Below are 58,858 nucleotides of genomic sequence, written 5' to 3'. Positions count from 1 at the left end.
AAAAAAAAAATAAATAAAATTTAAAAAAAAAAAATTTAATTGAATGTGTGTTTTAATTATGTCATGCTTGTAAATCATTGTTGAAAATTCTAAGTTGTACTACGGTCATGTTTAATATTTTAATGTGTAAAAAATACACAGAGGCATACAGTTAATTAATAACACCGGTATCAGATCGGTACTCGGTATCGGCCGATACACAAAACCCAGGTTTCATTATCAATACAGGGACGGAAAAAGTCAGATCCTTGTATCTGTATTTATTTATTTGTATATTTCATGTATTTATTTATTACTGTTTATTTATACATTCATGTGTTTACATACGTACATTTAAAAACTTAGGTATCATATACTGTGTATATATATATATACATAAAATTGTGAATCAATTAGTATAGTGGTTGATCTGCTGTTCAGAGGCAGTTTACAGAATAACAGCGGCAGTGAATTAAAATCACTGGCAGTCAGAAGTGAGATTTGAACCCACGCCTCCATACAAACACACACATACTAACTTTACACAGGTTCAGGTGGTTATATGTGCATGACTACTAATCCTCAGATGAGGTGAGTGAAGGTAGGTGACTTTGGACCTACCTGACTTTACAAAGCTGGTCATCTCGTGGTCTTCAAACTGTGCTTCCTGTTAAAATCAGGTCCCACCATCATTTGTCTTCGGATCCACGATATAGGTAATGCCAATTTACGTCAACGTTCTGAAAGAGTTTTTACAAACTTATCTTTGGTTTGGTGCAAATGTTACACACTGAATGATGATGATGATGTCCATTCAGTTTTCCAGATTAATTTATTGTGCTGGTCTAGCTCGCTTATCTTAGACAATAATTACATGAATTGTGAACATACAACTTGAAATATACAGCCTAACAAACTACTGCTTATATCTGTCACAGGACACACCATTTATCTGTATATAACCTTACATGAGAACTAGGGCTGCAACTAACGATTATTTTAATGATCGATTAATCAGGCGATTATTTTTTTGATTAATCAATGAATCGGATAAAAAAAACAGAAAACAAAAAAGCATTAATTTCCAACCCTTTATTCAAAAACAGAACTGATCTTCAGAAAGTGCACAAACAGGTTGCTCCTTGAACATCCCTGAGCTGTTAAAGTAATAATTAAAAAACATAAAAAAACAAATGGACTAACACAAAAAACATACACATGTGCACAAAAATATGTATATTTTTGTTTAAAGGGACCTGAGCTGTCAGAACAATAAATAATTTATAAAAAATAAAGAAAAATACAAATCAGAAAACTTAACAGGATTTGTTTGAACGTCAGAACTTGTTCTCTACAATACACTCACAAACTGAATCATCACCGTGGTGCTCCCGTGCCATATCATATCGCTTTTGCATATCTTGCAATGAACACACTTTTTCAATTTATTAAGTGTGAAATGCTCCCATACTGCAGTTTTCAGGAAGTAAAGTGTTCCGTTCAAAAGTAAAGTGTTCCGTTCAAAACCAGACGTGTCTTGGTCGTCATTAGAAGCTCCACTTCACAACAACCTGCGCTGTGCTCCGCTCTTTTTTTCCCTTTTTTTTTTTCTCAAACATCTCCGCGACTTGAGTGGCTTAATAATCGCGCGACACAACGAATCAATAATGAAATTCGATAATCGATAATGAAAACTATTTTAATAATCGATTTTTATCGATTTTATCGATTCGTTGTTGCAGCCCTAATGGGAACAATACAATTATCAGGCCAGGTTACTGACGTTACAATGGCGCTAAGCCGCTAGCGCGCGAATAGCCTCGTTTAGCTAATGATGCTAGCCTTACTTAGCCGCCCTACGTTTCAGTAGGGTGGCTAACTAAGGCTATGTGAAATAGTCAGTGCTGGTAACCCTCCCTGGTAATGTTTCCTGTTATGAGGGTATTACAGTCTTGGTTTACAGGCAGGAATGACTTTTCCCACAAAACGCTGTGACCCTTGTCCTGATTTCCCTAAAACGGTTAAAAGAAACACGTTTCAATAGGATGCTGGATTGAGTATGTTTTCTCCAAGAAACAAATGCTCCCTTCTGATTGTGTGGCACACACCTTACAAGTCCACAAGTAACTGAATCCCAGTGCTCCAGTGGACTTTTTGACAAACACACACGACAGTGTTTCTGTGCATGTTTTGTGGCATCAAAAGTTTCACCAAGCAGCTTCAAAGTGATAAGCCTTAGAACCTTATGAATAACTTTTTTAGGATTGTAACTCACTGTGACAATCGTTGTCTACATATTAAGTACGTTTTGGGAAACAGTGCATCGGTCACAGTGATGGTACTGACTGTGAGGTTTAGGTAGCGTTTCCTGTTGGTGACTGAAGCGATGGGAGCTTTTTGGGCCTTGTTTATTTGTGTGCTGACTGTCTGGCTTACCAAAGGTATTTATATTTGTTCTGTTTGAAGCTTGTATTCAATAAATTGGTAGTTGAGTATAGCAAAAGTTAGGTATGTTAATTTCTTAATTCCTGAAATGCCATTTAGCGGTGACAAGTTTGTCTTGTGTGCAATCAAACACAAAAACATTTGATTAACAGAAAGTACTGTGTCCATAGGCTCTTGTTTGCCTGTTGGTGGCTCAACTGAAAGCGGCGCTAATGGGCTACAGAGGAGAATGAGAGGTAAGAATATTGGTGACTATTTTAATATTTGAGATTTTCTGAACTTCTTGACACTAAATTTCTTTTGTACTTTAGATCTACCTCCCAATGACCTTCCATAAAGAAGGCCCTTACACTTCACGATTCACATGAGGCCATGTCTGTGCGAAAGTATAAAAAAGGTGAGCAGGTTCTGCTTAACCCTATTGGAGAAATGCAAGTTTGTGTACGGCTCAGGTTCCTGGTGTCATAATGTGGTTAGTTAAGTTTTCATTAATGCTTTGTCTGGCTTTTGGTGTTTGGATTCCAAAAAAATGTCTAAGCTGCATTGACCATAAAATTTCTGGTATACAGTTGCTGCGTATTTATTATTGGACACGGTGAGAGGTGTATGTACTATAGTGTTGTAGTAAAACGTATATATTTTAAATCTTTAAAGCCAGATATTAAGAGCAAGTGTTTGCTTTAAGTTTATGAACAGAGAATTCTCAAAGCACTGTAAAGAGAAGAGAAGATGAAAATCACTTCCTCGATTTAAATTTATTAATCGACTGTCTTTATTTCAGTGACAGTGGAAGCCAATGAAGTGAATATTGAGGCATCAGCTCTCTACCTAAAAGTTATTGTTGAAAGCAACAACAAGAACCGCTCCCTCCTGGCCGACAGCCTCAGCGCCGAGGGCAACGGCTCCCTCCTGGCCGACAGCCTCAGCCTCAGCAGCAACCGCTCCCTCCTGGCCAACAGCCTTAGCTAAACGGTAGCGTCTTTCTGCTTGTACGTACTTTTATATCTCTTTTGAATAAAAGTTTTTTAATGATATTTTGGTTTCCTTATTTCTCTGGGGAGGGGAAGAAGAGTGGGGTCAGACAATGAGCATCCTGGGATTTGATATTTTGTCTTTTTTCAAAAAACAATGATGCACCAGAAATCCTGACCCGAAAGATTTGTGGGATTCTTTCAGATTGTATTTTAGAAGGCTAACTTACAAAATATCAAATAGGGTCAAAATATCCAGCAGCATGTGTATTAACCTGACTTGTTTTGAGAGTATCTACTTCTACTGTATTGCAGCAGCATAAGATAATCCTTTTATTAGTCCTGCAGTGGAAAAATGTACAGGATTACTGCAGCATAGAGGATGATGAAAACAAGAGACGACGGTAAAGAATATTAAACAAGTAAAAATCAACAGTAACTAAAATTATTATAAATGCAGACAGAAGAATTTTTTGTTGCGCGGTATATTTATATAGTGCAGATTTTTAGTGTTGTGTGGTCCACTGGGAACACAGCTGGTTGTGCAGCCTGACGGCAGCAGGAAGGACCTGCGGTACCTCTCCTTCATTCACCGGGGGTGACTCGGCCGGTGGCTGAAGGAGCTGCCAGGGCGTCCCGCATGGGGTGGGAGGTGTTGTCCATCAGGGATGATAGCTTAGCCATCATCCTCCTGTCTCCCCCCACTTCCACCGTATCCAGTGGACACACCAGCACACTGCTGGCCTTCTTGATGAGTTTGTTTAGTCTCTTCCTGTCGGCTGTCGAGATGCTGCTGTCCCAGCAGACCACTCCTTAAAAAATGGTTGATACCACAGAGTCAAAGAAGGTCCTCAGGAGTGCTCCCTGCACTCAAAGACCTCAGTCTCCTCGGCAGATAGCGTCTGCTCTGACCCTTTTCATAAAATGCATGTGGTCAGTCCAGTTTATTGTTCCAAGTGAACACCCATTCCAGCTTTATGTTGAAATACCTTAAATATTCACTTAAATGCAGCAAAAGTGACATGGGAAGTAAAGCACAGCTATCGGTGCAGGCACAAAATAACTTGTTCTTCAGTTACCCCAGCCCAAGGTAGAACAAAACACAAATTTTGATGATCATGACACCAAACTTGATACTCAAGAAAATTCTGAAATTGATCCAATATGTTGATTCTCCTTCTGGGTAAAAACCTGCAGCTACTTAATCTCATTTCTTGGATTCATTTCAAGTTTCACTAATATCTGACTAATATCTTGATATCTGACCTCGGCCTCAAAGCAATATGAATTTCTAATGGAACTAAAGGCATTAAAATACAAGGTTGTCAAGTGGAAATTTCATTGTTTATTTAAAAGGTTAATATACTATATGTTGGCACAGTTCAGGCCATCACATTGGCAGCCTGTGTGGGAGAAAAATGTATTTGTGTCTTGATGAAGAACTCACATTGTGGCCAGACTTCCTCGCCTAGTAAATCAGATCAGCTTTGGTATTGGTCATTGGTTCGCCAGATCCAAACCTGCCAAACAGGACCCGGGGGGACCGTCGCCTTTACCCCACGTTACCCCGCCACCAGATTCAATTAGCCTGGTTCACCGGACTCTCGGAGCTGCTTAAGCTCTTGTTAGCCCGTAGCTATGCGTTCAAAAACGCTCACCGTTCTCTTGACGGACCACACTGGTTGGATTTCGCAAAAAGAACACTGTGCAAGCAAAATACACACGTGTTCCTAATTCAGCTTGAAAATGTGCTCCATACAGTAATACAGCTACTTTAAATTTCAAATCAATATACTTTACCGGCTTGCTGCGATCAGTGATTGGCTCCATTTGAATCCTGTCCCCTCCCACTATCGATCCTTTGTGGCAAACATCCTGAACTCCTCCTCTCTGTGACCTGCTGGTCAGTTGTCCGTCCCTCTGTCCTCTGCTGCATCTCTGTAAAGCCTCACTCAAAATGATCTCTTTCTGACCCTCAAAACTATTCATACAGTGTTTTAATACCTTTAGTGACTATGATTTAATACATTCAATGAGTAAAATACTGTAACATATAATATCCTCTATAAGTAAGAATATTGTAAACATATCATACATTCCATAAGTAAACATATTGTGACTTTTTAACATATTTTGACATTCCTATTATTGTGACACTTCTACTCACCACTTGGGGTGTTATTAAATCCTGCTAATAATGTTGTCAATACTGAAATCCTTCACATAATACTGTAGCCCAAAGTTCTTTGCTTTAAGTGTTCTTGAAGTTCTTCAATTAATAAATGGTGAGCAAAGTTATATTTGTCTCCTCCCCTTGCTGATCCGAAAAATTATCCGAACCGTGACTCAAGAACCGTGATCCGAACCGAACCATGAGGTTTGTGATCCGTTGCACCTCTAGCTACCGGTAGCTTGCCGCTGCAATATAACGTTAACGTTACCGGCAGCTTGCTGCTGCAATTAAACGTTAATGTTACCGTGTCAGGGCTGCAACGGTAACATTAACCCCTTGCTGTCTGAGAGCATCTTCAACACCATTTACTAACATGATTTCACAGTTAGCTTTGTCTAGCTTTGTCTCATTCTATCATACTGAAAAGATTTAAAAACATACTTGCAACCAGTCAGGAATATACAGTTGGCAATCAGCATGGCCAGTCTACAACTTAAATAGTCCATTAACATTTGCATGCATGTTTGTGAAGTCCACAAGCTACTAAAACAGTTTAAAAGCTACTAAAATTGAATTCACCTAGCATTACACTTGAGAGCAATACCATGTTAGCTTAATGTTAACATACATATCACCTTCACATTATGTTTCTACACAACTAAGCTAGCTGTTGTAACGTTAGTTGTTGTGACGTTAGCTAAAGTAGTATTTTTTCTATCAAACACTGTTTTCAAGTGTAAAGAAAACTCTGTTTTAGAACAAATACAACACACATATGGTTATAAAAATCCCCGTCTTCAGAATTTGAATTTCTAGCAGTCTGCCCATGCGCAGGCAGGAAAGCGTGTGGAAATGAAATAGTACATATTTCTTTCTCATTACTTTTACCTGAATGGAATTAACTCATTTTAAACGAGCACAGTACATTTTAAGATTAATTAAAAAAGATACGTAGGATTCAATTACACATTAAAATCAATGAAATAAACTGGATTAAGGGGTGCCGAATCTTTTTTTCAGTGTAGAAAGTTGTTGAACACCTTTGGTGAAGCAAACTTTGAAACTTGCCAACGATGTTGATTTAGATGTTTTATTGAAAACAAACAGAATATGACTCTTCAAGCTTAGAGTTTCATCAATCAGGACTCAAAGGAAACCTGTGGATGAGACCTGTGGCTAATTCACTTATTTACTAAAGAGTTTCAGCAAATGTGATTTTTTGACATTGAGAGATGTTTTTTTAAATTGGAACCATTTGTAAATTGGTTTGATTAACAGAATCAAATAGGAAATATGCATAAAGCATATTGCTTGTTTTTTGAAGCACAGACAATTATGTCAAACCTTTTTTTTCAGAATCCATACTGCTGGTAATACAGGAAGTTCCACTCCTGCATTTTATTGTAAACCAACTTTACTAAATTCTTTGAGAAACATGGAGGGACAGAAAGAGGGAGGTAGTTGTTGAATGGACTTCACATTTACCCACAGGTGCTACTTTCTGCTCATTTGGTAATATTCCAGTTTGTAGAGATTTGGTAAATACTGTAGAGGTAAATGTCCTGATTATAAAGGAAGTAATTTTGACAATCAGACATAACCTGAGCTCATCATGAGCAGCTGCTGAATCTCTCCTCCTTTCCTTAGATGTCCATGTATCTTCTGTCTCGCTGGCTCTTTGTCTTGCAGGATGCGGGTCCCAAGCTTCATGAGCAAAAGGCCCCGTGTGGTTCCTGCTATCAAAGCTCACCTTCACATGGAGTCGCTCTCTTCCTTTGCTGGTGCGACTCTTGTTTTGTTTTCACACACAACATGCTCAAATAATTGATTATGTCGAAATAAGTCATAAAAAGTGATAAACATGAACTCTGTACTTTGTGGTGTTTCAGGAGGAAAAGTGACTCAGTTATACTCTCATATTAGTTTCACATTTTCTCCATCAGGTTTGTATGAAACCCTGTAAATAAGACAAGAAGAAAATACTTTGTTCATTCTTGAATCAAGAAATACTTTATTCATCATGTAAACCTTCAGTTTGTTCACATCCCATCAGTAAAGTCTGTTCAATGACTCTTGTTCAATGATTTCATGAACACATTCACTTCATCCTCATCATCTATTTGTTTGACCTGAATCTCAGTTACGTAAAAGAGAATAATGAATGATTCACTTATTGATTATGATTATAATAATTAGTTATATAATACATCATAGTACCTCTTTTGTATAATTATTAAGAAAACAACAAGAACAGCATTTAATCTGTCATAGAAAATAAACATAATTTCACTTAAAGAAATCTTTACAAAGAGTGCTGAGAACTAAATATCTTTGAGTTTACATTTTCATGAAGAGAAATATCAGTTCAGGTCAACAAAGATCATCATGAGCAGTGATAGCCTCCATGGCTAAACAGACACAGAAAGGAGCTCCACCTAAAGAAACTCAAACATTTACAGAACAATAGTGAGAAGATGTCAAAGTACCGCCAACAATGTTTGATTGACAGGTGAAGAAAAATCAGCAATTAAGTGACAATGATGGAGACAAAATGAGTTTCAGGATTAAAACACAAAATTGAATTAGCTGTTCCTTAAAGCACTTTTGACTATTTCAGTTTACAGAACTCAGCAGTGTCTCCATAACCATAATAAAACCTGAATCCAGCAAAGAGAGGCTGAGTGAATGTGGTCTGGACTCTGTGGAGGAGAGTCATGGTTTCAGAGACGCTGTAGAAAGACAGAATACCTCCTCTGTGATCCAGGTACACTCCTACTCTGGAGGACTGAGGACCAGAGACGGGAGTTTGGATATTGTTGTACCAAAATGTAAAACTGTTTTTGTTACAATCTAACGCCCAAGATTTGTCATTCCATCCAAACACACATTCATCAGAGCTTCCTGTTCTGCTGATATTCTTGTATGCGACTGCTACATAAACTCCTCCTCTCCACTCCACCTCCCAGTAACAACGTCCAGTCAGACTCTCTCCACTCAGGACATGATGATATGAAGTGAATCTGTCTGGGTGACTAGAATAAGACTGTTGTTCTCTCATAAATGTTGCTTTTCTGTTCCCCTCAGATAATAACAGATCTGTGTGTGCTGTGTTTGGATCCAGTGGGATTTCACTTGAATATCTTAAGAACTCAGCTCTGGTCTTGGGCTCTGCTTGTGAAGGAGACAGTAAAACGTCCACTTCAGTCACTGCCAGTGAGACGTTTGTCCACTTCTCTCTCAGAACGTCCTGTAGTTTATCTCTGACTTCTGACACAGCCGCCGTCACGTCCTCAAAGTAGCTCAGAGGACGGATATCGATGCCGGACGAGTCTGTAGGTTCTCTGAGTGGTGACAGTGAGGGGTAGTTGTGTAGAAACTGGTTGTGATCCTCTGTGTGTGAGAGCAGCTTCAGCTCAGCGTCTCTCCTCTTCAGCTCAGAGATCTCCTGCTCCAGCTTCTCCTGAAGCTCTTTGACTCGACTCACTTCACTTTTCTGCTGGGATCTGACCTGCTGCTTCACATCAGAGCTTCTTTTCTCCATGAGACGGATCAGCTCGGTGAAGATCTTCTCGCTGTCCTTCACCGCTTCGTCGGCAGAGCGATTGACGGCCTCCACCTCCTGCTGAAGCAGCCTCACGTCTTTCTCTCTGTCCTGGATTCTCTGCTGGATGTTTAGTCGACTCACCTCCAGCTCTCTCTGCCTCTCAGTCCAGTTCTCCTGGAGCTTCTTGGAGGGGTCCACCAGCTTGTGTTTCTTTAATGGAGCCGCGTCATAATGAGGCTGGAGGTGTTTCTCACAATAAGAGGCCAGACAGACGAGACAGGACTTGAGGGCTTTCAGTTTCCTCCCAGTGCAGACATCACAGGACACATCTTCAGGTCCAGCATAGCAGTGATCAGCAGGAGCAGCTTGGAGTCCAGTCTTCTTCAGCTCCTCCACTAAAACTGCTAACATGGTGCTTTTCAGCAGGACAGGCCTCGGTGTGAAGGTCTGCCTACACTGAGGGCAGCTGTAGAGTTTCTTCACATCCTCTTCATCCCAGTGTGTTTTAATACAGTTCATGCAGTAGCTGTGTCCACAGGGAATAGCCACCGGATCCTTCAGTAGATCCAGACAGATGGAACAAGAGATGGCTTCCCGATCCAGCTGAACTCCTTTCTGCGCCATTTTATCTCTCAGTGACGACTGTCTGAGTTTCGCTTCACTAGAAGTGACTCTGCTTTGACTTCTGATCTGAACAACATGCGTTTGTTCAGTGAATGGAGCCTGTCAGCTCTATCGCTTCACCACCATGTTGGTTACACCCATCTTTAAAACTGTAGATCTGAAGGGGAGGGAACAAGGAAATATGTGGACAGAGTGGAGCCGGCTGTGTTTGAGAGCAGGAGGAAGAAGGAGGGGTTATCAAGCTGTGGTTCATTCCAGGAAGAGGAGCAGCGCTGTGAATGTGAACTTTGCTTCCTCATTTACAAGCAGAGCCTCGGTTAAAACCTGCTCCACGTTTGAAAACATTTCATTTCTTTAGTTCAGTGTGGCTTTGTGGCACAAAGGCAGTAAAACTGCCTGTGCCAAAGCACACTGATTGTAATCCTGCGGGCTTAATAACAATAATAACTAGAAAATTCTGAAAGAAATTTTGACAGTGTGGCTTCTACTGCCCGAAGAAATCGCAATATATACACACGCCAATGTTACCGGTAGTGTCATTCAGGTTCAATTGAGATAGCGCTACTCTCTTTTCTGCATTTTAGATTCATACTCTTGGATTGAATCTTGTATTTGTGGGGCTTTTATTTTGAAATGGTGGGACTGGCTGGGTGAGAGAGGGGGAGAGGAGACAGAATCATAATGTTTGACACTAAAATGAGAGGCTTCATCACAAGCATTCCAGTTAGAATTCATTCTGTGGGGCTTTTAATTTGAAATGGGGTGGGGGGTGAGAGGGGAAAAGTCCTCTAAAAATATCTAAGACCTGAATGACTGTATGATAGAGAGAGACAGAGAGAGCGAGAGACAGAGAGAGACTGATCTCTGGCAATCTTTCTCATTTGGAGATTGTCCTATGTTTTATCATTTACAGCTTACATAACTATTGTCCTACTCTGCCATGTCTTTCCTCGTCTCTCCCTCTTGTGTCGTGGTGTGTGTAAATGTCACTCGAATCAGGAAACTTATCAGAATACCCATATTTGATTGGCTGAGCTGCATCACGTATATCTCTAAATCGTGTGTGTGGCTTTTATTTAAAAGGGGGGGATCCTCTAAAAGTCTCCAAGACCTGAATGACTGTATGAGAGAGAGACACACACACAGAGAGAGACAGCCAGAGAGATAGAGGGAGAGGAGTGTATGTGCGTGTGTGTCTCAGTGCCTCTGTGTGTTTATCAACATCACTAATGAGCTCACCTGTGTGCTTGGGTGCATGTTGGTGATTGGAGCACCTGTGTGTTAGAGGCTAATTAAGAGAGATTAGAGTGGACAGTGATTTTCAACAAAACTACCTGTCAAACATATGCCCTTTATACCAAAACCATGAGACTAATCAATAAAATATGGATACCGTGAGAGAGATAAGACTCTGGCAAACGCGGAGATGTGTTTTTTATGTTTGTGGTCTTAAAAATGTGAGCTCGAGCGCAATATGCAAAACTGGTACCGTCTGCTTTCTTTGAGAAATGAGTGGTCAGATTTAACATGGAGTCTAATGGAGCAGTTGGTTGGAGTTCATGTCGCTCTGTGGCTCTTTGAGCCAAATGTGTAAGTCCGTTGGATTCCAAAGACATCTGTGTGCGACAGCACAACATTTCCAAGCTTTTTGGCCAAAAATGGTGTATATAGAGTAAAAATTGTGGGAGCTGGATCAATTTGTTTGGAAAAATCACAGAATATTTTCCTGCTCCGCTCCACTCTGACGGTTATGCTCTCACTCTAACTCTTAACGAGCTGCGCAATACACACCTATTATAAAATCTGAAACAGACCCAAAATTTTCCTGAAACTTAATCTGTGACTTCATGAAAACTGTGCTAGCTATCAAAATGTCCATTTGGCTCAATAAAGTGCAGCGTTTTGTCTACGTTTTAAACTTTGAATCATGTTTCTACGTTAATGTACGGCTCGTCAATAAGGCGCCAAAGTTAAGTGTTTTTTTAGCTCTCTTCACGCCGCAACCCCATTCAAGTCAATGGAGAAATTTTGCTCAGTTTTTGGGGATTTTCGGGAATTTTCGGGAAAACCGCTGGGCGAATCTCTCCGAAAAATAGATAGCACACTATTCCCGATCAGGCCGCACATTTTGATATATTTTTGACGCCGCTGTTGGCAACGCTGTGTGAGGAGAAGCGTGGAGAGATTCGCCCAGCGTTAGCTCCCATCATTTCCAAAGGTTTCTCAAACAAAGATGTACATGTCCAGTACAGAAACGACGGGAGCCATTTGTGGACTGTCCATCACGAATACAAGATTCAATCCAAGAGTATGAATCTAAAATGCAGAAAAGAGAGAAGCGATATCTCAATCGAACCTCAACGATACTACCGGTAACATCAGCATGTATAGCTATATATTGCGACGTCTTCGGGCAGTAGAAGCCACACTGTCAAAATTTCTTGCGAAATATTCTAGTTACTTTTACAACTTAGATATTTCTTCTGCTATTCTTAATAAAAAATTAATGTCTTTATTCCCAAAGAAGTCCTTCACAATAACATGACTAGCAAATTACATGAAAACTCAATTTTGCAGTACCAGCTTCTTAAATTCCTTCCTTAAGTTAACGTCAATGCTGTCAACACATCCAGGACCATATGCATTTCTACATATAACAAAGTGTCACATTGTCTATACTTTGTAGCCACATTCACTCCAGTGATTTAGCATTGAACCTCCTTGAAGTCGGAGGTCTTGTGAGTGACAGATTTAAAAAGAAAGGTCTGATTTGACGCAGCTCCAAAAGACTGGAACCTGTTTCTGCACAGAAAATGCAAGATTGGACCGAAATACAGACACATTCTGGCAGACAGGATCAGATCAGAGATTGAAGGTATCGGCTAACAGGCAGGCAGGTAGACACATACAATCTCACAGAAGCTTGAATGCAAAGACACGAGACAAGAAAGCAACACAGCAACTTTGCCAAACTGGCAAGGAGTCAGTGGAAAAAGGCTGATTAAATATCTGCAGGGCTGATGAGGGAAGTGGGAACAGGTGAGCATGTGTGCATGTGGTTGTAAAGGAGGTATGACACTTTGCTCAATCCAATTTCGTGAATTCAAGATATTGAGTCACTATTTCAGTTTATGTACACTCTTCGAATACACTTTAAATTCAACGTGTTTGTTCTCACTGTGAAATAAAAGGCACTGTTCTCTCCACTGTGTTAATACATCATGAAATACTCTCCTGTACACTTGCATTGAATGCCAGGTGAATCGAGGAAGCTATTGCAGGTTTAGATCCAGTGCGAAACAGAGAGCAGTGACTTTACATTATGCTCAAGAGAGGGATTTGTGCACACGCAGTCACGGACGAGAGCAGAACCAAGAGCCAGGAAAACATCACAGCAAAGAGGTGCATCATTAATGCAATTTGAAAATCCTCTTCAGAATGTGTAGCATGGTCAAAGCCTGCATATACCGAAGATAATTATTAGTGGGCTAAGTACTAGAGTTTGGCATCCCTTGTGTCTGAAACAAACATTCCACTCCCGCATTATTACTCAGCATACAGCTGCTCAGTTCTCTATGCACTTCTGCTGTGATATTAATACAAATCTTAATGATGTTGAACTCTTGATACAGTCTTTTAATGAACATTGCACCACTTTGCTGGATAAAGTGGCACCCTTTAACGAAAAGACTAGGGCTGCCTACAACACTTCTCCGTGGATGACAGACGCTGTCTGCAGCTTGAGACGGAAGTGTCGCAGGACAGAGCGGCTATGGAAAGCCACTGGGCTAGAAGTGCATCACTCATATCTCAAAGACCTCAGAGTTTCCTTTAATGCTGGAGTAAAGGAAGCTAGAACTGCTTATTTTGCCAACTTAATCTCTTCCTCAAAGAAAAATCCCAAGATTTTGTTTGACACAATTAAGAGAATTGTTTCACCGTCTGTCTCTACATTACCATGCTGTTCTGTTGACGATTGCAACAAATTCCTTACCTATTTCAATGATAAGGTAACAGCTATTAGGTCTGGCATTCAGCCTGGGATTTGTTCATCTACATGTAGCTCCTCGCAATCTCCTACTGTTCTGGACTCTTTCCAGCCTATCAGCCTTCAAGACCTGATGGACTTAATTAACAAAACAAAGCCATCATCTTGCCCTCTAGATATAATACCATCCTCTCTATTTAAGAAAGTTCTGCTAATTATTGGCCCTGCAGTAACATCTATTGTCAATTCCTAATTGTCTACAGGAATTGTCCCCTCCTATTTTAAACATGCCATTATCCAGCCCATATTAAAGAAACCCAACTTAGATCCGGCATTGCCAATGAACTACAGGCCCATATCAAAACTGCCTTTCCTGTCCAAAATTGTAGAGAAAGTGGTGGCCAACCAACTTACTGCTGCACTGGAGAGGCACAACATGTACGACGAATTCCTGTCTGGGTTTCGCAGACAACACTCTACTGAAACCGCTCTCCTGAGGGTTTCAAATGACATTCTCATGTGTTCTGATGCAGGTGACTGCTCTGTGTTAGTTCTTCTGCACCTCAGTTCTGCATTTGACACTGTAGACCATAACATCCTGATAAAGAGGCTATGTGATTGGGTGGGCATATCTGGCATAGCGCTAGACTGGTTCACATCTTACCTCAATGACAGAAGTTTTAATGTCTCTGTGGGTGATTTTGTGTCTGTTACCTCTCCACTGTCTTGTGGCGTACTGCAGGGCTCGGTTCTGGGGCCTCTGTTATTTTCCCTTTATCTGTTACCTTTGGGACCGATTATAAAAAGTTATAATGTGTCCTATCATTTATATGCAGATGACATCCAACTCCATCTGTCATTCAAACCCAGTGAGGCCTTCACATTAACTAGGCTCCTGGACTGTGTCAATGCCATCAGAGACTGGACGGCAGAAAATTGCTTACAACTCAACGACACTAAGACGGAGGTCCTAGTTATTGCTCCAGATGAGTTTGTCCCCATGATCAGGCAGAGTATTGGTCCACTCTCCTCTGCTGCCCATTGCAACCTGCGCAATCTAGGGATTTTCTTTGATCGATCCATGTCGTTTGACCCCCATGTTAAGCAGCTGTCCAGATCATGTTTCTTCCATCTAAGAAATATCAGTAAACTGAGATCTGTAGTATCAACACCTGAACTAGAGATGATCATACACACATTGATCTCCTCTCGCATTGACTACTGTAACTCTCTTTTCACATCACTCAGTGTATCTGCTCTTAACCGTCTGCAGGTAATCCAAAACGCTGCCGCCAGATTACTCACCAGGACAAATCGACAGTCTCACATCACCCCCGTACTCCGATATCTCCACTGGCTCCCTGTAGCATTTAGGATACACTTCAAAATTCTCACCATCACTTACAGAGCACTTCACGGTCAGGCTCCTACTTATGTAGCTGATCTACTTCACCCATATTCACCCACCCACACTCTCAGGTCAAACCCTCTAGGTCTTCTGTCAGTTCCACGCACACGATTTAAGACCCGTGGTGACCGAGCCTTTGAGGCAGTGGCGCCGAGGCTGTGGAATGCTCTGCCTGCGAATCTACGCCTCGCAGATTCTGTGAATACTTTTAAAAATCAGCTCAAAACCCACCTTTTTAAGCTGGCGTTTGAGTAACAACCCATGTCCTGGACCTGCTCTTAAAATATGTTTTAATTTTTTATTTATTTTTATTTTTATTTTTATTTTTTTTCTCTGTGTATGTAATTTATTGACCAAATGGTCACATTGTGTTTTTTATTGTTTTAAATTTCTGCTTTGTTAAAGCACTTTGTGATTTTTTTGTCTGTGAAAAGCGCTCTATAAATTAATTTTATTTATTATTATTTATTGTGCCAAAACTGAAATATCCAACAAAGTAACTAAAAATGGGTGTTGAAAAAGAAGAGGCAAATAAGGAATTGTTTTATTTTTGCTCACTATTTTCAGTTCTGGCACAAATAAGGTAACAGACTTTTTGTCATATTATGATAAGCTAATCAAAAATCTTGAATCCTTGTTTCAAAGATTTAAACAGGTTTGCAACTTGGACATCACATTGCACCTCAATCCTAATAACGCTGCTGTCACAGAGCGAAACCATCTAATTTCACCTGTTGCATCTGCTCCCTCTGCCATCTTTCTCCTTCTCAATCGTGTACCCACATGTATTCCTCCAGGGAAGGTTTGCTGGTTCACATTCACTCAACCTGTTTTTGTGTCCAGTCTCCCTTGAAACCACCGCTCTATTAGCATTGACTGCAGAGCAGCTTCCCCAGAGCATACAGGGGTCAAACATCCTGCTCAAAGCCAAATCAATAGAAAGAGGTTCTTGTTCACTTTCTAGGTTTAGCAGATGATCCCATTCTGCTCACAGACAGGTTTCTGCACACTTTAGATCAACTCCCCTCTCATCACGAGTGTGAGCTGTATGTTTTATCTGATTGCCCTGTGATACTCTGGCTAGATCGACTTTAAGTCAGCACCCACACTTCCTCACATATGTCGCATCTCGTCAATATTTTCACATCGATTTCATCTAATTTTCATCATCAGTTGTATCTTTCTCATCCCTAGACGTGAGTTTGTCTCACGGCTGCTGGCCTGTGGGTGCTGTGGGTTTATGAGCAGAACAGAAACTGAATGTATAAGATATCAGCTGCAGTTTCTATGGTATTGATTCACAGCCTCGTTACTTAAATGAATCCACGTCTCAGTTGTTTCAAAGCTTGAAGATTATTTTCAAATAGTTCCATGGTTGTTACCTGGATTCATCTGATCAGTGTGAGTGACAGAGATAAGAATCCCCGACATCCGTTCCTATCAATGAACTCACAGTGAGGATAAGTTTTACAGCACATAAACATGGGATTAGGGAACAAGGAAGACAATCGAACACGCAAGCTCCACTGGTCACAATAATTACACATGCATGAATCCGAGGTAATCTGCAGAAATTGTGGGTATTGGCTATTTAATAGGGGTCAGCTAACCTTGTGTACTCTCTTCCCCTCCGAGGATTATCTTCCCCTCCCTGCTCGCTGAAATCAATAATGCCAGGACATGCAACAACATCAACGTTATATGTAACAGCAAACATGCCTTGGGGGGGGGGATATACATTTCCCCTGTAAATGTATATTAACAGGGGAGGGGGATATGGAAGCTGGGCCCTGTTACAGGCATGTTCCACCCTGGAGGTTCAGGCTGTCTGGCTACAAACGCTCATGTGCCAGGGCACTGATCAAACAAATGTAAATGCTTGGATTTGCCTGGGCCTCTCCTGTATCTCATTAGTCGGGATATTGCTCTGGGCAACCGAGAGAATTGTTTCGAATTCACAGGAACAGACCAGGACTTCAAGAAGTGTGTTTTGGATGTTTGCTCTCTGCTGTAAAAGCGTTTCATTTTTATTTTGTAAACAGTTTAAAGCATAAAGGTCACAGATGATGGATAATCATTACACTCTAGTATTTGCCGCTGTGTGGCTGTGGTTGTGTGGCTCCAGGTCAGATGTGGTTAAATAAATCCTAAGATGTAACGTTACTCCTTTTTAACGCCGAGCTGGCACATTAAACCATCTGGTGTAACAACAGGTTCTCCGCCGCCTTGTATCAGAAGCTAAAGAGTGCCACTTGCCTTGAGCCTCTATACTTCAAGGGGGCGTGGCAAGGCAGCGGTGTTTGACCTGGGAATGAGAACGGGCTGCACACTCTGCTTATTGGTCGGCGGTTAAACCCCCATGTGGGGTCCAAATGCTTTTTGCTGACGCCCAGAAACGTCCCGAACACACGCACAAAAAATAAGGAAAGAGGAAATGACATCGCCACATGCTTCAAGTAGGTCAAAAGTGATGATTGGTAGGGATTGTTTTTGTATCAGTCTATACATTGTTTTTATTTGAAAGTGTTGCATATTATACATTTAAGCTAAAATGGGACATCTTGTATTTGTAGCCACAGAGGGAAATTGTAGATCTGGGATCAGATTCTTGAATATTTTCAAAGACTTCTTTGAAGCCAGAGCATCACATCTGGTCACTCAAGATAGTGAAAGAAAAAGATTAATCACAATTAATTTGTCTTGTTGGCGAATGCTTGTGGCACTGAGAAATCCAAAACAGTAACATGTCCACTCACCCTCAGGTCACCAACTTACTTGTTATGTTCAGTTTCAGTCACAAGGTTATTGTTTAGGGAGATGACACTTTTGTATATTGAAGTTTAATTTGCAAATCTAGAGTTATTTACTTTTTTGCATTGTTAAGAGGGAGTCGTTTGGCCTCTGTGTTATTGTCGACGTTGCATCCTTCATTTGATAAAAGGGTTTTGCCAGCCAATGTATGCAATATTTTCTTCCTGTGTGTTATTTAGCAAGGTCGATGCGTTTTTGTGATGGTTTTACGGTATTTTGTGTTCAGCTGTGTCTTTTTTAAGTAATATTCACTTTTGCTTGTGTTGTTTTTATTATCCAAAACATGTGTCCTCACGTCTGTCTGGTCAGCCCACTTACTGGCTTTGTCAAGCTTTCATCCACATCTCTCGTCTTCTTCAGCTAATGAGGGTAATGATGACAACTTAATACAGTATTCAACCACAACTGACCAAGCCTGAGCCAATTCTATTAGCTCAATGAAGACTGAGATGCAATGAACTTCCAAATCTAAAATCTCATGCAGTTTAGTTGAAGCTGCTGTAATCAACATATCCACATCTTTAATATTTTTAATTACTTTGTGCTGATAAGTGTCTAAAATGAATCAGTTATTGCGTTGCAGTTAATTCCAACAAAAGCGACAAATTGACCCCCAAACACTTAACATCTGTATGCATGATTTCTTTTATTCAGCATGAAACCACTTACACAAGACTGTATAACCATTCAGGACATCATCCATCTCAATTCATATTTCCAATATCCAAAAAGCATACACACAGATCTTTTATTATTACAAACATTAGAATAGGCTCTGTGCACTAAAATGAAAAGACTTCTGAATCCGTCTCATTAACACAATCTAAACTAAGATGATTATGCTATTATTAGGCCACAGCATGTCTTCAGGTATAAAATCAAAAGGGAACAGTAGTAAGTGTGGAAGCCAAAAGCATAGAGATGTACAGCTCTACAGGACTGATCATTCGTTTATCTATCAAAAAACGCTTCTTAAAGTTAAATATGTGATAAATTTGGAGCGGGTGAGGCTGTACATAGTGTGTTTCATATTTACATCATGTTTAGACCACCAACCAGGAGATTTCAAAGGCTACATTTAAAACCAAATGCCCGAGCAGAATTGTGAATATATGTACATAAAATGATAAGATAATAAGATTTGATATTTGCCGTGTTGGGAAGGACATCACTTGGTGCCATTTCACGATTCTTTTGCTAGTGAAGATGTGACAAAGGCACAGGAAGTGGATGTTACAGTGCTTTCCAGGGAGGGTGAGGTGGCCCAGCAGATGACAAAATATGGAAATGCCTAAATACAATAATTATCAACCAATTATGGAATGATGATAAGGATTTTGGACTAGTGTATTGAATTTGGAGCAAAGTCGTCATTAGACTGAATTTGAGACTGTAATAAATATGAACAAATGACACCACTTCACACATTTCCATTTCAAAAACATCAAGGAGTCAAGTCTCTCTTCAGTAATACAAGATTCCACACTGCACGTAAAAAAAAAAAGGAAAACGACGAAGAAACATCTCTGTGAAAAATAAAGTGCTGCTAAAAAGATAACTTTCCTCAAACAATGCATTTAAAGAAAAGAAAGGCTCAACTAGTGATACAGCAGTCATTAACTCCTGAATACTACTACCCGAAGAGAGAGCTGACAATACTGCAGAATTCAAGGCACAAAACAAGACTTGCAGCAAAGCAAGATGTGTCCACCTCCTTTGACACATGAAGGAACGACGGAGGTTTGACCCAACACGAGGTGACAAGCACTTCCAGGATAAGGAAAACCTTCCAAAATGCAGACATTCACTTTTGGTCCCCATTATTTATTTATTTTTCTTTCTTAGATTTCTTTTCTGAAGATGCTTCGTAGTTGTCACAGAGGAACAGTGTGCAGCACTGCAGCTCCCGTTTGAGGGGAAAGATCCAGCTCTCGAGCCAATTCACCAGACTTCGGAAGCTCTACAGGTTAATCTCGGCTCACAAATAGTTAAAGTGAAGATCAGGCCGACCTGACCTTAAACTGCTCCTCGGTGATAAGGCTGTAAAAGGCTGTTACGGCTGAAGGCAGAGAAGGCTCCATTGTTTCAGAAGGGAACTTAATCCCACAAACGTTGTGGTTCTGTAAGGCGGATTTATTTTTGGTTTTGTGGCTGCTGATTGTGAACGCGTACTTATCTGTTGCGATGGTAAAATGGATGGATGATTTATTTCTTCTGCCAAGTTTAGGGCTGTGGTACGGATCTGTGCAGATTCTGTTCCTCTTGCACCGATCCATGTCGATATCAATTTCATCAATTGTACTGCTAAAGAGGGAGTAAAAATACAGGAACGGTGGATACATTTGATATATTACTGTCTCCGTGGACATAAATCTAAGAAAAGTCTTTTGTCTAACAACTTTAAAAAAAGAGTAAAATATTGTCCAGCAAGAGTAAATAAGTAATAACATTGTATAATGTGTGGCGCGCTAATTTCATTAAGGAGATTAAAATCCTCACAGCAGTACACTGATATATCGCGGTCCCTTAAAAAAGGTAGAAATGAGTTATTCCACATCAGTGGCGCATCGGGACCTTTTTTTAAGGGCAGTGCCCCATCTGGTGGGGAGTGAGGTCGCGGAGCTGTGCAGCATCTACAGTCTACAGTGATACGGCATTACAGTATTTATGATAAGAACAGTGAATGGATCTCTACAGCAGCGGGGCTCTTAAACCAGATGGTAACAAACAGATTTCATGGTAACAGGCTACAAAGAACAGAGCATAAGCACATATCAGTTATATATAAAGTGAAAACAAAAAGATTGAAAAAGGTAGTTTGATTGATGACACTTCTTTTCCTTCTTTAAAATATCTTTAAAATATTAAAAAACCTTCCCTATCTATCCTCCGCTCCCCTCTCCACACCAGGCGACATAGTGCCCATTTTGTTTGTGTTTCTTCGTGCGACACGAGAGGGACAGCGGAGGACGTCATGTAGGAGAATCACACGGGGCTGTTCGTTTTGGTAAAAATGCCCGAAATGTGGTGACAGTGTGAAAATGATTCTACCAGTGGATGCGTCTACTTCTAGTTCGTAGACCCTTCTCGAAACCTCCTCGGCCTGAGGAAGAGTCTGTCGGAAGTCAAAGTCACTCAGAGCTGAGAATCGGCTCCCAGGCTGTTGAGCTCCTCCGGCGAGTGCTTCTCGGCTCCGCCGCCTGCCGACTGGCGGAAGCCGGCCGAGATCTCGTCGAACGTCCGGCCCTTGGTCTCCGGCACTTTGAAGAAGGTGAAGACGAAGAAGACGAGCAGCAGCACGGTGAAGATGATGAACACGTAGGGGCCGCAAATCTCCTGTGAAGAGAGATAAGGGGGAGAGGAGCGGAGTCCAAACAAGGTTCAGTCCTCAATAAACTGGGAAGTTTGCAGCAAAATGTGAGGAAGGAGCAAATATATATATTTCTTTCATTTAAATGAGTGACGAATGATTATTAATTGTTTAAATTGATTCTTTCAAGGCCATTCCTCTGAAAATCGATTGATAACTTCACCTAAACTTGGGAATTTTGTCTCATTTCTGTATACTGAATTAAATAGTTACCTCACAAACACAAATACCATCCCCAAATGTTTTCTTTTTCTCCTCACCTCCACATACTGGAAGGTCATTCCCACTATGAAGTTGGCGGTCCAGTTGGAGAAACCAGCCACAGCAAAGGCTGAGGGCCGGGGTCCCTGCGAGAACAGCTCTGCCACGATGAACCAGGGGATGGGGCCCGGGCCGATCTCAAAGAACGCGACGAAGGAGAAGATGGCCACGATGCTCAAATAGGACATCCATTTGAGCTGATCCTACAAGAGCAGAGGACAAGAGGGAGGTCAGATGCTGCCATTTTTGTGGGTGGGAATCTTGACCGCCACATTGTCTTAAGGGAAACCTACCAACAGAGCCAAGGCAATGGTCATCAAGACGGCAGAGCCGGCCATTCCCATCAGCCCCACCAGGTGCAGAGACCTGCGTCCTGCACGCTCCACAACAAACAGCTACACGGAGAAAGAAACCAGAAGAGTCAGAGCAAGGTTAGTGCAGTACGACAATGTGATGAACCTTATTTCAGCTGGTTGCAATCTACAACCCCACCACTAGAGGAAATCCTACACACCGTCTCTTTAATGCTTTTAACACCTTTATTTATCTGTGCTGTAACGAGGATTTCCCTTCGAAATCGGAGTAGTTGAGCCGTACTCACCGACACCACAGTGAAAGCTGTGTTAACTACACCGGCTCCAATGGTGGCATAGACGGGCTGCTCGACTCCGGCTTTCTCAAAGATACGAGTGGAGTAGTAGAATATCTAGCAAGTAAGACAAACACAAAGAAATTAAACATGAGAGAGTCTCCTTTATTTACAACAGCTGACATGTTCTGGATATCTTTAGGTGTGAATGTGTGCCGAGCACGTCAGGGGAAAGTGGTGTTTCTGTGTGTTTCCCACTGACAGTCCTCAGAGTGAACAGCGGGACGGTGTCTGATGCGCGGACACTCACAGCGTTGATGCCAGACAGCTGCTGGGAGAGTTGCAGGACGACGGCAATCAGGAGGGGCTGGCGGTAGAGCGGCGAGCGGAAAAGCTCCAGGATGGTCACGTTCTTCTCCCTCATCATCTGCCGGCTCTCCTCCTTCATCTCCTGCATGTCGGAGCTCACGTCTGTGGTGCCTCTGAGCTTCTTCAACACTGAAAACGTGAAAGAGGGAAAGCAGGTCGTTAACTCTACCCCCAGTTCAGCGACATTTTCCTTCTTTTGTTTGTTGTTTTGTTTCCTTTTGATTACATCTTTGTACATTTTAGAAGCCCATCGGAATCTGGGACGATGCTTGAAATTTGAGAGAAACCTCTGTGTAAAAACACAGCACTATTAGACTAAAAAAAATAGTAGGATACAGCAGTTATGTGTGTGTATGTGAACTCACCAGACTTGGCCTTGTTCTCTTCGTTCCTGTTGATGAGCAGGAATCGGGGGCTCTTGGGGCAGAGAGGCAGCAGGATGCACTGTATCACAGCGGGGATGAAGGTGAAGCCCAAGAGGAGCGGCCACAAGTTGTCATTGCCCATGAGTGCCTCCATTCCAAACACCTGACATCAACAGAGACACGAGTAACGCACATGAACCACACGCACAGGCTGCTAGCAATGCGCAGTAGGATGCTCGAAGGTTGTTTTAAAGCGTTATAACATTGACCGACCTGTGCAATGAGGATGCCGACGACGATGCCCAGCTGGTGGAAGGTGCCCAGGGCTCCACGTAGGGCTGTTGGGGAGACCTCACCCACATACATGGGCACGAAGCCTGTGGAGAGGCCAGAGTAGAAGCCGACCACAAAGCGACCAGCGATCAGCATTTCCCAGGAGCTCGCCATCTTCGAAAAGCCCATCAGAGTGGCTGCGATGAAGGCCAAGACGTTGGCCATGAGCATAGAGTTCCTCCTGTAGGCAACAGAGAACAAGACACATTCAATACATTAAGTTCAGACAAATTACATTCGGTTCATGTGCTTCTGTACCTTCCAGCACAATGTCATTAAATTAATTAGTAAACCGTGTGCACTTTCATTATCAATCGACCCTGGTCCTACTCCGACACGTTTTTAGCATTTCTTCCACATAAAATGAAGTAATTATGTCTTTAAGACCATAAAAGCTGAGAAAAATCTATGCCACACAAGAGTGTGTGGGTTTAAAAACATCAATATATATTTAATGACGAGATAAGTGCCTGAAGTGCCCCAAGGCCTCAGAAAACATTGACCTAAAAAGTTCCAGTCCAACAATGACAGCTTTATTGTTATTCATCATATTTACTGCATTTGTATCCAGCAAAGTCTGTTTCTTCTAGAAAAGCCCGAGGATGTCACGCTGTCACAACATCAGCAGGGGCTTTGTTTTCACCTCACCTTCCAAAGCGGTTGACAAAGAGCCCGACGGAGAAGGAGCCAAAGATGCCGCCGACAGAGAAGATGGCGACGGCGACGGACCAGATGGCCGTGAGGGTGCCTTTGGAGATGGGCTCCTGGTATCGCTCATACCACGTCTCATTGATGTACTTCTCAATAACCTGCCACGAGAACAAATATCACAAGACCAATGTTAAGAAAAGAAATAAAAGAAACGTTTGAATACGTTCTGGCTTTCTCTTGGAGTGGACTAAATAGGTTCATGCTTTATTCTATTGCATTATTACAAAGTGATGGTTGAGCTGCTGCTGTGTGACCAGCTGATGGCAGCACTGTATTACCAGTTCAACAGCTGTGGTTGAGTGTCAAGTTCCCCCCCCCTCTCCCTTTTCCATCCTCATCATCACCCGTGACTATGTTGACAAACACGGCAGGGCGAGCCAGCGGAGCCCGTGTCTCCTTATGTGTGGGACACTTCTCATATGATCCAGAAAGGTCAGCACCCTGTCATCGCACCCCCCCCACTACCTCTCTTGTAACCTCTAGCCCTGTCATGTGCCTCTGTGAAACGGGTAATAAAAGCTCAGCAGTGTTCCTACCAACCATTTGAAGATAGCAGCGCTATCGTTTCTTAAGAGCTTTCCTATGGTGGAGGGATATATATAGGAGGCCACTCGGATGCTGTTGACACAAGGATTGGGTCATGTCCACTATCAACTTTCACTCACAAGACCTTGCTCAGTGATATCACAAGTACGTCATGGAGCACCGCACCGTACCCATAACATCCACCCTTTAAAAACGGCCGTATTTAGAGGAGCTCATGCTAATCGCTGAGTTTTAAATCTGCAAGCCTATTACATTTACTCTAGATCTGTACTTGAAGTACAGTTTTAAAGGTACTTGTACAACAACAACTCAACCAGAATCCATGAACATATAATGCTTAGAAGAGGCGTGTTTTATGGTTGAATCAAAGTAGATTTTCGTTTTTCGACACTGATCGACAGAAAATCATCCTTGCATATATCAAGTGAACACACAGAAAGAAAACATTCACAAATAAACTTCTTTCAGGAAAGGAAAGGTGTCGAAGCTCTAACCGTAAAGAAGTTTAAATTAAACCAATACACACACAACACAGATGACCCTTTCGATAAAAGTTCCAAACAAGGATATTGTTTGGTTTGTGGCACAGGCAGGCATGCAGCAGCAGCAGCAGGAGGAGGAGGAGGAGCAGGAGGAGGAGGAGGAGGACCGGGAGCTGCAGTGCGGCCCTTGAAAGAGCGTATCTAATCAGGGGCGCTCGGACACAGAGCTCGACCTGCGTCACAGGCAGCATCACGGCAGCATTTATCCCACACCGGAGCACAGAGCAGTAATCTCAAATGCTGTTGCTATAGAAAAGTTGCATTTGTGAAATTATAGCCTCTTAAGTGGTCATTAACTAATGGAGGATTAAGAGCATGTGTTGAGCAACAGTTTTTCAGCGGGTGAAGTTGCTCAGACCTCTCAGTGTGTGTGTGTGTGTGTGTGTGTGTGAGAGAGAGACGGAGGCTGGGTGTTGGGAAAAGGGGATAAAGAGCCAAGAGGGCAGCTTTACACTAGCCCAGTGTGTAACAGACCACATATTCTCCACCCCCCCCCCCCCCCCCCCCCCCCCCCCCCCCCCCCTCTCAGTCTGCAGCCCCTCCTGACTGAGCTGCATGAAGCCGAACACGAGCTGTTTTCATGGTGGAGTAAATCGGTGCGACACCGGGAAACTGCAAAATACCGGATTAAATATTGTGAAATATCAGTAAATCTCGATTACTTAGCTAGTGAGATCAGGAGCCGCAACGATTAGTCAAATATTCAGATTATTTAGGTAATTTCTTTAAGAGAAACAAAGAGCTTCTCAAATGTGAGGATTTGCTGCTTTGCAGTATATTTAACTGGTTGGTCTAGAACATTATTGAAATGATTTTTAGTGGCCTACTTAGCAGACTGAACTTTTTTTATATCCATAACCAGATTTAAAAAGAACACAAAGGCTTTCTCGTATTAAGTTTCATTACTTCTGTGTTTGCACAATCCATGACTATTGCACAATGTCTTTGCACAAATGTCTCAAGACCTAAAATCCCTTCTTTGCCATCTGCTGCCCACTTCTTCTGCTCATTATGACTCAAGAAGAAACGAATAAGAGATCTGATCTTTAACCGAGACTCCTTTCCGTCTATAATGTGTCAATAAGTGAACGTGTCCCGTCTCTTTTCACAGACGACTGACGAAAGCTTCTGTGATTTACAAAGCGTCCTTCGCGTCAAAGCCCGGGCCAGCTTTGACGGTGTGGTGACAGAGGACGGGCAGTTGGAAAAACCAGGCTGTCCTCACAGTGAGAGCAGCCACAAGCAGCTGTGACGGTCCGTCTCCGGCACACAGAGGACTCTGCACATGTGAAGGGTAAACAAAAAACAAAAAAAGGGGCGAGCTGAGGTCCGACCTGTGACCAGTGGACAGACAGCTGCGTCGCCACAGGGTGTGTTCGGACCAACGCAAACTAACCAGGCGGAGGTTGTTTGCGCACGATGCGATGTCGACATTCCCCAGGAAATGAGTGTCTTTAGCGTACCTGTCTGCTAATAAAACCTACTGTAGACTTATTGATTCACCGACCGTCTACAATCTTTCACATGATCTCCTCTGAGTTTCCTTGTGTAGCTTTTCCCAGCCTGTTGCTGGTCAGCAGAGGTCCATTTTTGGGCATGGACACACTCTTTTACACAGGAATCCCTCTGAGTCTGTTTAAGAAAGATGTCCTTGGACCACATCGGCCCCAATGTGGCTATTATTATCTCACCCCTTAACCCAAAACCCGTTTCCATTTTTTTGTCCTGTTTTTCAGCTCAACAAGCGAGTGAACATCCAGCACTGGGACTGGTTTGGAAGGGGAAATGAATTAGTATGAATGATATAGTATACATATAGTGCAAACCCAGAAATATTGGCGAGCTGAAACACACCGTAAAATCTTTTTAGAAATAAACTAAACTAAACATTCAGACGTTTAACTCACCTTTTGAGGGGCATTGATGACTCCGGTGTTGTAGCCGAACTGCAGGGAGCCGATAACAGCTGATCCGACACTCAGCATCAACGTGAACGTTACTTGCTGCAAGACAACAGAGAGAAGAGGAAGTATTGTCAGCGAAGAGACCAGTTTGACCAGTTTACCCAATGCAAAAAGGAGCTTCAGTGCAGATAGCATGACGAACAGTTATATCATCTTTCCGGATAATACCTTTTATCTAACTAGAAACGCTCACTTACATAAGTTGAAGCCAGTTCTTCTGGGACAAGGTGTCTTTACTTGCGGTTGTGCTTCGGCCGCCCTGGAATCGACTGAATAAAATGTTCAGGTCGGTCAGCCGCTAACTTTATCCTCACCACGTATTCATAACAAGCACAATGAGCGCACACATCGACATATCCTGAAATATCTTGAAGATGTTTGGTATCAGGCCCCTTTAAGCACCATGGTGGAGCTGGACTGGTCATAAAAGACGCTTTATGACACCTACAGCGATCTGACAAACAGATGAAGAAATCTATGTTGACATCCAACATCTGTTCCCTGTTTACTGAGTTGTCGACTTATTTTTCTAAAAAAAGAAAGAACTGTGGTGAGGATCCGTGTTTTTCCAGGTATGACTGAAGGAAGCTGCTTCTTGGAACGTGTCCAGGTTCGACCCAGGTCTGCATGTTATCGTCAGTGTTCTTGTGATTACAGAGTTCACTTGCCGCTTGATCTCAGACGAGCCCAGCGGATTAGTAGAGATTTTCCTCATACCAAAAAGTTAATAAACCAGAGAGGAGTATGTCGCTGTCTATTTGCTTCTCTCAGACTTCAGATCAAATTGAGAGCGGCATGAACAGCAGTTGACTCTTTCCATCTTTCATACCTCACCATCAGTCACCATGTGTGGATGATCAACATTTAGACTTGTGATTCACACCAAGCCTCTTTCCACAGTGATTCACACCAGATAGGGTCCTTGTGTTATGGCAACAGAAGACCTGCCTTTCAGTTCCTTTATCACATGCAGACAATACGAGCAAAATGAAACGTCTTCCTCTGAAAACACTGTCGGGACACAAATCAAACCTGCACACGTTACCAGAGCGACAAACAGACCCAAGCCAAGGACACCTGCAGTCCTCTGACCCGCCGAGACGTTAAACAAAAGACCTGCAACAGCCAGTGTTGACGTGTCTTTGAGCAAGGCACTTATCAACCTATCTCTGCGTGTTGTAGGTGCACGAAACTTAAATGTTCCTGTTTTTGTAAATACTACTATTGTTTGGCCACTGGGGGCAGGTGAAACAAGCATGGCCGCCAGCTGATGATAAAGTGGAGGAGGTTAGCAACAACTCAGGTGCACTTAAGGTGGGCTGTCCTATAAGGTGGACTAGCTAATGTTTTCATTCGTAGTATTTCTTAATATTGCTGATATCATGGTTAAACGGTTAATTATCAACACCTGTGCTGCCATCTATGCTCTGTTTGTATCAGGAAAACATCATCTTGTATATTTTATTCGTTACAGTCAGTAAGTAAGTGAGGAACATCTGATGAAAATACATGTTTTCAAAGTCACCGTTAGTATTATGTTCTGTTATTAGTACTCAGTATCAGCAAGTACCCAAATGTAAGTACTTGTACTTGGTCTGAAAGAAGGTGGTATTGGTGCATCCCTAGATTTGGCGAGTTTAACTTTAAGCCAATCTCGGGACCCATCGGCTATCGGTCTGGCGGCGGATAAGCCTCCGGGGGGGGGGAGCTATATTTCTGTGGTTCTGGAGCAGCCAGCGGATATCCGGTCCAACACTTTCAATTTTATAATTTCACATTCAACGAATTAAAAACAACATAAGCGTTGATTTGGAGTCGTGTTTCTGGACCGGTAGGAAATATAAAGTTCAATATTTACTCTCTTTTTAGCTCTATTTTTGGTCTCCACTAAATCCTGAAGGGAAACATTTGTCGCTTTAGGTGCAAAATGCTCCACTATGTTCACTAGCTGGTCGCTAACTTCCTCTCCTCTTCCTCTGGAAAAGGTAGAGTGGATTGGATTCCTTCCTTATGACTGTGAGAAGAGCTTGAGGCTAAATTGCTGGTTGAATCTTCATTTCAGCTCCCACAGAAAAAGATCAACACGAGAACCGACCCCCGCCATGTTTAATAAAAAAGAATAATCCTTAGAAATGATTGTGCATGCTCCTCTGCAATACCACCAAAGTGCATGATCCAGACACTTTGTTTTGTGGGAACCAGAATTCCTCCCCTGCATAATAAAGAGGAAGGGCAAACTTCTGTGTGTTTTTGGAGGCCGTCACTCCTCGGGCCATTCAGTGGTCCTGGCTTAAGACACTTAAAGACCCGCCTACATTTCTGCACCAATAGGGACTCTTGTTATGAGGTCATCAAGTCCATGACAGGACCGCTTAGTATGTAAACACAAACCCACACACCCTTCTCAGCACTGAGGGCTGGCTTCTTAAAGGAGACCAAGCGTCTCATGTTGTTCTGCAAAGCCACTGCTGGTTTGAAGCGAGCAAGAAACGACACAGATTCAGTAAACAACTACCAGCTGCTTTTATTTAACTATAAACAGAGTAATCCTTTCTTTCCCCAACTGGTAAAAAAAAAATAACAGCTGCAAATATTTGCAAAAACTACACTGATGTCAAAAGTGGGGTGTGTTGCAGTGAAATCCTCTGTGACACCTTTACCTTTAACCTAGATACTAGCAGACCTCCCTGAGCATGACTTCAGTCCAAACACACTGATTACTGCATAGAGTCCAATGAGTGTCAGTACAAGTCTACTAATCACAGTGTTTTGGGACTTTCTTCAACCGAACATCCCCTGCTCCCCTGTTACCTGTCAACAAAGAAGGTGAATTTGATACTCTTCCTTGTCTCCAGAAAGCAGAAGCAGCAGCGTTATACAGCACTTCCTCACCGGACAAACAATGAAGTCACACCCAAAGAAAATATCTCACGATCATAACTTGGAAGCCGACACCGGTGACCGGCCCTTTCCTTGTTCCTCAGCTCTCTGCCTTTAGTTACCTCTCAGGCGTTCGGCCCACTCGGCTGCAACTTTTTGTTTTCTTGACATTTTCTAAATAGAGTTTTTGTCTTTGTTTACTCGCACATGACGGCTAAGCTAACCATAAGGGTATTAAACTGCACAGCACGCTAATCTGCAACAAACTTAAAGCTGATTAGAGGAGCAGGAATTCAATTAGAAGGATCGTACTATTATGATGCAAAAAAGGAAAAATAACTATTACTAACCAAACATTTCTCAACATGAGGGATCAGTATAAATAACATCTAATTATCTATTAAGCATGTTCATTGTTTAAACAACATAAATACTTATCAGTGAAAGCTAGATTTGAAGGAGTAGTTAATGCCTTGTAGTTAACAAAGATTTACGGATATCTTCAGTCATGACTCACAAGGATTTGGGTTCATAAAAATGTCAGTAACGAGTGAAAGTGAATGATCGCTTGTGGAATCTAGCCTGCACAGGTCTCAGCGACTTTTGTTCACTTTTTCACAGTTTTTAACCTTCAAATTGAAGATGTAAAAAAAACAAAAAAAACGACATGAACTGTCAAAAGGCTGTTGACGGTTCATTTCTCACCACAGTTTCAAACTTCAGTATCAGCACCTGGTATGTTGAGTGTAATAAGGGTAATTACATCTAAACGCTCCCTGGAGCATCCATGCAAACGTGCCCTCTTTGTATGTAAAAAGTAAAACACGGTGTGTGTGTGTGTGTGTGTAGGCAGCGAGGACGTTTCTGTCTGGTCATTGTTGCTTTCTATAATTGACACTGTTGATAGCATCTTCGGTTGCTTGGCACCACAGACTCTCTGCTCTTATTGGGTAAACACTGACAGCGAGTTATCTCCTGCTAAGTAAACACTCGGTTATTAAATGTGACTTTTAGTTAAATACATCTACCAATGCTTGAACACACAGAGAGTCAAAACAGGAAACGGTAACTTAAGCTCTGACAAGCTGACGGGAGGGTGACGTGAATGCTTTAAAACATGATACACACTGAAGCGGTTAACCTACATAGAAATGTCCACGACCTGATAATCACTGAACAGCTACTATCACAGAGCTTACAGCATTAGTAGTTCTCTCAAATGTGGGTGGTGCTGGAAGAATTATTGAGATCCCTAACTTAAGTAATATACAACAATACTGTTAAAATACTTCAAAATATTACTTAATAAAGTTTTAAGTATAAATACTTAACTCAAAAGGTGTTTTTTTCAATAATGTAAAAGCTGAATCTGAAACTTTACTAGCAAATATCGCTGAGAGATAAATAAAATGTAAAAGAGTAGAAGTATAAAGTCACATAAAATAGAAAAACTTAGTGAAGTACAAGTACTTCAAAGCTGTACTTCAGTACAGTACTTGACCCTGACAGCGGACACTGCCTCAGGTTAGCTACAGGAAGTGTCTGCATTGCTACATTTCACTTCCAGTATGCAAAACATTCCGGTTCTGCCTCTTCATTCTCAGACATGTTGTCCAGGTAGTAAAGTCAATGTGACGGCCAACAAAGGGAAAATATAAAATATTTAGGTGAACACTCTGAAGTCAACTCCTAACGTCAACACTAAAGCACAAAGTCACCGGAAGACTGGAAACAAATTCTGCTTAACTTTACGTCACTGTTTCGTTTTTACTGTAACACTACTTAGTTTGTGACTCATCATGTCCGGCTTCCTCTGAATCGGGTCATTGTTTAATCATAAAAAGAAAAGAGAAGAGAAGAGAAGCAGGCTGTAATTCGACTCAGACCACTTCCTGGTTTCCAGAGTGCACCTGACGGCCTAAGTTGCTGCCGCCACGTCCCTCTAAACGTCACCTCTAGGTCTCAGCTTACAGCAAGCCAATATGTCCCCACCTCCTCTCAGCTCGGTTCAGCTTTAAAGCTTACAGCCTCCGCATGCTGGGGACAGCTCCCAAATATCTTGGTGTTTGTTTTAATGTAGAGCGACATCTTGTTCTTACATTAGACTGTTAAGACACTGCTGTCATTAAAGTTAAAGCCCACATACTAGGACTGATTTAAGCCTAATTATGTCTAGGCCTAATGCATGCTTTATTTAGTGCTAAACACTTATTCAGAATGATGATTTCTACAGTAACCGTGGGCAGAATAACCTGATGAATAATGTAGTAATGTAAAAGGGATCGGCATATTTGCCTTTGAAAACTTCCATTGACAAATATATGCAAAACGACACACAGTTGAATGTGCACCATGTAATTGTCCGAGTTTCCTGGTACTCCCGGTTATTATTATCCTTTATTCAAACACTGTAGAAGACAAACTCATCTTCTGCATGAGACAAGTAGCCTTAGATAGATCATCATTTTGTTTTTAAAAGTGCGTATTTATGTGTACGCGTTGTGCATACCACAGTGAACACAAATAGAAAGTGAGATAAAGCATTATTGGTCAGAGCCAGTGAAGCTTCAGCCCGTCACAGTGGGATCGGATAAAAGTCTTTTTACAGTTAGACTCGATGTTTGGGGCCAATACAAACAATAGCACGAGTATATCATAGGATCATTTCACAGAAGTAAAGACAATAATACTAATTTGAGTTGTGTAATCTTTTCATAATTATTAGATTAAGGAGTAAAACTGCTGAAACGATAGTTTTACAGGTCAACAAAGTAAATTTCCCACGTAGTAAATCCTACAAACGTCACACAATTTTCAGATTCTGTAACTGTTCCGCTCAGGTCAGATTAAAAAAAGTCGCACCGTTCAAACTGACTCTGCAGCGCAAGAGTTCAGAGGTCAAACACATCAGTTAAAGCCCGGTGGTTCAAAAGGGTTCTGATTGATGACGGCAAGCTAATTTCAACTGAATCGTGAGAAAGTCAAAAGGGGCCCAGAGGGGACACAGCGTGGCCCCGCTTGAACCGCTTCATCCGACCATCTCGTCCCTGTGAACAGAGGGATCAGTGCCGTGTGCACAGTCCTCCAGCTTCTCAGAAAAGTGAATTAAAGGAGCACTCTCGCTTGCTTGTTCGTCTCAATTAAAACCCTCCCAGATCTCATTAAGCCCCATTAGAACATGGCTGACCGTTACACCGTGAGACACACTGAAGGGGCCGGTCATGCAGATGAAAGTAAACCTACTGGACTGTCTGAAGGGAGGCAGGAGTTGGCAGATGGCTGAGAGGCAGCGGATGGAGAAGAGTTAAGCCCGTGCAATTACGTCTGGACAATGGAGGCGGCTTGTTGGCTCCGGACTCCCAATCAAAATACCTGTGTCGTCAAGTCTACCAGGAATAAAATGCTGAGTGGCCGTTTCTATCCAAAACAGAGCAGGTCAACGGTCTGCTTGACCCCAATTACTATTATTCATTCTTTGTTGGGGGACAACAACAGCACTGAGGTGAGCTTCTCAGATACAAACAAAGCTTCCTGTTGATGAGAGTGAAGCTCTCGTACGGCCAACAATGTGAAGTCATTAACACGCCGTGTTTGTGATGGAAATAACCACATTGTAATTTAAATACAGCTGCATTGAAAGAAATTAAGAGGAACCATGTAATTAAGTTACAGATGGGTGACATTAGATTTGCATCTCCCTGAATCAAACGCACAGTCAGTAAACGTGGACTGAGCGTAATACGTGAGACACCTGACTGAATCAATGGTTGCCTGGGCGGGTTTTACACTCTGGGTCTGTGAAACTGTAGTTCTACCACTTCTGTGCGTCACTTGGTGAAGTTTCCACCAACTGGACTCCATCTGCACATAAATAGGCCCAACACTAAGCACAAGCCAGGTATGAAAATCCTGACCACGAGATGTTCGATAACCCCCCGCGCTTAACTTCTGTTTAGCTACGGCCACGAAAGAAGAAGAAAAAAACAGCTCAACACTGCTGGAGGCAACGCAACACAAAGGAGGGAGTGAAGCCAACAGCCTGGGAAGGGACGGGGCTTTAACGCCCCAGCAATAGGCGGAGCGCTTCCCTCTGTCGAGTCGCACTCCCTCTGGAAATCTGCTGTGTCGGTGTCACAGTGGAAACTGGGAACATGGAGAACTGTTCCCATCACGTCCACAACAAACCCGCGTCCAGCTGACGACCCCCCCCCCTCCCCCGAGAGCAGTCTAGTGGTGACAGCTAAGGAAACATTCTCAGACCTCTGTGTCGGACTGGGCTGCCTGGTGCTGCTCCACTGGGTTTAACTGGTTGTATAGCCATGACCAAATAGGAGGGGGAAGTCGGTGGCGTACGTGCTTCATTATGCAGCGTGTCTGTGTGTGTGTGTGTGTGTGTAATAGTAATCACAAGCCACACCAGGATGCCGGCAGTATTAACAAGAACCAGATAAGTCCTGTTTACTTTCTCTAAAGCTGTAACCGAGATGAGGTTTGAAAGAGGTTGTTTGGATCAGATTACTGGAGAAACATTACAAATGTTCCAACACACTCTTCTCGGTCAGCATCGAGTTTAGAGGCAAATGGATTAGATGCGATGAAAAGTCGTCCATCACAAGTTCTCAGAGGCTAAGAGGATGCTTTCCACTGTCTGGTTTTGTCCCAAACCAAAAGCAGGGGATTCAAATAATCAATTGATTAGAGACAGAAAACTATTTCAAAAACAGAACAATTATTTAAGCAACTTATTTGTGGGTTGTTAGCATTTTAATCCAGTACAATTTAGCAGTACTTGCACATTGAGTATTTCCATTTGCTACTTGTACTTCTTCCTCTTGGGCCGAAACAAACACTGCTGTATAAGGCTCTTATAAAAGACTCTTGTGTATAAATAGCTTCGATCAGACTTTAGTCAGGTAGCTTTTATACAGGAAGAGAAACGCATTGAATACAGTCTGCAGTGACATAATGCTGCATCACGCAGCACCGCACACAGGGCTCGAGACATGACAAAGCACTATATACCCCCCACTCACCATGAGGCAGAGGAAATAGTTAGTAAGAAAGCTCAAATTGAGCTGCAAAACTGTTGATTTTTAGACATATAATACAGGAAAATAATAAATAATGTAGCGACTTAAGGTTACTATTAAGTGTAGACACGTACTGGACTATTAAAGTGTATCATAAGTGATATAGAAGTGATGACAAAAGAGTACTTTTAACTACTGCTAACAGTACGGAGGGGTAATAACGCCGCAATAGACAACGTGGGCACTCGCGGCATCACGGCTCTCCATCATGGCACATGTGGAAGTGTATCATGGGTAAGAACAACAAATACTGTGGAGTGACTGAACCGGTCCTCAGTGACAGCGTGGGGCTGAAACAATAAACACATGCAACCCAACAGGCTCGACAGGATTTAAACACCTGTTGTGAAAAGAAGGGAGGAACAAAAAGAGTCACACAGAGAATAACTACCTTGCCGGAGTCCATGGCTGCGATGTGAGCGACAAACTCTTCTTCTTCTTCTTCGCCTTCTTATTTTGTGATTGTTGAGGGTGATGGTAGAACTTCCTCGGAGGTCTCCCGGTGAGTGTCGCTCAGAAGTCGGTCATCGTAGAGGAATTTCTGCTCCGTTGAAATGACTTTAAACTTCAGTCGAGTGTTCTTTCTTTTAATAGAGAGAAATGCTTCGAGTCCTTAGTCTATAAAAGCCCGGCAGCTTGAGTTGTGTGTGTTTTTCTCTCTCCCGCGTCGTTTTAGCTCACAGCTTCAGGGATGTGTAAAGTCTCTTCCAGGATGTTCGGGTTTGGGCTGCCGGAGAAGTACCGGGGCCAGGCGGCCGTGGTCCATACAATATATAGCTGACGCAATTCTTTGAACGGGGTGTGTCCGTACTGGAAGCCCATCCTGCAACACAACCAATGAAGGAGCACAAAGGCTTTTAATTCAGAACACTCACACACAGAGAGGGGTGGGGGAGGAGGAAGAGAGAGGGAGGAGGAAGAGAGAGGGATGGGGGAGGAGGCCGGGTTATCACGCCTGCTAGCTGTGGTGGAAGTATTCAGATCCTTTACTTAAATAAGAGCATCAATGTAAAAACACCCCTTTGAAGTAAAAGTCCTACATTCAAGCCCTAACCTTAGTATTATTAAAGTAGTATCAGCTAAATATACTAGTATCAAAAGCAACAAGTACTGAGCTGCTATGCAGCAGAACGGCGCCTGCTAGTTGTATAGATCATATACATCATATCATCATGTCACAACTTACAGAAACACTTATTTTTTTGTATTTATTGTAAGTACACTGAGAGCAATGAAAAAAACAGTCATATTAATTGTATGTGTACACATACCTGGCCAATAAAGTTTATTCTGTTTTTGTTTTTTATTATTATCTTATATTACTGATGTGTTTATTGTAATCAAAACTTTAAAGCTGAAGCTTGTGGAAAAAGAGCTAATTCATCTTCTCTAAAATAGTATTTATCTAACTCTTTATTTATATATTTAAAAATCTTCAAATATATCTTTATGAAGGAAGTCCTTTCCTTGTCTTTTCCTCAATCTATTTTTTTTTCCGTGTTTTTTTTTTAAACACTGGAGTCTCAGGATACTGAGTCTTCACAACCTGGCAACCCAACACTCATTAATGGTTTATGCCTGATCTATGAATCCTTCGTAAATGATTTGGTAACTATTATTAGCACTGTTAATCACAACTTATAAACCGTTTATAAAGGGTGCTTTATTTGAAAGTGGTACTAAATTTGATACTGTAATATTACGATATATTGCCGTTAATTGTGACATTTCTGGAAAAACTACAGAGCAACCACCTGTGGATAAAATAATTAGGAAGGAATTGTTTTTGGGTGAACCAGGAAATTAAATATCTGACACATAAGGTACAGCATGGTATATATCATCATACTCAACCCTAAATGAGTTACTTTACTTACTTGTCTCCCATGTTATCTTAACTATGGTTCTAATGTTTGTTCTTTCCATTGTTCTTTATCTTTTACTCAATAATGTACTCAGTCCCAGATAACCCTAGAGTTTATGTCTAGTAAGTTGTTTTTAAGAATGTTTGATAGTGACACTATCACTTTAAAGACGTATTTTGAATATAATGGATTGATAAAGTTGTATTTAGTACTGATTGATGTATTCTCATTACCATGTTGCTCGTTTTGAATGCAGCATCTGTCTGCTTGCCTTCACTTCTCAGCCTTCTAACAATGAGTTATTGAAAACACCCACATGTGTGATCTAATGATCTTTCACTATGTTGGTGGAGATACTGTATGACATGTCTGCCCCACCCCACCCCCCCATTCAATCCGTCTTCTGTGATCTGGGATGTTTGTTACCAAAGGCCAAAAAAAACAAATTTAAAAAACCCAAACTACGCGCTACCTTTTGTTTGGGATCGAGGGGAGGTGTCCGGTCTGAGTGGATGTCAAAAAAAAATTAAGAAAATAATTATGGGAAATGCATGCATTTTCACTGTGCACGAAAGCTCTGCAAAGAGGGAGGGTAACGGGTAGGATTTGTCAAAATGTGTTCCCTTTGTATTTTATCTTCTGCCTTTGAAACCTTGGGAAAACAATAACAGGGAAACGCTGGGGGAAAGGTCGAGTGTAAGCCACAAACGGACTGCACAGGTTTTTCAACAAAATGCCTTAAATGTAGAATTAGAAACAAGCAACACAGCAGCAAGTTTCACTTTGTTCTGAAAGAAGTGTCGGGAATCACGCTTATACCATTTCCTCTATATTAGTCGTTTGCAGTGATGGTAAAGAAAACTTTTTTTCCATACGTTTGAGGTGATAAAATGCTAATGTATAGTTTTTATCAAACATGCAGAGAAAACTCTCGTGCTAAAGCTAAAATGATGGAGTGCTGAAACAAAATGCGCTTCTCTCCCTTTCCTCTTCCTGTCTAGGACCACTAGGTCCAATACACAAGCAGAGATGAGGTGACATCATCACCTTACAGATGATGCACATGTCTTTTGTTACAGGTGCGTGGTTGAAGCATATTGAAGTGAAAATAGGCATGATGGCAGAGGAGGAAGGACGCCTGCATTCATATGACAGCAGCGGCGGCGAGGGGACATCAGGGCAAGGAATGACACATTATGGAACAGTTTGTTTATGTTTGGTTTTAAAATGCAAATCCTTTGAAAGCCCAACGAAAACAATAACAGACATTTTTCTGGAACAAAAGCCTGGTGCTAGCGTTCTGAGGGATGGTATTGTGCACTAAATCAAACGCGCAGGATGCCAGCGACAAGTCGTCCAAGTTTTGTCCTATTTGGACAAAACTTTTGCATGAAATTATATTCTGTTGGACGCTTTGATGCACTTAGCGACGCTTGGAAATGTTGCTTTCGCTGTTCACAGAGGAATCCTCTTCCATGTGCTTCCAGGCCTGCAGCCAAAAATAATCTTATAGAGAAATTAAGTGAATAGTTTCAAGCAATAGTTTGGCATTTTGGGGAAATATGCGCATTCCCTTGATACGGTAAATATGAAGTTACAGCCAGCAGGCAGTTGGTTTAGCTTAGCATAAGCCTGGCTCTGTTCCAAGGTAATGAAATCCACTACCGGTACCTCTGAAGCTCACTTATTAACAATTTATATCTCCTTTGAAGAAGGGAGGTTTACTTTTGGACAGAGCAGGCTAGCTGTTTCCCCCTGCTTTAAGCTAAGCTAGCCACCTACTGGTTCTGACTTTACATTTAGTGTACAGACAATAGAGTTGTATCAATCTTCTCATCTAACCAAAGCGATAAGCGTATTTCGGAAAGCACAATGTCATATTTTTGTATTTGTTGATTTTTTTCACTTAAAAGCCTTGAACATATCTGCATTAACTTATATTTTGGACCCTTTTGGGCAACATAAAGTCCAATATTAACTATTTTTAAGGTTTTTGGTCCGCATTAATTTCGTTCACAAGCTTGTTGCTGAATTTGTGTAGCGTTTGGTGCTGGGCAGGTGGGGTTTTAATGGCTTTTTCACTGAACAGTGGGTTTTTAGGGCTTTTCCCACTGAAAAAAATGGCCTGCTATGAGAGCGGTGAGACTGAATGAAAACAGTAAAGTTGTGTGCTATAAAGCCAAGAATGAGCTGGAAGATGCCATAAAGCACAATAAAGCCTACTTCAAAGTCACATGACATGTTGTCATTTTATCCATCGTTGGGCTCTGATGTTTTGGATTTACTTTGCTGAGTTCATGTGAGGATCTCCCCTGCAGGCTGGTTTATTTGTTGACCTCCTCATCCGATAGTGGCTCTACTGAAACCTTGGGATAATTTTCACCTGACTCAACAGGCATCTCAAATTCTCCCGTTCTGAATGGGAGCCCGGGCCTCAGGCTGTGCCCTTGTGCACGTAGGCTGCCCTGCTTTGTTTTTCTCACGAGTCAGTGTCCATCACCAGCTCCTGTGTCGCTCTCTCAGGGCAGGTTTGCAGTGCCGTGGGAGCTCACCAGTTTCTCACAGTTACTTTTCAATGAACCCTCTGCTGTAAAAACAGTGAGCTACACAGACTCTTTTCCTTGTAAAATTGATCAACAGAGAGCATCTTCAAACTCTGAGTGAAATTCTAGGAATCTTGATATGTGTGTTTGTAATGGGACCTGTCCCATGGGTGCGTCAACCCTGGAAGAGACACAAGTGACTCTCCCAGATCAAACAGATGACACATCAGCTAATTAGTGAGAGATAAATGACTTGTATTTATCGTTGGTATTGTTTTAATTGCGAAAAATCTTTAATATAAGTTCAAAATAAGAGAAAGATCCATTTAAATGTTTTATTTACCTGACTGACAAGGTCATATACCTTTAAGTGCCAAACACGAGGTAATGACATGTGATAATCATTTAAACCTAATTATAGGGCATTGATGTGAGTCGATGACATATTCAAACCACAAAGTGGTTGGATGAGATATAAACTACAAATGGAAAAGTACAGGCATGCAAGCGAGATAATCACAATGGTCAAGAGTATAGAACAGATATTAATTTTAAAGAAATAGTTTGACATTCTTACTCCAAATTTAGCTTAGCATTGAGACTGGAAAGAGGGGGGGGGGGGGGGGGCAGTTAGCCTGGCTCTGTCCAAAGGTGATAAAGCCTACCAGCACATCCAAAGCTCACCAATTCACATGTTATATATTGTATGTTATTTTAAAGATATAACATTAACTAGTGAGCTTTATTAGTGCCGTTACATGGATTTTGTTACCAACAGAGCGAGGTCTTTATGCTAAGCTAAGCTAAACAGCTGCTGGCTGAAGATTCATCTTTACCGTACAGACATGAGACTGTTATAAATATTCTTATCCAATACTTCCCAAAATGTCCAACACTTCCTTCAAAGTTGGAACACTGTTATAGGTCTGCAGCTTGATTAACAAACTATTACCTGCTCTAAATGGACAGAAGACAACTTTTTATGACAATGGACTTTAACTCTGAGACTGGTGGTATTTGACAACACCAGTCAAACCTGATATTGATAATGTACAAAGATAAGGTCTTGACTATGAGCGGAAATGCGACATCGTGTTGTGTTCCTACGGCATCCACCTGTTTGGCACACTTTGCATCTTTGCAGGAGCTTTTCCGAAAATCGAGCATGTAGACGCAATACGGACACTCCCAAGAGCCTGGGTTTGGGTTTATCAAAAAAAACAGACTTGTTTCCTGTTCTGCACAGCCTGGGTTGTGGTCCTGCAAAACACAAACGCATCAAAGGCCTTCTTTCATCATGGGGTCATAACAGTGCATCACTGGTGCGTGTGATGTTACACTTTGCCCATGGTGGCCTGAGATACCAAAATCAGCATTAGATAAAGACTCACATGACAGCATAAAGTAGTTAAACGTGGTGTGTCAAGGAAAACATCCTCATGAACATGGCCTCATGTTATCACATATTGTTTGGGATTCAGGTTACTTTTTTTGCTATGATTCAGCAAAGGAGATGAAAAGGAAATTGTGTATGTATATTTGTATGTATAACACATACATTGATAACAGGTGTGCTAGAACAACAAGCTGTACACAACATTGGCATATCACCTTATGAGGCAAACCTGTTCTAGTCATATACTGGTTAGAAACGGTGCAAGATTGGCATTCATTTGGAGTCATGCTTGTGTCTACCTGATGAATACAAGTCCAAACGTCAGACTTCTTTTTGCTCTGTTTTGGTAACCAACTCCTGAGGGAAGTATCTGGGAAGTATCTTGTCTGTCCGGGAAGAGAAGTCCACCGGGACTTTAGAGCTTTCTCACTGAAAAAAGCTGCTTGCTGCATCTGAAAATGACACTAAAGAGAGCAATGAGAGTTAACCATGGTTTTTGGTTAAGTTGTAAGCAGTCTATAAAGCCAAAACAATGAGCTGAAGGACTCTGAAACGTTCCATATAGCGGAGAGAAACTGCTGAGTTGAGTGATAATCCTCTGTTGGTTCATCACTAAGGATAACTCCCTTCACATGCAATCCATTTGATCCATTGTGACAGTAAAAATATTAATTAGAACAGCTTTAAATCATGCATCAACAACATATCACATGGGGTTTTCTATGATTTCATTCCGTTGTCACAGAAGCAGGGCACAAAAGTCCTGTAACGGACCAGTGACCTTCCTGTGGACCTTGTTTTCTGTCACTGGTGAAGTGAAGAGTTATGGACTTGGCCTCTTGATAGAAAGTTTTCCCTTGGCCCTTCATTGACATGTCTGGTAGGTTCATCCTTTTCAAGCATTTTCAATGTAGTTGGCCGACAGGATCTCATGCCATGGTTGTTGTTAAAATAGTGAGAGATGTCCACACTCTGAATGGGAATGTGCAGGGCTACCGTTACTCCCAGGGGCATTGCTTACATAACCATGGATACAGCCAATCCAAAGATATGTCCTCATGGGACAGGGACAAATGGGAAAAAAACAAAGAGGGACAAAATAATCAGTTCAGCCCAACTGGCTGTTGGTCCACTGTGAGACCGGAGCTGCTGCAGGATAAAGCCAACACGTCTAACATTGGGATATCTGTTTGGTTTATCTCCGTTGTGTGGTGCTTATTCAGCAGGTATTGATAACCTGGACTGTATGTGCACATGCTGTCACTCCCTCCCATTGAAACATCCAATATCAGTCACTGTTAAGATAAAACTACCCACTGTCACATGCACATACCTCTCTGGTAACACAATAGGCCATATCTACAGTCAAATGGAATGTAATTGCATTGCATTCCACTTCAGCCAGCTGATCTGCAATGCCAACATGCTGATATTTATCAGTTTAACACTCCACATGTTCAATATCTTAGCATGTAAGGTTGTGAACATTTGCTAATTAGCACTAAACACAAATACAGCAAAGGCTGATGGGAGTGTCATGAGTTTTGTGGGTATTTGGTGATAAAAGAGAGTATTGGAAAATGTACTTGTGAGGGTATTGTATTCCTTTATTACCTCAGCATCAGCGGAGAAATGACAGGAAATGGGATTCCCTCAAGGTTGAGGGGTTAATGCATTGACCATGAATTGCAACGTTCAATTGGGCAAGGACTGTTGTTACATTTCCCCATCTCTTGTACCTCTTATTTTTTACCATCTCTCTGCTCTCTAATAATGGAATAAAATACCCAAAACACATAGACAATGCGTCATAATCTGAAAACCACACCCACCGGAGGGGAAAACAATCGGTGGCACAATTTTCAACCAATGGCTGAAACGCTAACAAAATGCCTTTAGCTAGCTAAAAGGGTCAGATTTCAGCATATCAATGGATTAGTTTAGCACCCTATGCCTGCCAGGGGTTAGCTTTTCGCGAGCTAATGTTAGCAAGTTACTCTAGTTAGCTAAAGCAATTACAAACATAACACTGCTTAGCTTTCTGAACGTTATCCACAATCCTTTATAACACAAATTGCACACTGTCAATCCTTTAGCATTACAAAAATATAGTTAGCCTAAAAATGACTTTTGGACAAAATGCTAGCTGCACACATAACATTGGGCATACTGAGTATCACAATCCCCCAGTTTTCATATTCTTCCTGCTGATGCCACATGTCTTAGTGCCTGTACCCTCTTTTCTTGGTCCTTATAAGAACTTAGTTCCGGGTTCTTTACTTGTTGGTAGTGCATCCCACCACACAGCAGCTTTTAGGTTTGCTGGCAGATCAAAGTGACAAGGGGGCATCTTCAAGCAAAACAAAGTCAATGGCAAGCAATAAGTTGTTTTCCCCTCCGGTGTGGGCGGGACTTAATTGTGCTCTGTCTACATTTAAAAAAAAAAAAATGTAATTACAGGTAAAGAGGGTAAAGAGGAAATGACATGCAATCAAAGTCCCCTGCAAATTGGGGATGGGTTATGGTCCGGTCAGGGTGGTGCTAAAGGAAAAGCCAGTGGATCACCGAAGTCTGTAGGTTTCCTCCTGTGAGGACAAACGTCTGAACAAATCTACAATCCATCCAATAATTGCTGAAATATTTCAGTCTGGACAGACATTGCCATCTCTGGAGCCATACCGCTAGCTTAGCAGGGAAAAAAAGTAATGATGAAGTAACAGCCAGGGGCAACATGAAAGAAAAACACTGAACCCTGAAAATGAAGGTTATGTGACTGACATTTCTAAGCAAGGAATGTTTCACAGGTGTTTTAAAATCAAAATGGAGGCCACCTCCTGAGTGAGGTGCAGTTCTTTTTTTACTACAGCATGTTGGGAGACTACTTCTATTTTTTTTTTTATTTTTTTTTTACAAAGGTTTTAACTCAACACAACAACCAACCAACATGTAGTGTCATCACAAGCAAACACAAATGAAAAGCCTCTGAAAAATTCAGTTTTCCTTTCTTTTTAAACATCACTTAACTTAATGCAACATTGTGTTGCTAATTACATTTGACCAGCTGCTGCGCTGATGATCACTGATAACCTTTTACCCAGTGACCTCTGCCCCTGGCCTCAGCTGACAATGTTTGCATGCTTTCACTGCTTTTACAATAGAATTAATGAGAAAAGAGTTCTCCTAAAAAACTGTCATTTAATCCCCAACTCTTCTCAGAAGTTTGACACAATTGAACCTCTGTTGTGACCTTCTAAAGCTGCAGTATGCAAATCTGAATCCCTCTCAACTGCTTATAACTGTGGCCCCCCTCCAAGAAGCCGTACACAGCCTCCTCTAAGCTAAGCAGGGTAGAACAGGTTTTACTTTTCGAATTTGACAACTCATTCAACACAAAGGGCCAACAGGTCATTCTGCTTGTGGTAACGATCTTGAGGCGAGCCGGAGGGAGAGATGTTCAGCAAGTCGACTTTGCTCGTTTGTTTTCACGTTGGTGTTATTTGACTGGCAGGATTATCACTGAATATGTTGCGTAACTGAGGTGGAATTCAGACGATCAAGAAAACAATCTAAACTCATGGTCACCTGACTTGTGTTAGCAGCCACGACATTCACATTTTTATAGTTGGTTATTTTGTTGATATGGAAGTTCATTTTTGAAAACACTGCAGGAGATTCCACTGACACATACAGATCTATTATAGTTTTCACTCTCCTGCTGTCTTCATTGACACATGAGCAATAATGTAATGGAGTTTATTCAGTCATTCAGGCGAATGGCGGTTGGAACAGATTTTAACACAAGGAACAGTCAAATTCACATTTTACTTTATTGATGTCCATATTTAATTTCCCTTCAGAAGAAAATGTTGAGTGTTAGCACGTCAGTGATGATATCAACTGGCTACGTCCAGATAATACAAAGAAGGCCTATAGACTGTATATAAGTGGACGTAGTCACTGTGACGTCATCCGTCAGCGTTAAAGTTTGAAGACGAACACACGGACAACTCCCAGACCGGACAACGTCATGGTAGCGACCTGTCAATCACAAGGTAGCCAACCCATGAATCATACTCTGCTTTATCATCTATTTTACTCTAACGGGGCCATAATTTACGAAATGATCATCATGCTGTATTGAAGAAGACTTGGAACTAGCGATTGAGACCATAAACTCATCTTTATAATGTTTAATAAGGTAATAAATCAAGTGAGAAGTCGGGTCGATTTCTCATAGACTTCTATACAATCTGTTGTCTTTTTGCAACGAGAGGAGTCGCCCCCTGCTGGTCATTATAAATAATGCAAGTTTAAAGCACTTAGGCATTGGCTTCACCTCTCAGAACCGGAGGTTGCCGACTGGGAAGGCTCAACCAAATAGCATCAAATTCCATCGCATTTTTAACATCCACCAAGCAGGTAATGTTTTCGGTTCCGTTTGTCTGTTCGTCAGTCGGATTATGTTAAAACTACTGGTTTTCATGAAACTTGGTGGAAGGGTGTAGCGTGGGCCAAGGAAGAACCCATTACATTTTAGAGCTGGGGCTGCTTTGGTAGCTCTGTGGTTACAGCGCATGCCGTGTAACCACAGAGCTACTGGGTTCCACTCTGGCCTTCGGACCTTTGTTGCATGTTATACCCTTCTCTCTCTCTCTTGCTCCTATTTCTACACTCTCCTCTGTCAAATAAAGACAAAATAAATGATTCCATCCATTATCTTTAACCGCTTATCCTGTTCAGGGTCGCGAGGGGGCTGGAGCCGATTCCAGCTGACATCGGGCGAAGGCAGGGTGCACCCTGGGAAGGTCAGCCAGACTATCGCAGGACACATAGAGATAGACAACCATTCACGCTCACATTCACACCTACGGGCAATTTAGAGTCATCAATTAGCCTAGACTGCATGTATTGGACTGTGGAAGGAAGCTGGAGAACCCAGAGAGAATACCCATGATAATAATAATAATAGTTATCATTACTTATTTTGTATCACAGGGTGGATAAACAAATTATTATTTTTGTTAATATTGCAAGTATGGCACGGCAGAGTTCTGCGCTCTCCATGTGCCCTCTATTTCTATTTGATACAGTTTTTGGAGGAAGCACTATCCCAGGGGAGAGTATCAATCAGAGTCTTACCGTTTACTCCATCATTCCTATCAGTTACGATAAGTACTGAGTTATGGGAACCTGTCGTCACAAACACTGAGATGATTTCTGCAGGATTTCTTTTCATTACAATGGCAATTTGGGATTCTTCTTATTTTTAATATATATTACACTTATGTGTATGCCTAAATCTGATATTTGGCAAAGAACAAATAATGGATTTTATTTGAATATCCGTTCTTTCCAAATTTGTCATGCCATTTGTATTCTGAGGCTTCTAATCAAAACATAGACACCTGAAAATGTAAGTTGGAAAGTGTTGCTTGTCCATGTTTCAGTTGTACAAGTCACATTACTGCATCAAAGCATATTCATTTCAACACAATATTAAAAAAGCACTTAAAACTTGCTTGAGCCAGTTCAACAGCTGTTTGTTTTTACATATAGTTTTTGTGACCATGATATAATCATCACATAGTCATGCAGTCCAAAGTAATGCTGATGTGTGGCGTGTTCATGCCACATGCTCTGAGATAGGAGAAACTTTGCAGAGCATGTTATATTATCTATTCTGACCCCCAAACCTTTGTGCAGCAGATACAAAAACACGAGGCTCAAAGTTCAAGGTCCCATGTTCTGAGGATTGTGTATGTCCCAATTGAATGCATACTACATGCAACAGCACATACCTTTGTAAGGGCAGCTGCAGAATGTAATAAAAGTAAAAAGAAAAAGTTCCCATTTCGAATGCAGCTCTGGAAAGCTTATTTAAATATCTTTGTAAATTGCACCACAAAGAGTCAGAGAACACATTTTCCGACAGAATACAACAAAAACAACCCTGTAAAACATCCCAGTATGTGACAAGGAAGGTTAAAGAACCTGTTTGAGGATTCATTGTTTGAGCTGTTCCTGCATATCAGTTGCTGTAACTCTGTTGCCTAATTGAAAGTGTGAAGAACATATTCACGGGGAATAACACAAGCATTGTTTCTGCATTTGTTTACCCCAAGTCTGCTAAGCTCTTACTCTATTTCACGAATACAAAGAAGGTCTTTGTCCTCATACATTTGTTTTTCAATAACTGTGTATGAGATCTCTCTGCACCACCTGATAGTGGTTAATGGCCCGTATTAGATAGTGAAAGACGGAATCTACACCGATATCTCTACAGTAAAGGGACCAGGAAGACGTGTATTTGTAAAGACTTATGCAAGTCTTTTCAGTGGAAGAATGTTTTAAAGTCAGCCCCGTAGTTTACAAGGTTGAGTCCTTGTTCTAACAGCATGAAGTAGTTGTATCAATATATACACAATATGTTTAACACTGAAAAATGATTTTATACAAAACCAGATGTGGTTGTTTGTTGTTAGCATTGAATATAACAACAAGTATAACAAAAGCTACTGTTTCATACAAGCTGGCATTGCAACTTTTCTGATTCAAGGAGCTGTCCCACTTTTCACGATGTCCATATTTGCTTTTTTTAATCGAGGAAAGAGTTGAGTATGTCAGTGAGGTTATCAACTGGTTTTTACCAACACCGATTACTGACAAAAAAAGAAAGAAAAACATATCGAAAAACTGTAGAACTGTTGTTAAAAAAAAATATATATATATATATATTTTCGTTCATCATTTGGGAGTGCGTTTTTAACAATGTAAAAACCATCACATGCCAGTAAATAACTAAACAAGTAACGACAAATGTCTTGTGAAACAGGTTTTATGGGATGCAACTTAAGTGACACATAGGGTGTGGTGAAATTAACATTCACGCATCGGCTCAGGACATTTAAGTGACACCAACGTTCACCAAGGCAACAGACAACAGAGTGGTGAATATGTGTGTGGTGGCCTTTTAAGAGAGTTGGCATGCAAACTATGGTCGCTAAGGCTTTGTCAATCTCATTCACTTCACCCATTGCCTGAGAGATTGGGAAACTACAAGATAAAGCACATGGTGCCAACAAAAGATTATGCGCGGCATAACGTAAAAAAAAACAAAGAAGAATTCATTGTGTTGCCTTTAACTGCTATGGGCCACCGGCCTTCTTTAATCATATCATTTTCATATTTTCCCCTATATCTGTTCTCAGGATTTCTTTTCACTGGAGCTAAATGTTTTATTTCTTTCAATAGAAAGAAATGCCAGAGATGTAAATGTTAAAATGGGAAGTACTTTAGTTTTGTGAGAAGTTTTCCAGTTCTCTTAGTATGAATCATCTTCTGTAGAAAATGACTGGTAGTACAGATTTAGATTTTTATTGGCTCATTCCAACTAAGCAGAAAGATTATGATTTCCAGTCAAAGTGCTGTTTGGATGAAAAGTAATGAATCCCTTGAACATTTAGGAATATTTGCACAATGTTTATTAACAGGAAAGGCCTTAATGACATAATAAACCATTTTATTTTGCAACTTCAACTAGCCAAAACAGTAGCAGCATGAGTTACAAATTAGATTTTCATTATTTCAACATGTAATGCAGATTTAGAATAAAAAAAGAGAATAGATAAAATACATAGAATAAACAGGAATCAAATAATTAAAGTAAAAAAACCTAAATAATCAAGTAAAGTCAGCAATCAATTACAAAATGTACAAAACATTATGCTTACATTTTTAAAACTGAGAATCTAAAAAAATAAAGTGAAAACTCTCAAATCAGCTGTCTTTTACTTGTGTGTCGAACAGAAATGCAGATAGATATTTATTTGATCTAAAATGGAACTAACAAGTTGCCATTTTGGATGATAAGAGGCTGCTTCATGTAATTATGAAGACTCATCACTGCTCTGTGCCAGCTCAGTACCAACCAGCTCACATGAACGAACCCAAACCAAGAAACCAACCGCATTAAACCGGCTGCTTCAGAGGCAGCCAGAGGGACTAAATACCCATTCTTATTCTCTCCATCTCGCCTCATCCGTCTTTGCAAACTCACCTCGGTCCAACAGTCTTGATTCACTGTAACTGGGCCTGTCACTCTGCCCAGTGCCCCTGCAGAAACCCAGTTGACCAGGCAGCAGGCCAAACAAGGCTGTAACTCTCTCCTAAATCGCTGACACACTCCTTTCCTTTCTTTGCTGGGCCCACAAAGGCTGCACCCCTGGTGCCACGGGGCCCCTAAGTCCGTCCCGATTAAGACGCCCGTGAGCTGCGTGGAGGGGGGGGGGGGGGAGATCTGGGGAGAGCTGAAAGAGTCTAATCCCACAGTAATTAAACTACCGGAAACTTTAGAATTGAATGTTAAATGTTTGGTGGTAAACTTTCCCATGACCCTCTCACCATTGTTTGACTTTGCCTGTCTTACATTACCCAAAACGATTGGTTCATGCATTTAGGCTTGTAACAGTAGCTCTGATGGATTTGACTTATACATCTCTGTAAAAGAAAAGCATTCCCACTAGTGTCATGGACTGTACTTTAAAGCGCTTTTCTAGTCTTCCGACCACTCAAAGCGCTTTAACACTGCATGTCATCACCCCCCACCACCACCACCACACACACACATTCATACACTGATGGCAGGGGCTACCATGCAAGGTGCAACCTGCCTATCAGGACTAGCTAATCATTCACACCCATTCATAGAAGACAGGGAGCAATTTGGGGTTAAATGTCTTGCCCGAGGACACATCGACATGGACTAGCACATCGAACCACCGGTCATCTGATTGAAGGACGACCCTACTCTACTACTGAGCCACCAAAGAGCAACGGTCAAAAGCAGGCTAACTCGGATAGAAGTAAAAGAGGGAGGGAAGGGAGAGAGATACATTTGTTATCCGATTTATGTGCAGCTGAAAAATGCGAAAATAGATCATTGCCATGATTCTTCTCCTAAACCAGCACCACACTAGCAGCAGTAATGCATCATCAAGGAGTTAAAAGTTGCACATTGTTCTTCATAAAAAAAAAAAAAGGTGAAGTGGGCACATTGTCATCTCAAACGGGGAACCCACCTCCCCTCTCTCCTCATCATTATGTCCAATTAGAGAAATGTCACTCCCGCCGCCTCCAACACCGTGCAAAATAGCAAAACAGATTGTCACATGGCATTAGGCCGCTGCTGCAGTGTTTGCTGAAATCCACTGGAGCATCTCTGAGGTCTGCAGCCCGGGGGATATGAGGTAAGAGGGGACTGACGCCAGTGAGAGGACATGTGAGCAAGTCTGCTGTTTTCTTGTGAAACAGTCTTCTTCTTCTCCAGTTAAAGAATGTTGCTGTACAATAATTCACGATTACCGTCTGCTGCATGGTCACAAGGCCCATAGAGGTGGGATAGCTGCTGGTGAGTAAAGGTCGTTTTAGCATGACTATGAAAGCAACAAACTAATCTGTAAGGTGGAATAGGGGATAATTATGTAGCATACACGAAAGGAAGTTTTGCTTGGTCATACTTCCAGCCCACAGTGCAAGACTTCCAGTCTTGAACTTTAAGGCTCAAGCAACTTTTAGGAAATGTTTATTTCCTGGAAAAAGAGCATCAGTCTTTTATGTTTATCTATTGGCAAAATGTATTTACATGTTTGGCTTATAAGGAGGGATATTTAGGTTTTATAGCATTCACTTCGCACTTACTCCTCGCTATGCTCCCTTGTAAACTTCCTCGTTCGACTACCTCTCCGTTTTCCCTTTTAAAAGAGGTTTCAGAAATCTGGCTAAACAACATGTCTAATCAGGCTGATCTCATCCAGCAAAAACAACAACATTCTTTTGTATGTTGTAAACGTATCGATGAACAAGGAAGTATAAAGACTGCTAAAGCACACACAGGGTGGGGTGGATGAGTCCAACAAACCTTTGTTCTTCAATCAAACTTTCAGACAGCCGTTGATCAATTTGTCCTGTAACTTGCGTAATTCAATAACATTTCAATAACAGTACTTCTGTGGTTGTTTTAATGAAAACGACGAGCTAATCCTAACTAAGTGGTTTCATTGCCTAAACCTAACAAATTTGTTTCCTGTGAAGACAAACTTATTTTTGAAAAGACAGAAGGTGACTTTTGTAGGAAAATGCACGAAAAAGTGAGGAGTAACATTTTCATAAGACATCATACGAACAGTTGTATGAGGATATGTTGGCCTACTCCAGTGGCGGGCCATGCATTTTATACCTGGGCCTTCACTGCTGTCCTCATTATGACGCCACAGCTAGGGTTATTATTTGTTTCGTGTAAAAATGAAGCTCAACACCTATAAATACACTAACTGCAGAGTGCAGATACATCAATACGCCGAGAGTGTCTCCTCTCTTCTCTGACTGCAGCTGGGACTGCTGCGCCAGGCTGCTGTGAGACTGACCGCCTGTGAGTGCTTTGGGGTTGGCGGAGGGGCTCACGGCAGCTCCCGCTGCTCATTCACGGCAGTAACTGTAGAACGGTACGTGCTTTCACGACACAGTCAAAACACCAGAAAACTCTCCAACAACACCAGAACAAGTCGATAGATTTGTCACTAGTAGCTTTTGACAAAAAAGGTTGCCATGAGGCTTTGGAAAGTCGCAAGATTTAGCGAGAAAGTCGCCAAGTTGGCAACACTGGCACCGACTAAATGTGTAGCCAGAGCAACATTGGACGTAACAATAGTTCCTATCACATATAAAACCAAACAAAAATCCATCTTCCATATAAAAACAAAAGCAGTTAACTTACCAGAGCTGCTGTTCACTATTTAAAGACAAAATCCATCCTCCTTTCTTTGTTAACAAAGAGTTTAATCCAAGGGCGTAGGTTTGGTCTCAGCATTGGTAGGGACACTGCCAGCCCCCCCCCCCCCATATATATATAAAAAATAACTTAGTTGATATTATGTTGAACAGGCAAACTTTATTAAGAGCCCAACAGATATAAAGCTCTGTCAAACTCACAAAAAAGTTAACTTGTTACTTATTTATTTCTGTTCAATTCAAAGTATATATATATCAAATACAGAGAAAAATCGATCAACAAAAAGATATATAAGAAAAACTAAAATAATTTAAAAACCCTGAACTCAGTGAGCAAGCAAGTTCTCAAATGTCTGGAGATTTGTAAGAATTAAATTTTAACCCCACGCAGGGACGCAGGTACAGACCTGGTGGACTTCTCCCCAACTACCGCCCCGATTGTCTAAAACCGAGAATATTTATACTCTAGCAACATCGGGAGAAAGTTTCAACCCCCCCTCTTGGTGCCTTTGTGGGGCATGACATGGGCATGGTAACCCCCCTTAAATTTAGTCATACATTGATGAACATATTGTTATCTAACACAACGACCTCTACTGGTACTCAGGACGTATCACATACCGTGCTCACTGGTTGATAATAATACTCAGACACATTTACATCATCGTATGTTCCAACAGGTTACAGGGATACAGGATAATACACAATATAAAACATAATACACCTTTTTGCCCAGCGTAAGATTAATACCAGGGTATTCTCATATATATGTACCCTGTGCTGGAAAACAAATATATCCCGTACCCGCTTTGCATGAGTCTTTTGATGCTGAAATAAAGAATACCAAAGACCAGAGGTTCCCTTCTGTATATTTATTTAAAACAAACGGCCAGCAACCAAAACAAGCGGCCCGAAGGCTTTGGCACTGGAACATTCTCATACAACATTCTCAAAACACAGAGAGAATCCTTCTTTTGCACCACAGAGACATGGTGGTGCAGTTCAACAAAGGTCAGAGCAAACGTATTTATGCATGAATACAATATACTGAATAGGAATATATACTAAGTAAGTGAGTAGAAATATATATACTAAATAAGTAAAAATACATATACTACATGAAAAACACCATTACAACCCTTCTGCATAAATTGCGCCCATTTCTTAAGAGACCCTTGTCCGTTACGGGGCAAGAATGCGGACGCGGTCCGATGCCTTAAGTAAGGCTGTATGAGACTTTAACCGAAGCTTAAAGTAAACATAAAAAGTTAACAAGTAAAAATGTATGTGCACATGCGGCCATCGTGCTAGGCCAAGGGCTAATGGTTGACAAGCTCCAGGGTTAATGCAGACATCAGCAGGTGTTAAAGCCTCTTTTGATGTCTTATTTAAAGACACCAAAAAGATACCTCCGTCTATCATTCACAGAGATGAACTGTTGGCCTACATCTTTAAGCTCAATCTTGTCCAGAGTAGCTTGATGCACATGGCAGACAGAGACATTGTTCAGCCGCTGCTGGGACATGGTTGACCTCAGCCAGGTTTTTAACCTTTTTAACGCACTGAAACTCCGCTCAGCTTCAGCTGAGGAAACGGGCACAACAATCAATATTCTGATCAGCTTCTCCACTTCGTCAAAGAGGCCCCTTACCTCTCTTGGCATTGCCCTCAGAACTTCTACAGCTTCCCTAGTGGTGCTGACTGGACACTTTGATCGGAACATTGGGAGCTGAGTTTTCAGAATCTCCCTGTCAATTTCAAAGTATGGTTCAATGGCATCATCCAAAATGCCCGAGAGAAGAATATTCTCAATTTTTCTGAGTTTCTCCAAATCCGGTTGGTTAAACCTTTCGCTAAACTGCAAATCCAAGCAGTCTAACAACTTGAAAAATTCAACCCTGTAATATTCCTCAGGTGTTTTTGCCTGGTGGTGACTAGCCTTACCCGTGAATCGTTTGGGGGGAGCTCTCTGTTGTGGAATTTGAACTGGCTCTAATCCAAGTTTTTCTACCATCGCCTCTGCCTTCTCAAACAACTCTTGGAACTTTTCATCACTTATTTTTTCCTGTAGAATTGAGGTGACATAGGCACCAGCAGCCTGCATACCTCTAACTGTTTCTGACTGCTTTTGCAGTGACCTGTTTAGACACTCAAGCTCTCCCAACACCTCAGAGGCCACTAGCAGTCCAAGAACGGTCTTGCCCTTCAGGAAGCGTTCCAGGAGACCATTGGCTCTGGGACCAGAGTCAGAAACAGCCAAAGCCATTTCCTCCAAGCTTGTCAATATAGCCTCATACTGACTAAGAACTGTGTCAACAGTTTGGCCACGCACTGTCCACCTAGTTGGACAAAGAGGTTTCACACTTTTAATATGCCCCTCACCTATTCCATGTCCAGCCAGTACCCCTTTGAATTTGCCTGATTGGTTACTGAGAGTTCCAAGATCATGGACCCACTGCAATGCATCGCGTACTAAGGGAGAGGCACTGCATGCACACTGTGTTATAAGATTCACACAATGTGCACCACAGTGCACATACAATGCTAGTGGTTGTTCTTTTTTCAAAACTGCCTGTGCCCCATTGAACTTTCCTGCCATATTGGCTGCTCCATCATAAGTTTGACCTCGCAACCTTGATATTGGTAAGTTTAATCTCAGAAGCACATCAACCACTAGCTTTGCCATCTGTTCCCCAGTTGTCCCTGGCACCTCGTAGAGTCCCACAAATACCTCATGTGGCTCAAGTTCTTTGTCCACATACCTTAGGCATATGGAGACTTGTTCTTTACCCTGAACATCTTGAGTGCCATCCATTATGACAGAAAATTGAACCTCTGGCAGGGACCTGATGTCTGAGGCTATATCCCTCACAACTGTGTTGCCAAACAAGGTAAGATACTCATTTTGGCATCATGTCAAATTGGAGAATAAAATCCCAATTTGACATTTATTAAACAAAATCCCCAAAACAAACCTTCAGTCAATCTTCCAAATTTCAGTATCTCACCGGATGTTTAGAAGTCTATCTGGACTCAATCAGGTCCTTTAGGATCCCAGTGAAGATGCTCAGGAACCACTGAACGGTCCTCTCCAGAATGTGTGGAGGCACAGAGCAGGAGGAGAAGCCTCGTGGATGATCAGTCCCCGTCAGCAGTCGGTTCCCGGTGATCTTTCAAGGGATCCTGTTCGTGACGCCAAGTTTGTGGTGGAAAAACGATTCAATAGGACTGAGTGAGTCCTATAATACTGAAACAAGAAACATTGAGAGAAGGAGTTGTTAAAGTATTTATTCTCTGTGCAGAGAAGGCTTCACCGTTATACTGACTGCAACACAGTCCGCAGAGGATGAGCCAAGAGTTCAGTTTGTCTCCTAAACATCTCAGCACACAGCAGGGGGGGGGAACATCAGTTATTTACATTACAACAGTGGTGGGCCGTCAGGGCCTGCAACACCTTCTCTGCTGGCCTAAACAGAATCACAAAGCTATATCTATTTTATAATTTAATAATTTTTCTTAAATACACTACATGTATTATAATTTATAAAAATATTTTTCCCATTATCTTATTTTCTCAATGCACAGCTCCTGTCTTCCTCAGTTGCTCTGCTTCCAGTGCAGCTTGTTTTAAGTAGAGCTTTTATCCAATCAGATTTCACCTCCGAGTCTCTAGTTAAGAAGAGAGGCCCGAGGCCTGCAGACTCACAAGTGAATCCCTTTGCAGTTTAAGTGAATGTGGATGATATTGTTGATTGTCATATTCTTCAACCAATCAGATCTTTAGTTTGACATGTTGGGCGTATTCTTTGACGTGTCAGCGCCTGCTAGCCAGCCTACAGCTACATCAGCATTACGTCCAGTTGCAGCTCTGCCGCGAGGTGCAGTGTGCTGCGATTGGTCTTTATTACCTTTGATTATCTCTGGGAATCTTCACACCTCAACATTCTCTGGTTAAACTGCAACCCCCATTTGGTTACTTCCCCTTATCAAAGCAAAGGCAGAGATAACTCATATGGTCCTGTTACCACTCTCCTAGTTTACAATCATATGTCACATATATAATTTTGTTAGTGAGTAAGGCACATAAACTAAATCACAGTAGAAATGTACTAGCACAACCACATTTCCTATCACACATTGCGTCTGCATTTCATGGGAAACGAAAGAAGACAGCATGGCAGACTTGGAACATTTGTGATGAAGTTTCTGAAACCATCACCAATCTCAGCCAGCATCCAACATCAATGAGTGACCTGGACCTGGCAACAGTTAGAGAGATTTGTTGTGCTCATGTACGATAGATCAAGCGCAGTTACTGGTGTGGATGAAGCAAGATTGGATCTCTTTGCCCGGAAACGAAGGCCCCACAACTCGATTCCACCAACTCAGGCAGCCCTGAGAGAACATGCAAAGAATCAGAACCGGCTTTATTGGCCATGTATGCGTGCGCATACATGGAATTTGACTCCGGTTACACATTACTCTCATCGTACATACACACATATGAAATATATACAATAAACAAGAGAAATATAAGAAAAACAAGTACATTTAACAGCTATGTACAATATAAGTATAAATATATCCCAAACAAAAAGTATATGTATATATGATACAATAGTGCAAACAGAGGTAGTAGTGCAATATGACTTATTTAATGTTCATGAGAGTGACGGCCAGTGGAAAGAAGCTGTTCCTGTGTCTGGTGGTTTTGGCGTACAGAGCTCTGTAGCGCCTACCAGAGGGGAGGAGTTGTAACAGCTTGTGAAGGGTCTGCAGTGATCTTTCCAGCCCGTTTCCTGAATCTAGAGGTGAACAAGTCCAGGATGGAGGGCAGGCTGGAACCAATGATCCTCTCTGCAGACCCGTCAATCCGTTGTAGTCCGTTTCTGTCCTGTATGGTGGCCGATCTGAACCACACAGTGATGGAAGAACAGAGAACAGACTGGATGATGGCTGAGTAAAACAGGATCAGCAGCTCCTGAGGTAGGTTGAACTTCCTGAGCTGGCGCAAGAAGTACAACCTCTGCTGGGTCTTTTTCCGGATGGTGTTGATGTTGGGAGCCCACTTCAGGTCCTGGGAGATTGTGAATCCCAGAAACTTGAAGGTCTCCACAGCGGACACAGTGTTGTTGAGTATGGTGAGGAGGGATAGTGTTGGGGGGCTCCTCCTGAAGTCCACTGTCATCTCCACAGTTTTGAGCTGACCACACCAGAGGACCAGCTGTTCAACCTCCCACCTGTACGCAGACTCATCACCATCCCTGATGAGGCCGATGACCGTTGTGTCGTCTGCGAACTTCAGGAGTTTAACAGATGGGTCCTCTGAGGTGCAGTCGTTGGTGTAGAGGGAGAAGAGCAGTGGGGAGAGCACACATCCCTGGGGGGCGCCAGTGCCGATAGTCCGGGTGCTGGATGTGATTTTTCCCAGCCTCACCTGCTGCGTCCTGTCAGTCAGGAAGTTTCTGATCCACTGACAGGTGGAGGATGGCACAGTGAGCTGAGAGAGTTTGGGTTGGAGTATTGCTAGGATGATGGTGTTGAACGCTGAGCTGAAGTCCACAAACAGAACCCTTGCATATGACCCTGGGGAGTCGAGGTGTTGCAGCATGTAGTGCCATGTTGACTGCATCATCCACCGACCTGTTTGCACGGTAGGCAAACTGCAGGGGGTCCAGCAGGGGCCCTGTGATGTTCTTCAGGTGGCTCAACACCAGTTTCTCAAAGGATTTCATGACCACAGACGTCAGGGCGACGGGCCTGTAGTCATTTAATCCTGTGATGGAGGATTTCTTGGGGACCGGGATGATCGTGGAGCGTTTGAAGCATGAGGGTACTTCACACAGCTCCAGTGATCGGTTGAAGATCTGTGTGAAGATGGGGGCCAGCACAGACTTTCAGGCACGAGGGTGACATACCGTCTGGGCCTGGTGCCTTCCTGATCTTCTGTCTGTGGAAGAGCCGACTCACATCCTCTTCGCAGATCCTCAGTGCCGGAGGGGGGTCGGTTGGGAGAGATGAGGAGGAGGCAGGGGGTGTCCAAACTGACGAGGGGTCGTTGGCTGAAAACTTTTTCTCCAGCTTTTCAGGCCATGTCCATACTAGTCCGTTTTTACTCCGTATTTGCTACGTTTACACTGAGCGGCCACACTACGCCGGAGTTTTGGAGCACCCTAAACGGAGGAGTCTGAAAACTCCCCAGAGGTTGGAGGTATTTGAAAACTCCGGGGTTGCGTTTGCGTGTGGACGGTCATATACGGATGTGTGTTAGAAAAAATGAGCCCACACCCGTGTTCGCTACTGGATTGGTTATTAGCAGCCATGACGTCTCCGTCCCTGATTCGTCACACTCACTATCACGTGACCCGTACCCGGAAGATAACAAACAGCCAGGGCGACCAGTAATTCATTTCAACATGGATAACTAATTTCAGCTAGCAGCTGTTGTGCAGTAAAGTCTGCATTTCTGTGGAGGAAGCAGCTGTTGGAGCGATTAGTGAGCAGCGGTGACCAGCATCAGCCCTATGGAGCAGCTCGTTGTTTTTAGATTCTAATGAGAAGACACGCTGCACAAACCTTTTACTTCTTCCGTTTGGTAGCCTTGAGAGACCTTAGTCTGTAAGTATGTCTTTATGAAGCATGAAAAGATGTACGTAGATATATTCTATTCGCGTGTTTAGTATAACATTTGTGTTGTATTAAATGCTAATCGCGATTAGCATTTCTCCATTGGCGGTAATGTTAAAATGAGCTTAGAAGCTAGCTAGGCGGACATGTTACATGCTGGCTATATCATGGATTGTTGTTTTGTATTCATGCATGTGTATATGGACAGTTTGTAAAGCCATATTTCATATTGTGTTTCCACAGTTTTACAAATAAGAAAGATTCACACTGAAGTCTTGAAACTTCTATGGATTCCATGGTCTTTATTTCACGGATCTACTGTTAGCGATCTGCTAAGCTTTATGCACGAAGCAAGAGCAGAATAGAGTGAGAGACGTGTGTTGACCACATTGATGGACCCATAATCTAGTAAACGTTTACGTGTAAGTGTTGATTTTAAAGTAAATTTGATGTGAGAGAGATAGACCCGCAGCGCTGTAACTACGTCTGAAAAATAAAACTTCTAAAACTTTCCACGAACTGTGTCTGAGTTTATAGAGGGAGATTTTAGAGGAAGATCTTAAGTATCAAATACAACCTTTCATTATTAAAGACTACTTTATTACTCTGTCGTATTTTTTTTTTTAACTAAACAAGCAATCCACTTCCTGTTTACACCGTCACGCGCATGCCCAGTGTA

The 58,858-nt window shown here is 41.9% G+C and overlaps 3 protein-coding genes across 3 annotated transcripts; all 3 read right to left on the bottom strand.

Moving 5' to 3' along the window:
* Window positions 1-7,551: 7,551 nt before the first annotated feature.
* Window positions 7,552-9,853, bottom strand: LOC116396812 (tripartite motif-containing protein 16-like protein). Its single transcript, XM_031871675.1, has one exon. It carries the CDS (start codon window positions 9,734-9,736, stop codon window positions 8,177-8,179), a length of 1,560 nt encoding a protein of 519 aa, XP_031727535.1. The 5' UTR covers window positions 9,737-9,853; the 3' UTR covers window positions 7,552-8,176.
* Window positions 9,854-18,569: 8,716 nt separating this feature from the next.
* Window positions 18,570-35,779, bottom strand: slc2a1b (solute carrier family 2 member 1b). Its single transcript, XM_031871676.1, has 10 exons — window positions 35,355-35,779; window positions 26,937-27,032; window positions 23,879-24,039; window positions 23,171-23,411; window positions 22,898-23,060; window positions 22,474-22,661; window positions 22,176-22,280; window positions 21,868-21,969; window positions 21,574-21,777; window positions 18,570-21,279 (listed from the first exon to the last, which is right to left on the bottom strand). The coding sequence occupies exons 1-10, from the start codon at window positions 35,367-35,369 to the stop codon at window positions 21,079-21,081; spliced, it is 1,476 nt and encodes a 491-aa protein (XP_031727536.1). The 5' UTR covers window positions 35,370-35,779; the 3' UTR covers window positions 18,570-21,078.
* Window positions 35,780-52,491: 16,712 nt separating this feature from the next.
* On the bottom strand, window positions 52,492-54,923 carry LOC116396814 (zinc finger MYM-type protein 1-like). The gene has a single exon (XM_031871677.1). It carries the CDS (start codon window positions 54,365-54,367, stop codon window positions 52,937-52,939), a length of 1,431 nt encoding a protein of 476 aa, XP_031727537.1. The 5' UTR covers window positions 54,368-54,923; the 3' UTR covers window positions 52,492-52,936.
* Between the last annotated feature and the right edge of the window lie 3,935 nt (window positions 54,924-58,858).

Source organism: Anarrhichthys ocellatus, unplaced genomic scaffold, assembly GCF_004355925.1.
Source record: "Anarrhichthys ocellatus isolate YVR2014 unplaced genomic scaffold, GSC_Weel_1.0 scaffold60, whole genome shotgun sequence".
Taxonomy (NCBI): Eukaryota; Metazoa; Chordata; class Actinopteri; order Perciformes; family Anarhichadidae; genus Anarrhichthys; species Anarrhichthys ocellatus.
The sequence above is the reverse complement of the archived record's forward strand: the minus strand, read 5'-3'. Positions and strand labels throughout refer to the sequence as shown.

Coding starts and splice junctions, on each gene's coding strand:
- LOC116396812 (XM_031871675.1), bottom strand. CDS start 9,736: ATGGCGCAGAAAGGAGTTCAGCTGGATCGGGAAGCCATCTCTTGTTCC.
- slc2a1b (XM_031871676.1), bottom strand. Junction 24,040..26,936: donor TCATCAATGCCCCTCAAAAG/GTGAGTTAAACG, acceptor TTCTCGTGGCAG/GTTATTGAGAAGTACATCAA. Junction 21,970..22,175: donor CAGCTTTCACTGTGGTGTCG/GTGAGTACGGCT, acceptor TTCTCCGTGTAG/CTGTTTGTTGTGGAGCGTGC.
- LOC116396814 (XM_031871677.1), bottom strand. CDS start 54,367: ATGGATGGCACTCAAGATGTTCAGGGTAAAGAACAAGTCTCCATATGC.